The sequence below is a fragment of the Phacochoerus africanus genome, chromosome 8 (assembly GCF_016906955.1).
Source record: "Phacochoerus africanus isolate WHEZ1 chromosome 8, ROS_Pafr_v1, whole genome shotgun sequence".
Lineage (NCBI taxonomy): Eukaryota > Metazoa > Chordata > Mammalia > Artiodactyla > Suidae > Phacochoerus > Phacochoerus africanus.
In genome coordinates this window covers 39,761,675-39,831,883 of record NC_062551.1, presented here as the reverse complement: position 1 = coordinate 39,831,883, position 70,209 = coordinate 39,761,675, and the positions used below count along the sequence as shown (strand labels likewise).

Below are 70,209 nucleotides of genomic sequence, written 5' to 3'. Positions count from 1 at the left end.
CTAAGTCAGGGCCGTGTAGGACCACCTGCAAGGCGGCCCTGGCCCAGTTGCCCGGCCCTGCCCTGGGGACCACAGATGCTGCTGGCCGGGGCCGGACTCACATCTCTTCCAGGTGGCCTGGGACAAGGTTCGGCAGCCTGCTGTGTGTCCCGGGGCCTCTTCCACTTTCCTCACAGCCATCCCTACCTGATGTTCCAGAAGCTTGGGATCCTGGGCTGGTGGCCTCCGACGCTTAGAAACATCTGCTTCCTGAGCAGGTGAGCATGCTGGGAGGGCCCTGAGGGCTTGGTCCAAGCCCTTTCTGCAGCAGGAGTCTGAGGCTTGTATGTGGGCATAACCTTCAGTGTTGAGACAGTGTGAGCAGAGGCCTGGAGGGGGATATCAGTGGCTTGGACAAGGTTCTGTGACCCCAGGCCCTTCCCTGCTTGAGTGCCGAGGTCCCAAAAGTCACCCTCCAGCTGCCTGAACCATCATAATACCTCCTGGGGAGGCCTCTTCATTTTCAGTAGACAGCTTCCAATTCCTCTCTCTCTCTCCATCCCTCCCTCCCTCTGTCATCTACCCAGCCTTTCCCTCTCTCACTCTCACTCTCTCAGGAATCCTGGCTGTGCTGTGCTTTAAAGCTTTCCAGCAGGTGTTGTCCCATACGTGTGCGCATCAAAACACCAGATGGGTTATAATGACCGACCACAAAACGAAGACAAGGTTATGGCCCCACCCCACCCCCGTGTGACTGGGGCCCACTTTCAAGCCTCTTGGGGAATCTGGGGTGGCCAGACTCTCTCCTAAGGTTGGAGAATTGACAAGCCTCCCAGGTCTTGCCTGGGCCTGCTGAGGATTTAAAGAGGACGCCCCGGGTAGCAAATGACAGACGTTGCCCACTGGATAACTGGGCAGTGGTTGAATTGTCCGTTCGCCTTAAGTTCCCAGGCTAGGGGTTGAATCAGAGCTACAGATGCCGGCCTACACCACAGCTCACAGCAATGCCAGATCCCCAACCAACTGTGCAAGGCCAGGGATTGAACCCGCATCCTCATAGATACTAGTGGGATTCATTTCCACAGCGCCACCATGGGAACGCTAAGTGTCTACACTCTTGTTTAAGGAACGATGCTGGAAAAGGTTGTGTGTGTTTGTTCTCAGGAGAGTCTCATGGGAGCCTCTGGTTGCCCATGTGTGTGGGTCTGGGTGGCCTAGTCAGGGGCAGTCAGGGGAGGGCCAGAGAGCCCCTCGAGAGAGACCCAGCAGGGGCCACCCCAGAAGGCCCCACCTTCCAGCCCAGTGCATCTGTCCTCCACTCTGGCTGTTCCCTCTGGCTGTTCCCTCTTCCCAGATCCATGCACTGCTCCTTCTTGTCATTTGTTGCTTAGTAGAGTCACCTCCTCAGAAAGGCCCCCCCCACCCCCGGACCTGCTGCCCCCGAGCGCCCTGCTCTCTCACCTTATCTTCTTTTATCCCTTGCCTGTATCACCATCTAAATCACACTCTCTGCAGTTCCTATCAAGGCTCAATGGAAATGAATCCGACTAAGAACCATGAGGTGGCGGGTTCGATCCCTGGCCTTGCTCAGTGGGTTAAAGATCTGGCTGTGGCGTAGGCTGGCAACTACAGCTCCGATTCAACCCCTAGCCTGGGAACCTCCATATGCCGCAGGTGCAGCCCTAAAAAGACAAAAAGACCAAAAAAAAAAATCGCCTTCTCTATTGCCGTGGTCTCCTCTTTTCAGCCGAACCTGGGTGCCGTGACTGCAGGGGCCTTTCCCTGCAGTTTCTGCTCAGAGCAACATTGTTGCTCAAACAAGAAAGTAGACATTTAAGGTGGATGAGCAGTAAACCACTGCAGGGTTATCAAGTAGGCAAAACTGGTCATTTCTTACCCAACACATCCCCTGGTAAGCACAGGGCCGGTGCCCACAGCAGGAACCTGGCAGCATCTGTGGGATGAGGAGGATGCGCTCCAGCGACCGGCCGTGCTGAGCCTGCGGCTCGGCCGGGCTGGGGGACCGGGGCCGTCACACAGATGACCGCCCTCCCCTGGTCCTCACCCCCGGGGATGTTTTCTTAAATTACTCTGAAAATTCCTCCCTGAAAACACCTAGTTAATGGAAGTCTAAAGGTTGAGTGGATGTTGTTTTCATTATGTTGCCTTATTGCTCTGGTTCTCTAGGCTCTGAGCGCTCAGGCCCCAGGCCGTGTCTCTGTCCAACATGGCTGCCTGTGCTTGTCCTTTGAGGGGTCGGCCAGCCCCTGGTCTTCCGGCCAGCTGGTTGAACTGGCCGAAGCAGCCAGCCTTCTCTTGCTTCTCTTTCACCTCCTCCCCGAGTTGGAGCCCCTTTCCTGCCGGCTCCTCCCTTTCTGGTGAGAGCTCCCCCACTTTCCCTGGGAAGGAAGCCCACTTTCCACTCACAGACCCTGCCCTGTGGGCAGCCAGGGGTCATCTCTCCTCATCCCACCCCCACCCATGGCCACGGTGAAAGTTTAGAGGTGCCACAAACTGGGCCCATTAGAGGGGAGACCCCGGGATCTGAGCTGGAGCCACAGGAAGGGGCTCCAGATTTGGGGATCCTGGGTGTTGGGGTGTGAGCAGGAGCTGTGGTCTCAGGAGGGAGGAGGGTCCAGCTTCGGGCTTCAGCTGTGATGGACACTGAGCTTCCGTCCAGCTCAAGCCAACTTGAGTTGCGTGTTCTGCCATCTGCTACTGAAGGCCCTGGGTGGCTCCATGCCTTCCCTGTCCCTTGTTCTGTGCAGCTGTCCTGTGGACACAGAGCTCCATGGTCCTTTGGCCCCTCCCCTGGTGGCAGAGACCCCTTCTCCACAGACGTGGAGAGACGTTGTGCCCAAGAACTCCAGTGACCCCGGCCGTCCGTGTTAGCCTGTGGCCTTGATCACACAGCCACAGAGCCTTGCCAGCCCCTGGACCTGGCTGTGAAGATGTCCTGAACCCTAGAGGCACCCGAGAGGGAACAGTCCAGGGACCTCGTGACAATGACAAGGGTGTGTGCAAGCTGCTATGAGGCGGGGGTTGAAGGGCTGCAAAACATCCTGCGCCCAGACCTCTGACTGCGAACCTTCCCCTCCCTGCATCCTACTATCTGTCAGCCCGGTCATCAAAGGGGTCCCAGGAGACACAGTGTGACCAAGAGGCCAGCAGTCAGGCCCATGGGCTCACAGGGTCAGGCTTCGCTGCTAGCAGCTAGCACACTTCTGTCCGGGGAGAGTCGTTTTCACATCTGGAGTGTGGATGGGAAGCATTTGAAGCTGCAAATACTGTTTTCACAATAGGTTGGCAAATATTCTCAGATTAAGCTGCGTGCCCATCTCTGGGATGATGTCCGTGACTCCTGCAGCTTTTCCGTGACCATTGTTCCTCCGGGGATGGGCTGACCTGGTGTCCTCCGGGGATGGGCTGCTCACTACCTTCAAAGGCAGAAATTGTGGCACAGCTGGGCTGTTCTGACAGTCAGGGGATGTTTAGGGTGCCCTAACCCAATCTGCCCATCTCCCGTGTGGATGGCATGCGTTCACATAGTCATTCAACAAACTTCCCTCACTTGTCAACTTGGTGCCTGACCCTTTGCTTAGAGGCAAGAGTTCCGAGGAGAGGGCTGCATGACCCCTGTTTGTGAGAAGCTCACCTCCTGGAGATACAGGCAAGTGCACACTCAGCTCTTGCGCCAGACAGAAGAGGGGTCAAGGGGCTGGGGGAGGTCAGAGTAAAGAACCGGGACACTGTGGAAAGCATCAGGGATGAGCACAGCATGAATCTGCAGAGTCAGGCGTGAGGGACCCTCCTCACAGACGTGAACAGCCCCCAGAGCACAGCCCGCTTAAGCAGCAATGCTGGTCTGGGGCATGAGGATGGGTTAAACCCATTGAACAAACAGACTAAGAGGGACTTCCCATCGTGGCTCATGGTTAACGAACCCGACTAGTATCCAGAGGATGCAGGTTCAATCCCTGGCCTCACCCAGTGGGTTAAGGATCCCATGTTGCCCTGAGCTGTGGTGCAGGTCACAGACGTGGCTCAGATCCCGAGCTGCTGTGGCTGTGGCTTAGGCTGGTGGCTACAGCTCTGATTTGACCCCTAGCCTGGGAACCTCCATATACCGCAGGTGCAGACCTTAAAACAAAACAAAACAGAACAAAACAGGCTGAGAGGCAAGGCCTTCTCCTGGAGACCCAAGACTCAGTGACTGTGCCAGCCTCAGTGACACCTCACCCTCCTGCCCGCCTTCCACCTCTTGGGCTCCTCCTTGCTCCAGAGCCAGACCCTGCACAGCAGAACCCAGCCCCCAGCTGCCCTCCCCAGAACAGCATGTGCATCTCTCCTCTGTCTCTGGTCCAGACCTGGGAGGCATTCCTGGTGCCCCTTTCCTCCCCTCCCCATGTCCAAACCATCCCCAGGTGGATCCACCCCACAGCATGTGTCTTGTACCCCATCAGCACTCCTCCCCACCCTGCTGCCACCATGCCCCAAGCCTCCATCACCCCTCAACCCACTGGACCCCTGGCCAGCCTCCTGTCTCAGTTGGCTCCAGCTGCCGTAGCAACAAACCACAGGCTGGGCAGCCTAAGCAATGGAAGTGTATTTCTCACAGCAGGAATCCAGGATCGGGGGGGCTAGCATGGCTGGGTTCTGGTGAGGACTCTTCCTGGCTTGTAGACAGCCACCTTCTCGCTGTGTCTTCACATGGCCAAGAAAGAAAGAGAGAAAGAAAGAAAGAGAGAGAGAAAGAAAGAAAGAAAGAAAGAGAGAGAGAGAGAGAGAGAGAGAGAAAGGAAGGAAGGAAGGAATAAAGAAAGAGAAACAAAGCAAAGAAAGAAAGAAAAAGAGAGAGAGAAAGAAAGAAAAATGGAAGGAAGGAAGAAAGAAAGAGGAGTTCCCATCATGGCTCTGTGGTTAATGAACCCAACTAGCATCCACGCGGATGCGGGTTCGACCCCTGGCCTCAATCAGTGGGTTAAGGATCTGGTGTTGGCGTGAACTCCGGTGTGGGTTGCAGACATGACTCAGATCTGGTGTGGCTGTGGCTGTGGTGTAGGCTGGTAGCTATAGCTCCGATTAGATCCCTAGTCTGGGAACCTCCATTTGCCACAGGTGTGGCCCTAAAAAGCAAAAAAATAAAATTTTTTTAAAAAGGAGGCAGGGAAGGGAGGGAAGGGAAGGAAAGAAACAGAGTCTCTTCCACTCCTTAATCAGAGCACTAAGGCATCGTGATGGCCCCACCCTCATGATGTCACCTAACCCTAATCACCTCCAAAGGCCCCCTGTCCTACTGTCATTACCTTGGGCATTAGGATTCCACGTGTGAATTGGGGGGAACACAAACCTTCCCACAGTCCATAGCATACACCCCACGTCCTTTACTCCCCACAGTCCCTGCTCCTCACACAACTGGGCTATGATTTTTGTTTTGTTTTGTTATTTTGTCTTTTCTAGGGCTGTACCCTCGGCATATGGAGGTTCCCAGGCTAGGGGTCTAATCGGAGCTGTAGCCACCAGCCTACACCACAGCCCCAGCAACACCAGATCCTCAACCCACTGAACAAGGACAGGGATCGAACCCGCAACCTCATGGTTCCTAGTTGGATTCGTTAACCACTGAGCCACAATAGGAACTCCTGAGCTGTGTTTTAAAAGTCAATTTGATCAGTTTTCTTATAGAACCTCCCCAGCCCCAAGCCCAGAAAGCCCCGCAGGCTTGGCCCACCCCTCCTGCCCCAGCCGCCCGGAGTCCCCCTTGACCCCAGGAGACTGAGGCAGTCACACAGCTGATTAGACCCCTAGCCTAGGAACTTCTCAAACCATGATGGCCAATCCCCCACACAGGTTCTGCAGGAGCCCTCTCAGCAGGCTCAGAGGCACTATCCTCCCTGGGCAGCTGCCACTTCTCAGGGACAGTTCCATTTCTTCCCACACCCTCCAAAGAACCTTTCTTGTGTCCAGTTCCTTTAGGGCCACATGGGAAAGGCATCTAGTCAAATAAACATTCTGGGCTCTGTGTACACCAATGTTCATTGTAGCATTATATACAATAGCCAGGACATGGAAGCAACCGAAATGTCCATCGACAGAGCAGTGGATAAAGAGATGTGGTACGTATACACAATGGAATATTACTCAGCCATAAAAAGGAATGAAATTGTGGCATTTACAGCAACATGGATGGACCTAGAAATTATCATGCTAAGTGAAGTTAGTCAGACAGTGAGACACCAACATCACATGCGATCACTTATATGTGGAATCTACAAAAAGGATACAAGGACCTTTGCAGAACAGATACTGACGCACAGACTTTGAAAAACTTAAGTTTTCCCGGGGGGGGGAATAGGCTGGGGGTTTGGGATGGAAATGCTATAAAATTGGGTCGTGATGGAGTTCCCATCAAGGTGAGGTAGTTAACAAATCCGACTAGGAACCATGAGGTTGCAGGTTCGATCCCTGGCCTTGCTCAGTGGGTTGAGGATCCAGCGTTGCCGTGAGCTGTGGTGTAGGTTGCAGACAAGGCTTGGATCCTGCATTTCTATGACTGTGGCATAGGCCAGCAGCTACAGCTTCGATTAGACCCCTAGTCTGGGAACCTCCATATGCCGCGGGAGCAGCCCAAGAAATGGCAAAAAAAGACCAAAAAAAGGGGGGGGGGGTCGTGATGATCGTTGTACAAATACAAATGTAATAAAATTCACTGAGTTATAAAAAACATTCTGGGCTCATAGGCTGTTAGGGGCCCACAGGCGATGGTGCCACCCCCTCCAGGTCACACACTTGTCTCTAACCAGGACTGCAGGGAGATCCCAGGTCTTCACCTGAAAGGCCTTGTTGGCGGGAAGAGGGGACTGACACCTGGTTCCCACTGAGCTGCTCACTGGGCTCAGGACCTGCAGGCCCAGGGGAGGAAGCGCGCTGGAGAGCCCTTTGGAGGGCTTGGCACTTGCACCTGGGAGCCAGGGGCTTCTGCGGATGCAGCGATGGAGCATAACCTATGTCTAAAGGTGGAGGACACTGGAGCATCCTGAGCTGGGAGGCTGGAAGGGACCACTCTGGAGTAAGTCTGCAAAGAGAGAGGGGCCACAGGCCCGCCCAGGTTCCCTGCATCCCTCTGAGAGTGGGGAATTCATCAGATGCCCAGGTACCAGGGAGAGGGACATGGAGGATGGAGAGGGGCAGGGGGCCTGGGACGGATGTGTAGGTAGAAGACAGCCCTTGATGGGGCTAAAGGCATCCTAGCTTGCCTCTCAGAGGGAGCCTTTAAGTATAGAAGGTGCCGGGGCGATACTGACATACTGTCCCCCATAGAGAACCACCCCCCCCCCCCGCCCTGCCACCAAGGGATTGAAAGGAGAAAGTCCACATTGATTGGCTAAAGGCAGCACTTAGTAAAATAATTTTGCTTTTTACATCCATGAGATGAGATGCCATAGAGAAGTGGCCTCACACAAACCTCATGGCCCAAAGCTGGCAAGCTCACAGTAAGGGGTGGCTCTGATGATTGTCTCCAGTTCCAAGTATTGAAATAGCTTTAAAAAAGTCTTCCTTCTTTAATTTATTGTATTTTATTTCATTTCATTTCATTTTACTTTTAGGGCCGCACCCTCGGCATATGGAGGTTCCCAGGCTAGGGGTCGAATCAGAGCTGTAGCCACCGGCCTACACCACAGCCACAGCAATGTCAGATCCTTAACCCACTGAGGAAGGCCAGGGATCGAACCCGCAACCTCATGGTTCCTAGTGAGGTTTGTTAACCACTGAGCCACGATGGGAACTCCAAAAAAAAAAAAAATTCCTTTTTTAAAAGACAATTTTTAAAGAGCAGTTTTAGGTTCATAACAAAATTGAGTGAAGGTACAGGAATATCACATTTACTGCCCACCCCCAAGCATGTGCATAGCCCCCCACCCCATCATCAGCATCACCACCAGCGTGGTCCACTTGCTATAACTGCCAAACCTACATTGACGTCATTATCACCCAAAGTCCATCCTGTCGTTTACATCACGCTTCGACATTCTGAGAGTTTGGACAAATTAATCCATCCTTATAACATCATACAGAGTATTTTCACTGTCGGCAAAATCCTCTGGGCTCTGCCTCTTCGTCCTTCCCCTGCCTCCCTTTTTCAAACCACTTTTTAAAAAGCCCCAACCTTCACGTACCACTCACTTAAAATTGCTTACATTTTATTGAAGTATAGTTGATTCACAAGGTCGTGTTCATTTCCGATGTACAGCAAAATGATTCAGTTATACACACACACATATTTTTTCATATTTCTTCCATCATGGTTTGTCATAGGAGAGTGAATATAGTTCCCTGTGCTAGATAGTAGGACCTCGTTGTTTATCCATCCATGTATACGAGTTTGCCTCTGCTAATCCCAAACCCCCCAACACATCCCTCCCCCACTTCCCCAACCTTGGCAACCACAACTCTGTTCTCTATGTGGGTCTGCTTCTGTTCCATAGATAAGTTCATTTGTGACATATTGTAGATTCCATACATAAATGATACGATATGGTATTTGCCTTTCTCTTTCTGACTGATTTCATTTAGTGTGATACTCTCTAGGTTCATCCATGTTGCTGCAAATGGCATTATTTGGTTATTTTTATGGCTGAATAGTATAATTAACATATATCACATCCTCTTTATCCATTCTTCTCTTAATGGACCTTTAGGTTGATTCCACGGTTTAGCTTTTGTAAATAGCGCTGCTGTGAACATAGAGGTGCATGTATCTTTTCAAAGCATAGTTTTATCTGGATACATGCCCAGGAGAGGGATTGCTCGAGCATATGGTCGTTCTATTTTTCAGCTTTTTGAGGAACCTCCATACTGTTCTCCATAGGGCACCACCAGTCCATTCCCACCAACAGCAACACTCCTTGGTTTGAGTGGTAAGGATTGAGGAATGCGCGGGAACCAAGAAGGAGGATTTTGACCACACACTGAGAATCATTAGATCAGAAAAGCCACTGTCTTTTTACCATAGTTTCCGCCTCTCTCTCCTATCACCCCCAGTAGAAAACAGAGACCATCAGCCCTCAAGGGACCCTGATTCCAAGTAGAATTTTTTTTCTTGATGAATTTTATTACATTTATAGGTGTGCAACAATCATCCCCACCAAATTTTACAGCATTTCCCTCCCAAACCCCCAGCGTATCCCTCCAGCCCCCAACCTGTCTCATTTGGAAACGATATGTTTTTCAAAGGCTGTGAGTCCATAGCTGTTCTGCAAAGAAGTTCACTGTGTCCTTTTTTTAGATTCCACATGTCAGTGATCGTGTATGATGTTGGTGTTTCATTGTCTGACTGACTTCACTTAGCATGATAATTTCTAGGCCCATTCATGTTGCTGCAAATGCCGTTATTTTTTTCCTTTTAATGGCTGAGTAATATTCCATTGTGTATATGTACTACATCATCTTTATCCACTCCTCGGTCGATGGACATTTAGGTTGTTTCCATGTCTTGGCTATTGTATACAGTGCTGGGGTGAACACTGGAGTACATGTGTCTTTTCGAGTCATGGTTTTCTCTGGATAGATGCCCAGGAGTGGGATTGCTGGGTCAAATGGTAGTCCTATTTTTAGTTTCCTGAGGACTCGCCATACTGTTTTCCACAGTGGTTGCACCAATTTACATTCCCACCAACAGTGTAATAGGGTTCCCTTTTCTCCACACCCTCTCCAGCACTTATTATTTGTAAATTTTGATGGCCATTCTGGCCGGTGTATCCAAGAAGAATTACAAGGAAACTGGATGAATGCTAAGGTCCTTCCATCTCCTCAGGAGAGATGTCTCCTCCACTGCTCCACAGCCCAAGGCTTGGTCTGCTTAGAGAGAGCCCTCCTAACACCCTCCTGACCCCAGAGATCACAGTTACACCTTCCAAGGGAACAGGAATCTTCTGCACACATGGGCACACCCCCCCCCCAACAAGCACACACACACATCCCCCACTCAAATTTCTTTTTTTCCTTAACACCCCAGAATCTCTCCCTGCCATGCGTCAGCATCTTTGTCTGACTCTATCTTGTTCTAAACATACACCAATAATCACTTATATCTGGAATCTAATCCATGCCACAAATGAACCTATCTACAGAAAAGAAACAAACTCATGGACATAGAGAACAGACTTGTTGCCGAGGAGGAGGGGGAGGGAGTGGGATGGACGGGGAGTCTGGGGTTAATAGATGCAAACTATTGCCTTTGGAGTGGATAAGCAATGAGATCCTACTGCAGAGCACACGGAACCATGTCTAGTCACTTGTGGTGGAACATGATGGATGATAATGTGAGAAAAAGAATGTGTGTATGTGTGTGTGTGTGTGTGTGTGTTTATACATATATAATATATGTAAGACTAGGTCACTTTGCTGTACAGCAGAAATTGACAGAACATTGTAAATCGACTATAATAGAAAGCATAATAAATATTTTTAAAAATTAATGTACACCAATAAAATGAACATTGGATGCAAACAGCTTATAAAGTGAGGTTGAAAATTCTGACAAAGATGGAGAATTTCATGAAGTTGATGAAAATGGTGGTGGCAGTTGCTGGAATCATTAGAAAAGCCTCTGAGCAGATAGCCTTCAGACCGGCTAAGGATCAAAAGAAGAAAATTGACAAGGATGTTGACATGATAGGAATTCCAAAGAGAATTATTTGAATGTCAAATAGTTAAAGCCACACATATTTCTAGAAAAATGATCTTTTTGTGACTGTTCTGTGGAAATCAGAAATGAAAGGATGCAATAGCACGTCATCATATACTTTTGCAAGAAAAGCATTCTACTCCTAAAAATGAAATAGTTATAAATAAAATATAAAAGCTATAAATAAAATAAATATAATGAGATAAATAAAACAGCAAAGTTATAAATAAAAAATAAAAAATAGTTGGCTCATTCTTTGTCCTAAGATTTAGAGCATAGTGGAGGTGTAAACTAGATTTTCATTTAAGTAAGTAAAATATTGACAATAAACTTATTTGCAATAGTTGATAGGTTCAATTTTGATGATAATAACCAAATCATGCTTTGTACCCATTTTAAGTGGATTCTTTAGGGGGCCTTTCATCCACCTCTAGTACTCAGTGGGCAAAGATATTCCCATACACACCTTCAAGGAGTCAGGTTTGTTGTTTGTTTTATTGCTTTTGAGTTTAATGAAAGTAATTTATGAATGATTACAGTGCTAATTAAAATTAGTAATGCATTTATTTCCAGCTTTTATTTTGGAATTATCTCAAATTGACATAAAGTTTGCAAAAATAAAACAAAGAAATATATCCTTCACTCTGATTCTCCAAATGTTTGCATACTACCACACTCACTTTATCGTCTCTCTTTCTTTCTCTCTTTTTTTTTTCTCTTTTTTAGTTTTTAGGGCCGCCTCTGTGGCACATGGAGGTTCCCAAGCTAGGGGTTGAACTGGAGCTGCAGCTGCCGCCCTACACCACAGTCATAGCAATGCCAGATCCAAGCTGTGTCTGCGACCAACACCACAGCTCCTGGCAATGCCGGATCCTTAACCCACAGAGCAAGGCCAGGGATCGAACCCACAGCATCATGGTTCCTAGTAGGATTCATTTGCACTGAGCCAAAACGGGAACTCCTCTCTATTTTTTGTAAATGGCCGCACCTGTGGCATATGGAAGATGCCAGGCCAGAGGTGGAATCTAAGCCATAGCTGCAACCTATGCTATGGCTGTAGCAATGCTGGATCCTTTAACCCACTGCACCAGGCTGGGAAAGAACTCACACCTCTGAAGCAACCCGAACCATTGCAGTCAGATTCTCTCTCTCCTCTTTTTTTTTTTTTCCCCTTTATTCTAATGTCCACACCTGCAGCCTATGGGAGTTCCCAGGCTAGGGGGTGAATTGGAGCTGCAGCTGCTGACCTAAGCAACACCATATCTGAGAGCCTCATCTGCGACCCATGCTGCAGCTTGCGGCAATCCAGGATCTTTAACCCACTGAGCGAGGCCAGAGATTGCATCCACATCCTCACACATACTAATCAGGTTCTTAACCTGCTGAGCTATAGGGGAACTCCTATCATTCTCTCCTGATAGATAATTTCTTTTCTGAAACACTTGAGAATAAGTTGCAGATGTAATTGCCTTTTTCATTAAATATTTATGTGTATATTTCCTAAAAATGAGGGGATTCTTCTATACAACCACAGTTCAATTATCAAAATCAGGAAATAATCACTGATTTGGTACTATAATCTAATCTATGGATCTTATGCAAATTTCACCATATATTGCTATTTCCACTCCGTGGGTACTTACTTTCTGTGGGTAACTTGAGTGATGTCTTACAAGTTTCCAGGAGATGGAAATCCATTCATGATTCGTCTCTCTTTCCAACTAGTATTTACTGACCCCTTGCCACGTGCCAGAGACTCTGTGCTTGTATGTGTGCGTGGGTGTCTGTGTTTGTGTGTGTGTGTGTGTGTGTGTGTGTGTGTGTGTGTGTATTGGGGGGAGGTGTTGGAAACCAGAAAGGATTCCTACATAGACCCTGTCATCAAAATGCCATGGATAAAAATCACACCTTGGTGCTCTCCATCCCAACATAGTCTGAGCAGCACCGTGGTGCCCCATTGTGACATTGTACCAAGAGGACATGGGGAGCATAGAGGCCAGCACTGGGTATCCTAGTTAGAAGCCACTTACATGCCAAGGGTGGGTGGTAAACCTGGAAATATTCAGGGCACTGTCACATTGGCAAGGATTTTAGAGGTCCCATTGGTCTGGAACATGCCAGCCATCCTCTCCAAGGTAAAACCCACATTGTGGAACTATTGCGTCATCTTCTACCAGGAAAAGCACAGGGCTTGGACACCCACCCCCTGGGACTTTAGGTGCAGTACACTTGGTACTATTTCTCCAGTCCATTCATCAGATGACTGGGAAGCTTGCCAGTTGTGAGAGTGCTCCGGTTTACGACCCAGCGGTACTGATGGAGAGAGACTCAGTACCCACTATAGACAGATAAGGATGTCACGACACATCTCTGATGAGCTCCATAGGAGAGCTCCATAGGATTGCCACACAGAGAGCCTTACTCTCTGGAGTAAGGCTGTTTCTTCTGCTGCAGAGAACTACCCACAGTATGAAAACCAGCTCCTGGCGTGAACTGGACCCTGGTAGAGACTTAGTGCCCACCCCTAGGAGAGCAGTGATGCCACTGGAACCGACCATAGTGAGCTGGGCATTGGCAGAGCCATCGAGTCATAGACTAAGAGGACACTACAGCAATCCATCATGCAAGAGAGTGATGCATCTGGGGTCAGGTCCAAGGAAGTCCAGTGGGCACATACGTGTCTTTTTTTTTTTTTTTTTGCCATTTCTTGGGCCGCTCCTGCGGCATATGGAGGTTCCCAGGCTAGGGGTCTAATCGGAGCCGTAGCCACCGGCCTACGCCAGAGCCACAGCAACGCAGGATCCGAGCCGTGTCTGCGACCTACACCACAGCTCACAGCAATACCAGATCCTTAACCCACTGAGCAAGGCCAGGGATCGAACCTGCAACCTCATGGTTCCTAGTCAGATTCGTTAACCACTGGGCTATGACGGGAACTCCAAGTGGGCACATGCATGTAAGTAACTGGTGGCCTAGGTCCCGATAGTCACTGATATCTGATGGGGATGACACATCTCCCTTAGCTCCCACCTGCGGCCTGCTACGATCTGGATGTTTGTGTTTCCTCCTAATTCATACATCAAAATCCTAACCCTTAAACATGATGGTATTAGTAAGTAGGGCCTTTGGGAGGTGATTAAATCATGAGGATGGGGCCCTCTAGAATGGGATTAGTGCTTTTTTTATTTTATTTTTTAAGATTTTGTTGACATATAGTTGATTTACAATGTTGTGCTAATTTCTGCTATACAACAAAGTGATTCAGTTACACAATACACATATCCATTCTTTTTCAGATTCTTTTCCCATATAGCTTATCACAGAATACTGAGTAGAGTTCCCTGTGTCTTATAGCAGGTCCCTGTTGGCCATCCGTTTCATACACAAGAGTATGCATATACCATTCCAAACTCCCACTCCATGAAAGACCCCTGAGAACTCCCTAGCCCTTTCCACCATGTAAGGACACGGAGAAATGGAAGACTACACCCCAGAAGAGGGCTGTCACCAGTCACCGAATCTACTGGTGTCATGAGCCTGGACTCCGCAGCTTCCAGAAACTGTGAGAAATAAATGTGTGTTGTTTATAAGCCACCCATTTTTAGTAGCCTGAAAGGACTAAGATATGGCCTTATGGGCATATGGCAGGAGAGGGGGAGAAGTGTCCCCATGCCCAACTGAACCAAAAATAACTGCTGCCCTCAGGGATGGAACAAGGGTGGCACACATCTTGGGTGAAAAATTTATCAGTAGTCAAGATAAATCATATGTTAATGCAATATTTAAAAAGTGAAAATTAATGCAAAAAACCCAGGATGAGTATAAGCATCAAAGTTTTAAATAAAGACAGGGTCAGTAGCAGTGCTGTGCTGAGCCACGTTGGAGCCTGTGGCAAAAGGAAAATCAGTGATACTGACCTGTGGAAATGGCCACCTGTGCACCAATCTTTGGATTTATGCCAGTGCCCCCTAGGAAGCATCTTCTGCCGAGGAGGCACGCAGCAACAAGGTAGACCAGATGATTCATCCTATAGATCCAGCATCGCCCACCCCATGCTTGGCAATGAACGGTTCCATGCATGGTGTGGCCATGGTGGCAAAGATCAGGCTATGCGTGGTCCCAACATCATGAGTTCTCTCTTATTCAGATTGATTTGGCTACTGCCACTGCTGAATGCTTTACCTACCATCAACATGGACCAATACTGAGTCCTCAATATGACACCCTTTCTTAAGGAGACCCGGCAGCCACTGGTGAGAACTCAATGACATCATGGAGGAGAGAGTGATTAGTTCCTACCAGAATTGGCACCTACTCTAGAGGCAGATTTCCTTCCCTGCCATGGTCCATTCACCAGCATAACTATCTGGGAATTACAGATGCCGGGTTTGTTGGCATGGGATTCAAACAACATTGCCTCAAGTCAAGGGATCTCTTTTGTTTCACAGCAAAGGAAGTAGACCATGGGTTCGTGACAATGAGACTCATCCAGAAGTAGCTGGCCTAATGGACTATCAGAATGGGCTACTTCAGGGCTGTGTGAAGGTGAAAGATTAGGGAAAATGCTCCGTATAGTGGGTGCTACCCTTTAGATTGGTGTATGTGTGCTCTTCCACACGTGGTCCTAGGTCCCCAGCAGCTGAAGTTGTATGGGTCTGGGAACCAAGGGCTGGGAGCCACCTCTCCCCATCACTCTCAGTGACTCCTTGAGAAACGTATGCTTCGTGTCCCCATCTTGGGTTGGGCTCTGGTAAAGGAGCGGTCTTGGTTCTTGATAGGAGTGGGGGGAGTGGACGGCGGACTCTTCCACCAAAGGACATTGCAAATTCTACTGCTTAGAAACATAACTACTGCATGATCACCTTGAGCTCCTCACGTAAGTGAGAAGAAGAAGAAGAAAAGGAGTGATTAAGACAACTGGATTTCCACATGCAAAAGAATGAAGAGGGATCCCCTGCTTCACAAAGTTTAACTCAAAATGAACCAATGGCCTGAATCTAAGAGCTAAAACCATAAAAACCTTAGAATAAAATATAGTGGTATGTTGGAACTGGGCAGTGAATTCTCAGATATAATGCCACAAGTGTGAGCAACAAAGGAAAAGATAGATAAACTGAACTTCATTAAAATGTAAAACTTTGTGCATTAAAGGGCATTATCAAGAAATTAAAAATATAACCTACCGAATGGATAAAGTATTTGGAAATCACAACTTAGTGAGGGTTTAATATCCAGAATATATAAAAGAACACGTAGCACTCAACAACAAAAAGGCAAAAAAAAATGCCATGGGAAAATGGGCAAAGGACTTGATTGGACATGTTTTCAAATGATATAAACAAATGGCCAGTAAGCACATGAAAGGATGCGCCATCTTACTAATCATGAGGGAACTGCCAATCAAACAGTAATGAGATACCACTTCACTCCTATTAGAAAAGCTACTACAAAAAGAAGAAAAAACAAGTTTGGGGAGGGTGTGGTGATTGGAACTCTTGGGCTCTATTGGTAAGGAGGTAAAATGGTGGAGTTGCTATTGGAAACCAAATATGGAAGTTCCTCAAAAAGTGAAAATTACAATTCATAATCCAGCAAGTCCATTCCCAGGTACATACCCAAAAGAATTAAAGGCAGAGATGCAAATAGATACTTGTATACCAATGTTTTTTGCAGAATTATTCACTGTAGCCCAAAGGTGAGACCAACTCCGTATCCATCAACAGATGAATGGATAAACAAAGCGTACTACAGACACACAAAGGAATATTATTCGGCCACAAAAGGAATCAAGTTCTGGAGTTCCAGCTGTGGCACAGTGGGTGGAGGGTCTGACGTTGCCACAGCTGTGTGTGGAGTAGGTCAGAGCAGCAGCTCAGATTTGATCCTTGGGCTGGGAACTTCCATGTGCCATGGGTGTGGCCAAAAAAAGAAAAAGGAATGACGTTCTAAGCCATGCTATATCATGAACGAACCTGAAAAACAATCATTATGCTGAGTGAAATAAGCCAGTCACAAAAGGACAAATATTGTATGATTCTACTTACATGAAATCTGGAGAAATAGGCAAATTCAGAGAGACAAAGCATAGGTTAGCAGTTACCTGGGATTGTGGGGAAGGGGAATGTGAAATTATTGCTTAGTGAGTAGAGTCTGTTTTGGGGGGGGGAATGAAAGTTTTGGAAACATACTCTGTTGTGATTGGTTGCACAACATTGAAATGTAACTAATGCACTGGAAAATGGTTAAAACAGCACATTTTATGCTGTATGTATTTCGCCACAATAGAAATAAAGGTTGTCACTGCTGTGTCTCCTGGTGAGTCTGCGTCCTGCAACAAAGGTAAGTGGCCAATCACAGCAGCCGTGGGCCCCAAAGACAGATAAGGACTTAGCTCTCTCAGGAGTGCTGGTGTGGTCACTTTTACCAGGCACACAACTTAGACAAGCTGGCCAAGAGTGAGGGAAATCTAGAGTGCTTGGTGTGGGAGGGACAGGATGACTGCTAATCACAGTCCCAGGACCATTTACAGTAGAGAGTGTGGCCAGCCTCTGCCTCGATGACTTGGTGACAGCCTGGATTTCACGCAGGGCATGAATGGATCTGAGTGGTACAGGGGGTGGACTGTATCAGACAATCTTGTGTGCTACCCCTCATCATCTTGGCCTCAACTCTGCTCCAGCTCCGGTGAACAGTTTTGTGCAAGCTTTGGCTTGCCTTGTCCTGAATGCACCTTGCTCCAAATGTGTCGTTTGCTTTTGGCCCCAGAGTTTCCCTAAGGCTCTGGCATGAGATGGCAGAAAGTAGCCTAGAAATGTAGGCAATTAACATTCCCTGGGGATCATCAACCAATGGCGAGGTGGGGGGGGGGGTCAGGCAGAGGGGTTTTTTTTTTAATTTTTAATTGAAGTATAATTGATTTACAATATTGCATGAATGTCTGTGTGCAGAGGCAGGGGTTTCTGAGAAGCATTCTATGTATGCTTCTCAGAAGCCCCCACAGGATGGAGTGCTGATTGCAGACACAGCAGTGATCCACTAGCCATGCTAATGCATCATTCTCCTCCTCCTCTGTGTCATGTTCTCTGGGTCCTCATCCCTGTTCCTGGGCTGACCTCTCAAATAAGTCCTTTTTCCAGGCTCCGCTTAGTGGAAGGACCCAGGTTAAAACAGTGTGTCTCCAAACCCTAACTTCCCCTGGAAAAGAACTGAGGTCGATGAGTGGGATTTCTGTCTGTATCCAGCTGAAAAGGGTAAGAACACAAACTACTTAAAGTACTGCTGCTTCTCATGCCGACCCAGATTCTGTAATCTGCACCCAGTCTTGGAATTCTATGTAATCACAGGGTACACAAATTTAACAAATTGGGCACATATAGAATAAGTTCATCATGGAAGAAAGAGTGACGAGAGAGATCATTTTCAATGTACAGCTCTCACAAAGTGAAATGCTTATTTTGTTAGGTTAAAATCCAGGGCTGCGTTTTGAGGTCTCCCCTGCGGCAATGGTTCCTGGATTTCCTGATCTCTAGCACCCCCTAGTGGTACCTCCGATTCATGTTCTGAGCTCAGCATAGAAGCCTGAAATTCCGCTTTGGCAAAAGCGATGGTTAGTGGAAATTTGTTTCAGGGCCAGGCTACCTTCATTGCTTTTTCTCGAAGGAGAGGTCATCAGGTGTTTGAATCCTTGAGGGATAAATCTGGGCCATCTCTATGTTTAAAATTAAGTGTCACGTTTTATGCTGTTTCCCCAGGCAATGCGTGTTAAGTGGTCTGTAGAAGACACCACGCCAGGTCATGAGGTTTCAACTGAAAAAGTACCACGTCCCCAAGATGAACAGTGAGGGATGGTGTCAGACCAGTGTCCAAACAGGTGTGTGCAGGGAGACAGATGCTGCTGTTGGCTTCCATCCCTCATCAGAATTCAGCCTCCTACCTGGCCCGGGAACAGATACAGGGAGCATATGCTCTCTTTATAGTTTGCCCCACAATCGATTTCAGGGCATCTGTGCAGGGTGATGTGAACTGTCCTAAATGCCTTGTAAAAAGACACTCTGCCTGAATCGGGGCTTCGCAGCTTTAAATGTAGTTGGGTTAAGGCTTTAGCACACTCCAGTGGGTGGATTCTCATATACTTTGGGTAATTCATATGCATGAGAAGACATCATTTTTGGTGCAATTCTGAAAGGAAGTATTAAGGGCGAGAATTTGATTTTAAGTGATGGGAAGAAAAAAAAGGTGTGAATTTCACTCCAGACTCTGCAGAGGATGAAAGAAGATGTTATATTTCTGTTTGAGACGTTGCAAATCACTCCAGAATGCCCTTTGAACTTCTTCCTCGGTCCACCTGTCCACAGAATGGCTGGGATTCACTCAATTGTGCCACCACTCTGATAAATAGTCTTTTGAGAATAGACGATCTTAGAAACACCCTAAAGTCCCTACATGGACAACAAATTGTTCTGCAAAGTGACAGTATATAATACACCAAAAGATCTTGAAAAAAAGATGCCCTTGGAATTCCCGTCGTAGCGCAGTGGTTGACAAATCCGACTAGGAATCATGAGGTTGCGGGTTCGGTCCCTGGCCTTGCTCAGTGGGTTAAGAATCCGGCGTTGCCATGAGCTGTGGTGTAGGTCACAGACACGGCTCGGATCCTGTGTTGCTGTGGCTCTGGTGTAGGCTGTTGGCTCCAGCTCTGATTAGACCCTTAGCCTGGGAACCTCCATATGCTGTGGGTGTGGCCCTCAAAAGACAGAAAGACCAAAAAAAAAAAAAAAGAAAGAAAAAAGAAAAAAGGAAAAGAAAAAAGATGCCCTCAAAATTTATTTGTTTTCTCAAGAGGATACTTCTTTGTCTTAATCAGCAGTTTTGAGGGTATGTATATACATCTCGTACAGTCAGAATGAAAATTTGCTATTAAAAAAAAATCCAGAAATTTTGACTAGGGTGCATGTGCCTTCTAGAGAGAAAGGGGTGTTTGTAATTCATTATGGGAACAGAATAATCTTTCTTACCCATGGCTTCCCTCCATTTAGAAGAAGCCTAAAACTTTTTGTTTAGCATTGTTTTCTTTTTCTTTTTTCTTTTTCTTTTCTTTTTTAATTGTAATCAATTAAATTGTAATCAAAAGTTTGTTTAGTTTTGTTTTCTTTTTCTTTTTTCTTTTTCGTTTCATTTTTAATTGTAATCAATTAAATTGTAATCAAACATTTTTGTTCAGTTTTCTTTTTCTTTTCTTTTTTAATCATAATCAAATTTGTTGTTACAATTGCCATAACAAATTTGTCAATTGTTATTTCCCCAATACATTTAGAAGCCTAAAACTTTGACCACACTAAAGGAAAGGCCTTAGTGCAGAGCTTTGGGCCCCCAACCCCCGAGGTCTGGATGAGCCTGCAGAGCAGACTGACACTGGCTACGGGAAGAGGAGTCAGGAAGACCGTGGGAGTGAGCTGAGGCTGGTGCATTAGGAAGAGAGTCGCAAAAGGCCCGACAAATTGAGGAGAGGCTGGTGGAGCCCCAGTAACCATAAAGAATCCAAGTGACTCATCTCCCACTGGCACATCTCACACTCTCTGGCTGCCGCAAGCCCTTCAAAGTCTGTGGTCCCCAGCACCTCGCCTTAGACATGCTTTGGGGACATGCCTGGGGAAGCTCTGAAGTTGCCCCATTTATTCAGGGCAGAGGGAGGGCTGCTGACACAGGAGCTGGGAAGGGAGGCTAGGAGAGGGACCAGGAAGAGTCAGGCTCCAGGGACCTCAGCTCAGGAGAAACGGAGTTTCATTTCACCGCTCCTTCTCGGCGGTCTTTAGGATTCGGTGCTGATGCTCCACAGTAAGGGAATGGAGTGCTGGAGTCCCTTTTGTTTATTCATGGTCAAGGTGACTTCCACTGAGCCTGAAGGACTTGGGAAACCCACGGGCTGACCACTACTAAATAATTAGTTACTAATGTTACCGAGTAGTGAGTACCAATTATGTACTAGTCATTCTTTAAGCACCGGAAATACAGGGGTACCTAAGACCTACCTCTTCACTGTGGGTCCTACATTCTGGGAGGGAGAGTTTTGTACACACGAGGGGTGTTGCATGAGGGCTGGGATGATATCGGAAATCCCTCTTCCCCAGGCTGTTACTCTTCTGAAAAGTTTGAATTGCAGTCACCTTATTTGCAATGCCTGGGTCAGTGGAGATTTCCAGTTTGGGGAGGACCCAGCTGTGCAGACTGAGAACCACGGCACTGAGGGCTTCACGTCCTTCCTGAATCCCCCAGCTGACAGCACTGCCTATAGCATTAGAGCGCTAATTGCCATGTGTCTGTGTCCTTGTCCCTTCTCTCCCTGGGACCCAGGAGGGGGATCTTGTCTCGCTTGACTACTGCTCTGTTCTCCACTCTGGAAGGGGGGCTGGCATGGAGAGGACCCTGAGTCCATGTTTTTTGCACAGATGACTGGCTTGGCTGACATGGAATAACAGTAAAGGTGATGGACCATTATGTTTGCATTTGACTAGAAAGATAAAGAAGAAATGATGGCTTTAGCCATACAGGGTCTCCTCCAGACCCTCAAAAATCCCTGCTAAACACATCAGTGATAATCATGTACGGTACCCAGTCTCTGAGATGGTCCTTGGTGATCTTTGCCTACTTGTATATTCATCTCTGTGGAGAGATGCTGGACTGCGTAACCAATAGGAGGTTGTGGGAGTGATGGTGCGTAACCTTCAAAGCTAGATCATACAGACATTGTGGCTTCTGCTTTGTTTCTTGGATCCTAGGCTCTGAAAGAATCCCACTGCCTCGTCCCAAGGGCACAAGCAGCCCTGTGGACAGGCCCAGGTGACAAGGAGCTGAGGCCCTGGACATGGATCCTTCAGCTCCAATCAAGCCTTCAAATGACTGCAGTCTTCCAAGAGAACCCAAGCTAGAACTGCCCAGATAAAGCACCCCGAAGTTCTGTGAGAGATCCTACATGTTTATTGTTGTCTTAAGCCACTAAGGTTTTTCATTTTTTGTTTTTTCGTATGTCTTTTGAGGGCCGCACCCACAACATATGGAAGTTTCCAGGGTAGGGATTCAAAGCAGAGCTACAGCTGCCGGCCTGCGTCACAGTCACAGCCACCTGAGATTCAAGCCACGTCTGTGACCTACACCACAGCTCATGGCAATGCTGGATCCTTAAGCCACCGAGCGAGGCCAGGGATCGAACCTCATCGTCATGGATACTAGTCCGGTTCCTTACTGCTGAGCCACTCTGGGAACTCCTTAAGCCACGAAGTTTTGAAGTAAATGGTTACACAGCAATGATAACAAATACAGTGACGTCGATGCTGTTCCTTAATCCAACTATTGGCACTTCCTCAGTCGTATGTAAATCTTAGAAAAGGAATTTCAGAAAAATTCTCTTTTTAAAACATTGCAACATAAAACCCTAGCCGTGTGCTTGGGTTGCAAATATAACTTTCAGAGAAACCCTTTAATCCTCCAACTCCTGAACGCATTGTCGCCCCTGCTCCACGGACCTTCCACGCCAAGAAAGGCAAGCGAAAGAGAGTGAGAGGGCTTATGCCCACTGCATACCCTGCCCGGGCCCAATTATCTCAGTAATAAAGGAAAGTAGATAAAACAAAAGCGCAGCCATAATTCATTTATTTTATTAAAATGGCGTGCAAATTACTTGATGAAACTTAGCAAAAAAGCAACCCGGTGAAAACAACGGGCATTGTTTGAAGCGCTTCGCATTTGTCTCAGAGCCACAGACGATATTGCTTTGGGCTGCACGAGTCCCCACTGCACACCCGCGGGCTGCGCCCCTTGGTGATTCTGCCAGGGGCGCGGGGCAGACGCTGGGAGCTGGGGAGGGGAGGGGGGGGAGGCGGGGCCAGCGCTGGGCGGGAGGGAGGGGAGGGCGCGCCCCGCCCCCCCGCAGCCCCTCTAGAACCAGCCTTCCCCCCCCCCACCGCCCATGATGCAACCCATTCCCCTCCCCGCCCCCGCCCGCCCTCCCACTACCGCCCACCACCCCTCCCCCGCCCCCGGCTCCCGGCTTTGCTAGGGGGGCGGGGAGAGGAGCCCCGCGGTGGGTGAGCCCTCGAACCACCCACGTGGGCCCCAGCGAATTCCAGCGCCAGGCATCCCCATCACTGCCCGAGGCCACTTTCCTCTACTTTATCCGAAGCCGCTTTGCTCGCATTGTGCGGGGCGCTTGTCATCTCTGAGGTTTCGGGAGGTCCTCTGAGGCGCTTCCTTGAATGAAATCTCCTGGCTCCCTCGATCTCCCTGATCCCAGGCGACCTAGCGGTCTCGCCTTGGGCTGCGCCAACAAAGCATAATGGCACCTAGGAAAGGCGGGGATTTCGACCAAGGAGGACGGAGGGCCTGGCACCCGCGGGAGTCTTAGGCAGGGGAGGGAGGGCCTGGTAGAAACCGCTTCCTGGTGGCCACTCTGCACCCCTGCATCGCCAACCTTCAGAAACTGCCAGAGATAATATATGTGTATCTCCCTAAACCCTCTCCCCAAAAGACCGCCTTGTCCAGGCCTGTACTTGAAGTGAATGGAACATCAGTCACCTGAGGTCCACAGGTGGATAAGCACTGATGAGAACACAGGACACGCCTCTGCTTTCCTAACAGAAATGTGGTCCAGCAGAGCGGGGAGGGGCGGGGGGTGGGGGAGAGAAAGGGATGTGTGCAAAGCGAATGCCTTTCCCCTACGGTTTCTATCCTGGAGTCAGGCGTGTGCTCCCCCATGGCAGTTGACATTCATTCGGCAGTGGACAGCCACTCTGTGGGATGCGGCCAGGGAGGGGAGGAGGCAAGACTCTAGACCCACCTCACAGTGCCTGAGCCTCAAAAGAATGCCTTGAATTCCAGAGTCCCTCTCTGCTGAGAGCTCCAAGACACCTGAGTGTTTTCCATGTTGGAAGATTCCCAGAACATTCCCCTCTCTGGTTTTCTCCGTGTGTGTGTGTGTGTGTGTGTGTATGTGTGTGCGCGCGCACGCGCGCCCCCACCCCCCCAACTTCCAAAAGTATTTGAGCACCCAATGCTCAAGCACCCCCACCCCCAGTACCTACCAGGGGCTCCTCCCTTCCTTGCTGTGGGAAGAACAGAGGCTGGGAACATGCAACCATGGGACATCCCTCCCCTCCTGTTTCTTGGGGAGTCTTAAGAAATCATCTGGAAACCCAGGATCCTAGGTGATTTGAGGTCTGTCTAGTTGATACCATGACTGGGGAATCCTCTGTTTTTCCCAGGGCTCAGGAATTGTCTCTCCATCAATAATTCGGGCTTCTGACGAGAGAGTGTGTTTTACCCTGGAGTGGAAATGAGGGCTAAATTTAGAGGTGGGGCCTGATGGTGCTGGACCCGTGGGCGGATATTCCGGGACTATTTCATAGTCCTTAAATCCTTCCGTGTGGACAGGTCCACTGGGCCTAAAGCTAGTCCTGGCATCCGAGATGCTAGAATCACACTTTGCCCAGAGGTGGGATCTTCCTGTGGGCTAAACCCAATGTGTTCAGACCCCAGCTGGGCTGCACCAGCTGAGGTCAGTGAATTAACCAAGAAAAACTCCAGGCCCCCACCACTCTTCTCTCCATGTGGGGCTACCATCAACATAAGATATTACCTAGTCTAACTGTGCTTGAAGTTTCAAACTATTACCATTCTCCCTAAAATTGATTTCCTTCTCAAAATATAGTTTATTAATATCGTTTAATAAAAGGGCTCTGGCAATTTCTTCCGCAGTAATAATAAAAAGTATGCAGTTGCTATGGACTGAATTGTGTGCCCCCCAAATTCATATGTTGAAGCCCTAACCTCCGAGGTGACTATGTTTGAAGAGGGTTCATGAGGAGGGAATCAAGGTAAAACAAGGTCATAAGCGTGGGGCCCTGATCTCATGGGATTCATGTCCTCATAAGAAGAGACACCAGAGGAGTTCCCATCGTGGCGCAGTGGTTAACGAATCCGACTGGGAACCATGGGGTTGGGGGTTCGATCCCTGGCCTTTCTCAGTGGGTTAAGGATCTGGCGTTGCCGTGAACTGTGATGTAGGTTGCAGATGCAGCTCGGATCCCCTGTTGCTGTGGCCCTGGTGTAGGCCGGTGGCTACAGCTCCAATTGGACCCCTAGCCTGGGAACTTCCATATACTTCGGGAGCGGCCCAAGAAATGGCAAAAAGACAAAAAAAAAAAAAAAGAAAAGAAAAAGGGAGAGAGAGAGAGAGAGACAGCAGAGAGCTTGCTCTCTGTCCCTGCGTGTACACACAAGAGATCACAAGAACACACAGCGAGATGGCAGCTGCCTGCCAGCCAAGAACAGTGGCCTCAGAATGAAACTTCTCTTTGCCAGCACCTTGCTCTTGGACTTCCAGCCTCCAGAACTTCCAAGAATAAATTTCTGTTGTTTGAGCCACTCATTCTATGCGGTTTGCTATGGCAGCATGCAAATATATAGAGAACAATCTAGATGACATTAAAACAAAATTCGGTGAACCACATGCTAAAAACAAACAAACAAATAAATAGACACCAGGGGTAACTTCTCAGCCACGGTAGGTATTGGAGCAAAAGAAAATGTTCGGTCATGCAACAAAAATCTCAAACAGAAAAAAGTTAAAAAAAAAAAAAAAACCAAAGCACCATTAAAGTAAAAACTACTTAGGAGAAAGAATTTCCATCCTATGAGCAATCTGAAATAAAAACTTCGGAATCATAATAGTGACTCTACCATAATTTTCTGTAATAAAACATCTATTATAACAGATATGGCAATACAATAAAAGTCCTATTGTTCCAGAAACTGTATTATAACTGAAACAGGATAATTATAGAAATACTTGCGTGAGAATTGCATGTTCAACAGAACCATTGAAAATCATTCTTCTCGGGCTGAAAATAAGTCTTCCGGGTACAGAAAAACTCTTCAGTGAGATCTGAAATGGAAGACAGGGTGGATTTTTTTTTTTCTTCGTCTTTTATAGCAGCATAACCTTCCACAGTCTCCTGAGGGCCATCTGTAACGTGTCTCCATGGGCCCATCCGGCTCTGAGTTCCACACTTGATTTGGAATACTAAAATCTAATAGTCGCTTTTGAGTAGGACAGCTCTATATAGTCTTTCAGCAAACAGATTTTGGGGTGAATCTCAGTTCTATTGAGTTCATTTTGTAAATTCTAACTTAGACTTTCTAGCTTTGGGGAATGGCTGACCCCTGGAACTTTCTGCAGATATCGAATCGTATGTTGAAGGCATCGCTGGGGCTGCCAGCCTCCCTGCGTGGTGGTTTACAAAGCGCCTTCCCGGAGTGCCCGTCGTGGCACAGTGGTTAACGAATCCAACTGGGAACCATGGGGTTGGGGGTTTGATCCCTGGCCTTGCTCAGTGGGTTGAGGATCCGGCGTTGCCATGGGCTGTGGTGTGGGTTGCAGACGCGGCTTGGATCCCACGTTGCTGTGGCTCTGGCGTAGGCCGGCGGCTGCGGCTCCGATTGGACCCCTGGCCTGGAAACCTCCATGTGCCGCGGGTGTAGCCCTGGAAAAGGCAAAAAGACAAAAAAATAAAATAAAAATAAAAAAATACAAAGCGCCTTCCCACTCTCGCCCTCACTGAGACCTCACAGTAATCCCGGGTCATTGAGCCGGGGACTTCTTATCCTCATTGTGTCGTGGAGGAAATTGAGATTATCTGGACGGAAGCAGGGGTAGGGACATTTGTCTGGAAGCTGTATTTGCACTGTAAGGACACTGTTTTTCCTTAGCTTGTCTATTGATCTGATGTGGCTTCGGGGAAACTGACAAAAATGACAGAGGAGCAGGGCGCCAGAGGGGCCTGTAAGCCATCTCTCACCCCCCACTACTGCCTTCGGATGGTCCGTGCTGAGGAACTTGGCGCTTGAAAGGCTGGGACCTGGAGGAAATGCACACAGCGGTGATGGGGGCTGAGGGACGGAGGGAGCACACTGGGAGGAAATAAAAATAATAATCACGACAATGAGGATAACACACACTCAACACCATGGCAAATATGTAGAGTGATGCTAAGTGATGACTAAAGGGACATGATACCCGTCTACAAATATTTGAAGGATGTAAACACCAAGGAAGAAGATGAATTAATTATTTAGAAGAACAATGATGAAGGCTGGGAGGAGCTCATTACCAGTCCCAAAGCCACCTCGTCCCTCAACAGCCCTTTCGATATTCAGCTCTCCCAAGACTAAAGGCACACAACAGCCCCATGCACACAACAGCCTCAACCCAAGGCATGGGATGAAACTGGTGTTTTTATCCTGCTTGCAGGTACCATGCGTATGCTCAGATAAATCCTCACAGCTGGGTTTTGCTGAATACCTGGTGTTATGGACTGAATGGTGTTGCCCCCGAAGAAATGTGAAGTCTGAAACCTACTACTCATGGACTGTGATCTTATGAGGAAATAGGGTCTTTGCAGGTGTAGTCAAGTTCAGATGATGTCATTAAGTGATCTTTATTCCAATAGGATTAGTGTCATATATGAAGGGGGAAATTTGGACACACAGACACACGGGGAGAACATCATGTGATAACAAGGCAGAGATGCAGCTGCAGGCCAAGGATGCTAGAAGCTGGAAGCGTGGAGGAAGGATTCTCCCCTTCAGGCTTCAGAGGGAGCTCTGAGGTCCCAGCTCCTTGGATTTCTAGTCCCTCAACTGTTAGACAACACATTTCCCTTTTAAACCATCCAGTTGGTGGTACTTTGTCATGGGGCCCTAGCAAACTAATACACTCGATGTGTGCAAAAAAGCCTGCTGAATATACCACACTGAATGGAATAGCAGGCATCCTGGGGGAAGGACCAGAGGCCAGGAGGCCTCCTCCGCCTCCAGGGATAAGGACTCAGAGGTCCCTAGGGAGCATGTGGGGTTGAAACCTCTCCAGACCCTAAACCCTGGCTCTGTGAGGGGCATGGGACAAATGAATGTCTTTGAGACTAGATCAAGATCCCCAGGGAACGCTAAGCACCCAATGGACTATGGTGCCTCCTTAGTAGTGGTTAAAATGAAAAGAACACAGGAGTTCCTGTCATGGCGCAGGGGTTAACAAATCCGACTAGGAATCATGAGGTTTCAGGTTCGATCCCTGGCCTTGCTCAGTGGGTTAAGGATCCAGCATTGCCGTGAGCTGTGGTGTAGGTCGCAGATGCGGCTTGGATCCTGCATTGCTGTGGTTGTGGTATAGGCCGGTGGCTACAGCTCTGATTCGACCCCTAGCCTGGGAACCTCCATATGCCATGGGAGCGGTCCAAGAAATGGCAAAAAGACACACACAAAAAAAAACACAGACTATCATATTGCGGTTTTCAAAATGACATCTGGTTTACCTGTACGCTCCTTTTAAGAGGCTGTAGGGGTTGATGTGTGTGTGTGGCCTGTTCATGGGATCATTCAGCCCTGGGCCTGGGTGGGTTCATCCTGAAAGAGCCGTGCAAGTTGGGAGCTGGGTCCTTCAGCTTCTAGAAAAGGGGGGGATGAGAGCGCTGGCCACAGGGGACACCACCCAAGTTCTGGCTCTGGCTGGCTCTTTGAACACAACCTGGGAGTTGGTTGGGCCCATCCAGAAGAGGGTGCCTTAAGACGGCTGGGGTGGCAATGGATTTCCTGCTGCTTTGAGCATACAAGGCTCACATTTGGGACTTTGGAGATGCTGTTTATTGTCATAACCTATGATGTAAAGAATAATCTAGATTCCTACACATTATCTCCTTTAATCTTCAGAACAATCCTATGAGACAGGCGCTATTATTACCGCCATTTCCCAAAAGAGGACACAGGCACAGAGCAGTTGACTTTCCCAAGGTCATCCAGCCAGACCTTGACTGTAAGCATTATGAAAGCTGGATGCTGGGCCAGTGCACAGTCATCACATCAGGATGGAGACCCCGCTGTGCACCTCGTTCACAAGACCCACTTTGCAGGAAGCCCAACTGCCATTATGAGAGGGCAGTAGCGTGTGTTACACATATGGGCTTTAGTGTGTGCCTTTTTTTTTTTTTGGCTTTTTGCCATTTCTTGGGCCACTCCCGTGGCATACGGAGGTTCCCAGGCTAGGGGTCGAATCGGAGCTATAGCCGCTGACCTATGCCACAGCCACAGCAATGCCAGATCCTTAAGCCACTGAGCAAGGCCAGGGATCAAACCTGCAACCTCATGGTTCCTAGTTGGATTCGTTAAGCACTGAGCCATGTCAGGAACTCCTAGTGTGTGCATTTTATGCCTTTATTCACATGAGAATGAAAGTCCCAAGTTGCTTATGAGTTGAACGTTTGCATGACTTCTTACAGCTAACCTTCTCTAGAGGGGCCCAACCTTGAAATGTCTTTCCCTTCCAGCACCTTCTCTTCCTCCTGGTCCCCTCCTCCCCGTCTCTGGGGAAGGAGCCAGCAGGTCTCATTCCTTAATGTGCCACCAGAGGGAGCTGCCTGCAGAGAAACAAGAGACTCTCACCCATGCCTAAAGGCTGGAGACACCCCCAGGGAAGTGAGCTATTCTTAACCTCAGTTAATTTTCACTCTTGAAAATCACCCAGACCAAACAAAAGCTCCTGTTCTGGATCAGACAGGGTTATTTCACTGTGGCAAGGGAAACTCTGGTTAAGGCTTTAGGCCCTTTCTCACAACGTGGCAGAAGGGAAACAGAAGTAACAAAGTCATGATAAAGAGTACACAGTTTCAGCTAAGAAGACGAATTCCAGAGGTCTCCTATACAATATAGTATCTATAGCTAACAATACCCTTCTGTACACTCAAGTTTGCTAAGAGGGTAGGTTTTATGTTAAATATTCTTTCCACCCACCCATCGCCACACACAATTGATAATAATACTAAAGGGGTCAAGAGAATATACATCCAGAGGGAATGTATATTCCTATGGCCTTGATGGTGATGATGGTTTCAAGGGTATAGACTCATCCCTAAACTCATCAAGTTGTATACATTAAATTGGTACAGAATTTTTTCTTTTTTCTTTTTAGAGCAGCACCTAGAGCGTATGGAAGTTCCCAGGCTAGGGGTCGAATTGGAGCTGCAGCTGCCAGCCTACACCACAGCTACAGCCAACACAAGATCCCAGCCCTGTCTGCAGCCTACATACACTGCAGCTTGTGGCAATGCTGGATCCTTAACTCAATGAGCGAAGCCAGGGATTGAACCCACATCCTCATGGATACTAGTCACGTTCTTAACCCCCTGAGCCATAATGGGAACTCCCAAGTACAACCACTTTTTTTTAAATGTCAATCATAAGTAAAGTGAGATATCTATCTATAGATCTGTATTTCAGGCACGAAGATACCCAAAGTACTTTCCCATTAAAAAAAGAAGTAAGAAAATTGTTCTGGTAATATGAAAGAAGCCCACCCTCTGGTGCCCACAGCACCCTGGAAAGCAAGGCACAGTGCTGGTTACAAGCAAGGGCTTTGAGCCAGGTGGAACCAGGCTGGAGTCTGGACCCTGACACTCCCTACCATGGTGGCCTTGGGTAGACCTTCCTTTCTGCACCTGGGTGCCTCTCTGCTCTTGTCAGTATTATTTATGGCAATGGCAACCACCGCTACCTTGCAGGGTGGCTGTCAGAATTACGTGAGATAGTCCATGGAAAGCTGCCCAGAAGTGTTTCAGATTTGAGATGGTTTGAGGCCAGCACTTGTTGGGGGGCAGGGGAGATGGAGGCAAGGCTTCTCCTTAGCCCCTCTAAGTGTCCCCTGGCCCTTTTGTTACTCCGCCTTCTTGCCCTTTGCACCCTCCCAAGAGGCGGGGTCCTCAGCTGCAGCTTTGCCCCAAGCAGGACCTCCTCTTCCCTTGGAATCTTAGAAGCCGAGGCGGCGCTTGGCTCTTTCAAACCCCAAGACCCAGAGGCCGGCACTCGGGCCGCCGATGTTTGACTCTGTCCCACACATTCGCCGAATATTAATTCAGCAAATTTCCTTGCCAAGGTCTCCGTGCTCTCTCCCGCGCCGCGACTTGCGGGGAGAGAGAGGGTCGCCGGGTCCGAGAGAGGCTCTCCCGGGAGGACCCCGTGCTTGAGCAAGGTCCAGGGGACCCCCCCTGCACCCCCGCCACCTAAACCGGGTGTCGGCCGGGTGAAGGGCAAGGTGCGCGGAAGGCGAGCGGCCTCGGGGCCCCAGGGACCTGGCTCCAGATGCCCCAGCCGGGCGGGGCCGGGAGCGAGGCGATGGTGACGGCGGGGCGGGTGGGTGGCGCCCGGAAGGCCCGCCGCGGCCGAGCCGGAAGGCGGGAGGGCGGGGCCTGCGCGCCGGGCGGGGCGGCTGGTGTCCCTGCGCCCGTCGCCCTGTGACCTCGCAGCGCCGCCTCCGCAGGTAAAGGGCCTTGAGGCGCCGCCGGAGCCAGGGGGTACCCGGCGCGGCTGGGGCGCCGGCTAGACCCGGGCCTGGCTCTTCCGCGCCGGGACGGACGCTGTTAGTGCTTTCATTTTCCATGTGAAGACACGGAGGCAGGGAAGGGTGTGTGTCACCTGCCGCACGAACGCGTGTGTGCCTGTCACCTGCTGCAGGAATGCGCGCGTGCGTGTGCGTGTGTGTGTGTGTGTGTGTGTGTGTGTGTGTGTGTGTGAGAGAGAGAGAGAGAGAGAGAGATCTCCCTGCGGGAACCCGGTGCGCGTATGGTGGGTGTGATACATGTCAGGCCGAACCACCATGGCCTTCCCCGCTGGTTTAGAGAGGATCTGAAAGGGAAGTAACAGACTGGGGGACCAGGGGGCGGCGCAGGGTTGGGGGGTGTTAGTTTTGTGGGGACTGATAGCTTATTTCACCTTTAAAAAAGGAAGTAGGAGGCGTTCCCATCATGGCTCAGCGGAAACGAATCTGACTAGGATCCATGAGGACTCAGGTTCGATTCCTGGCCTCGCTCAGTGGGTTAAGGATCTGGCATTGCTGTGAGTTGTGGTGTAGGCTGCAGACACCGCTCAGATCCTGTGTTGCTGTGGCTGTGGTGCAGGCCTGTAGCTACAGCCACGATTGGATCCCTAGCCTGGGAACCTCCCTTTACCCTGCTTGTGGGCCTAAAAAGAGCCCCCGCCCCCCCCCCCCAAAAAAAAGGAAAAGAAATAGGAATCTTTTGAAAGTTTTGAAGCCACCTGTTCATGGGTCATGTAGGAAGATGAGTGTGCACTGCTAGCACCCTGCTCAGCTCTGGCCTGGGTTGCTGCAGGAGGCGGGCCCAATGTGGCTGGCTCTTTTGACTTTTCAGCAGAAATTGGAAATCAGAGGTGTATGTGAAATGTCTTGATTTTAAAATTCTGGCAACTAATTCATTTTTTAAAGTCTGTGGGCTAATCTGACAATGCTTACTGATGGGATCCGCCTGTGACCTTTGCACTGGGCATAGAGAGGTGGGAAGGTCCAGCTGGTAGGAGCCAGTGAGTGGGCATGGTGGGCTTAGTAAATTTCACCAGCGAAGTAGAAAGTAGTGGGGATTCCAGGTGAGTCGAATCATTCTGATTCTTAAGAGGCTCTGCTCTTCTTTTCTTTTTGTCTTTTTAGGGCCACACCTGTGGCATATGGCAGTTCCCAGGTGAGGGGTCGACTTGGAGCTGTAGCAGCTGGGCTGCGCCACATCCACAGCAACACAGCCACAGCTATGTGGGACATGAGCCACGTCTGCGACCTACACCATGGCACACGGCAACGCTGGATCCTTGACCACTGAGCAAGGCCAGGGATCGAACCTCATGGATGCTAGTCAGATTCGTTTCCCCTGAGCCGAGATGGGAACTCCCTCTGCTTGTCTCATTTTTGAAAGGCACTGTGTGTGTGGAGGTCTCTGTTAGCCCTGCAGCTTTCCTCTCTCTCGTCTCTCACAATCTGGTCCATCTCAGCAAGCCAGGCTGTAGTCCCAGGGACGGGCTCGGCTCCCTCTCCCCCAGATCCCTGCTGTAATCAGCAGACCAGCCTGGGTGCTTGCAAGAAACCAAGGCTTCACATTGGCATTTGCCTTCCCTGTGGCTGGCAGATGGGCTTCCTGTGACCAGAGCCTGTTTCGTGAACAAATCTGATTCTGAAATAGGTGTGATGGGGGGGAGGGGAACCCTCCCATCCTGTTAAGGTCTGTCCCCATCAGAGTGCTCCTCCTGTCTCCTCCCTCCCCATCCACTTCACTGCCGCTTACAGACAAAGGCAGCTGCAGTGGGAGAAGGAGAAGCAGGGCTAGCTTCCCTTCCCAACCTGGCGGGCCTGGAGAAGTCAGGAGGCTAAGCTTTTTAGCAGGGGCTCAGGAGATGGGACTGCAAAGCGTTCTTCCACAACAAGAGTCTCTGATGCTCTAATTCCTAAATGATTCTTGCAAGGAAATTAAACCACCATTCCCTTGGATGGATGCAGCCACAATGCCACCCACCTCTCTACCCATGGCGTGGCACCACCGAACCCAGCTGGAGATGGGCCACTGCCTCTCCTGCCCTGTCACACAGCATGACACCTGCTGGCCCTCCCATCCTGCCGAGCTTGTACCTTGTGCTGGCCCAGCTGGGCTCAGTGGAGGTTGCAGGTAGCATTTGCACAATGATGCCTCATCAGCCCCTGTGGGTTTCGACTTAAAGGCATTCCGAGCAGGTTGGAAGCTGTTTTTTGTTTTTGTTTGCTTTTCTTTTTTTTTTTTTTAATAAACAGTGAGGGTGAAGTGGGTATATTATCTATTCCCTGCCTCTTTTACATGACTTTTCTTGCTGTGTAGAAACTGGTTTGTAAGTGCAGGTCCATAATTCTGCAGAAAACCTGTTTTAGGAGTGGCGTCTGGGCAGAGTGCGCTGGCCTGGAAGCCAGCCTTGTGGGTCTTCGCACCCCTGGGAATGGAAGGCTCACTGCAGCCTCCAGAGGGGCCTTCCCAGTACCTGAGCTTCATCTCCCCCCTTTTCAGCATAATTGACAAATTAAAAAGCTGGATATAGGAGTTCCCGTCATGGCTCAGCAGAAATGAATCTGAGTAGTATCCATGAGGATGCAGTTTCAATCCCTGGTCTCACTCAGTGGGTTAAGGATCCGGTGTGGCCATGAGTTGTGGTGTAGGTCAAAGAGGCAGTTCAGATCTGGCATTGCTGTGGCTGTGGTGTAGGCTGGCACTTGTAGCTCTGATTTGACCCCTAGCCTGGGAACCTCCATATGCCATGGGTGCAGCCCTAGAAAGACCAAAAAAAACCTAATCCGGATATAAACCAGAGTTAAGCTAAAAGGTGATCAGCATTTTACAGGAAGATTTTTAGCTTTTATTTTTAGATTTTTTTGGAAAGGTTTTACCACGAAATTAATTCCTTTGGTTATCTTAATATGTATTTGCAATTGAACACTTTGCTTACTAGCTTTGCAGAACCATGGCTATTGGGTAAATTGGGTTACCTCCCCCCACACACCCCCATTTCTGTGTGGTCTCTGCCACGTGCAGTTCTTTCATTGCCATAATGTGATCTCAACATTTGTGCCTGGAAGATTCTTGCCCTCTGGAAGAGTGGAAGGGAGTGCTCTTGAAGGGAGAGGGAGGGGGCATGTGCTCTGTCTATACATAGTCACTCCTAGTGAGCAGCGGGGCCTGGAAGCCAAGAGGCATTTTGGCAGATCAGGACACCTGGGAGCCAGAGCAAGGATAAGCCCACCTGCGTTCTCCTGAGCCCCTTGGGCAACCCTGCAGCGGTGCCCCTCCACTGCTTCTCACACCCCACTTGGTGAACAGACATTTGGAGGGTGTGTCTTTGCATTTCTGAACTTGAGGACTGAGGGACAGGTGTCAGATGCCATGGGTCAGGCTCTCTTAGAGTCTTGTTGACCACCTGGGGGCTTGTTGCAAATACAGAATCGCCCCCTGCCCATAACAGCTGTATCTAACAAGATCTGCAATGACTCTTAATGCAGCAGTAGAGAATCACGGATGTCAAGAATATGAAAAGGAAAAGGGAGTTCCCATCATGGCTCAGTGGAAATGAATCTGACTAGCATCCATGAGGATGCAGGTTCAATCCCTGGCCTTGCTCAGTGGGTTAAGGATCTGGCATTGCCAGATCAGTGGGTTAAGGATCCAGCTGTGGTGTAGGTTGCAGATGTGGCTTGGTTACTGTGGCTGTGGGGTAGGCTGGCAGCTACAGCTCCGATTCGACCCTTGGACTGGGAATCTCCATAAGCCACGGGTGTAGCCCTAAAAATTTAAAATAGAAAGAGAGAGAGAGAGAGAGGGAGGAAGGAAGGAAGGAAGGAAGGAAGAAAGAAAAAGAAAAAGAAAGAAAGAAGAAAGAAAGAAAGAAAGAAGAAAGAAAGAAAGAAAGAAAGAAAGAAAGAAAGAAAGAAAGAAAGAAAGGAAAGAAAGAAAGAAAGAAAGAAAGAAAGAAAGAAAGAAAGAAAGAAAGAAAGAAAGAAAGAAAGAAAGAAAGAAAGAAAGAAAGAAAAAATCAAAAAGAAAAGAGGGGAAATTTACAGGGGCTGGAGCACAGGCCCCTGGGATTACAAAGACATCCTGGCTTTGGGAATAGCAGAGATCCACAGATTTGCTCTAAGGGCTCAGACCTCTCAGGATTGGGAGGATCATTTTACATTAGAGGTGGGAGTTCCCGTCGTGGCGCAGTGGCTAACGAATCCGACTGGGAACCACGAGGTTGCGGGTTCAATCCCTGGCCTTGCTCAGTGGATGAAGGATCTAGCTTTGCCGTGAGCTGTGGTGTAGGTCGCAGACGTGGCTCGGATCTGATGTTGCTGTGGCTGTGTCCTAGGCTGGCGGCTACAGCTCCAGTTAGACCCCTAGCCTGTGAACCTCCATATGCCGAGGGAGCGGCCCTAGAAATAGGCAAAAAGACCAAAAAAAAAAAAAAAAAAAAAGCAGAGAGAGAGACTAATTCTTGGATTATCTTTGGGTTAAAAAAAAAAAAAAAAGTTTGTATATCCAAAAGGTATTGAGCAATAGAGTCTGCTCCCAGCATCCATGGTCAAGTTCCTTTAGTGAATGTCTGTGTCTCAGCCTTGAGTGAAAAGGGGCTCGGTGGTGAGAGAGGAAAGTACCTATTGGAGCCTTGGGTCCCGCTGCCGCTGGAAGAAGTACCTGCTCCTCGCCTCTGCTTTTCCTTCCTATCTTGCCAGGCGGCCCGTCAGTGCTGAGTTCTCCATTCCCACCAACCCTGACCCGGAACGCACCCTGCCTTCATCCTCGCCCCTGTCTGCCCTTTTCCTGCCACCGTGGCAAAGAGTTCCCTGACTCCAGAGAAAAGGTCATTGTTCCAAAGTCCATCTACTCATCCGTCATCTATCCTTCCATATATAACCCCCTGGAATTCTTTGATTTCTTTTAGTCTCTGCTTGTATTATCTTACCACATCATCCTGTCCCTGCCTTTGATGCCCCCTGAGTAGACTTGGATTGACCCCAGGGGGCGTTGTTTTTAGAAGCCAGTAGCGTGTATTAGGCACAGAAAGGTTTTTTGGTTTTTATTTTTATTTTTTGTTTTTGGCTGTGCCTGCAGCATGTGAATGTTCCTATGCCAGGGATCGAACCCACGCCACAGCAGGGATCCAAACTGCCACGATGACAACACTGGATCCTTAACCCACTGTGCCACCAGGGAACTCCTGGAACAGAAGTTTCTTTTAGAGCCCTCGTGTCTGAGTCTACAGTGTTCCAGACTCCCACCAAGCACTTTGTATCCATTCTCCTTGCACCTTACAAGAATCCAGCCTGTAGATGGTTTATCTCCATCTTACAAGTGAGGAGTCTGACCCTCCGCTCAGGGTCATCCAGTGGATACAAGGTCCTGTGTGTGCAGGGCCCCGAGCTTCCCCCTCCTCTGGCTTGGCTTGGCGTGAGCGGAGATGCCCTGTCACCCAGGAGGTGGGGACTTGTGCAGGAGGCCAGGGTTCGTGCTGGGGGATGGCCTGAGCCAGTGGACAGGCCCTGTTGCAAGAGCTCGCAGACTTGCCTCACTCGTGCTGAACTGGTAGTGCACGTGGCCAGGGTGGCTCCTTAATCGGCATAAATCAGAAGTGAATCAGAGAGCCGAGAAGCCCTTTCATCCACTCTGCTGCTTCTGTCTGCTTATTAACTGAATGCTGCCCTGCTTGCTGTGGGACAGAGAACTTGTCACATGACCAGGGGTGCGGTCCATCAGGCAAACGTCAGAGGTACTCTTCTCCGCTAAAACTGGGGGCCCGTCCTTAAAACGTTAGGAAGAGTCGCATTTGGGTGGGATTACCCATCCCTCCTTAACTCTCCTTTGGAACGCTTTTCAAGGCTGGCCACAATGCCTGTCGCCGTGGAGGACATCATGAAGCTGCTGTGCTCCATCTCCGAGCAGAGGAAAATGCAGGCGGCCATCAAGCACTCCGGGAGGGGTGCCCTGGTCACCGGGGCCGTGGCCTTCGTTGGTGGTTTGATGGGCGGTCCCCCAGGACTAGCTGTTGGTAAGTACAGGTGCCTGGCAGGGTTAGTGAGTTGTTGAAAAAAGGCCTCTGGACCCCCAGAGAGCTCATAACAGCCTCTGTCACCTCTGCGAGAAATTTGTGGAGTCGAGGTTGCTTAGGCAAAATGATCTCTGGGTTTTAATCCTATTAAAAACACGAGTGAATGTCTCAGAAGTGCAGGGCTCTCTCAAAAATGGCATCAGTGTCACACAGACCTGGAGGGCACTTCTTTTTTTTTTTTTTTTGTCTTTTTGCCTTTTTCTAGGGCCGCTCCCGCGGCATATAGAGATTCCCAGGCTAGGGGTCGAATGGGAGCCGTAGCCACTGGCCTAGGCCAGAGCCACAGCAACGTAGGATCCGAGCCGCGTCTGCAACCTACACCACAGGTCACGGCAACGCGGGATCCTTAACCCACTGACCAAGGCCAGGGACCGAACCTGCAACCTCATGGTTCCTAGTCGGATTCGTTAACCACTGCGCCACGACGGGAACTCCATCTGGAGGACACTTCTGAGGACACCTTTTCCCCCTGGCGGTATGTGCTAGAGTCTGAAGGTTTCTGGGCATCCTGGGTCCCTGGGACAGTCGCCCTTCTTCCATCACTGTTAGTCATGACCGTGACCACAGAGAGAAGCAGAGGGGAAGCTGGAGCTTGTCGGATGATACAGTCAAGTTGTTTCACATCGGCTCATGCACAGCGTGCTTCCGCAATCCTGACAGCAAAGAGTCCAGTGCAGGAAAAGCAACAACCCCTTGCATGGTTGTCCCTGCCCCCTTCTTTCACCACCTGCTTCTGTTGGGGAACCAGTTTCTGGCGACACGTGCAAGTTTGGCTGATCTTCCTACTGTTCCCTGGAGTGAGACTAAAGCTGCTTCCTTTGGTTTAGGAGCAGGAAGAATTCCCGTGTGGCCGGAACTGGGGGCTAGGCGTGGCATCAGAGAGCTGGCCTGACGTGGGGAGGGGCTGGATAAGGCTCCCCTCGAGGTGCCTCCGAGGGACCCTGTACCACAGGGGCATCAGCTCAAGGCCTCATCTGCCACGTTGGGCTCAGCACATCGTCCCGAAAGGCCTCCTCTCTGCCGGGCAGCCTGTGCTGGGGATGCAGGGCCTGGGAAAGCTTACAGGCTGGTGGAAATCCTTTCTACACAGCATGCGGTCTTCACATGAACGCAGGCCGGAGAGAGGATTGCTTTTCTGCTGAGACTGGCTGCCGTGTCCCAGCTCACGGGCCAGGCTTCCTGCCCTGTTCTTCCTTGGTCAGCAGGGTTGACCTTCAAGGACATTTTAATAAACTGAGGCCACCCTGGGGAGAAAAATCAGCATGAGGCTGGCCCCAGACCTTCCCTCTCTACATTTCCATTTCCAAACCCTGTGAATGAGTGAGTCCTCCTTGCCTTCTAGGAAGCAGCCCGTGAGGGCAGAGCCAAGGCCATGGCCTTCTTCCTCAGTGACATCCTGTATCTCGGTCCCACCCCATCTAACGTGCTCAGGAAGGGCTTGCTAGGATCGTTTATCCTAGAGCTGTGCCCAGATGCCGTTTTGGGAGCACATATCTCATTTGGATTGAGTGAAAGCCGGTCGAGACCAGGATGTCTGCAAAGAGAGCCTGGGGGATTCGCTCCTCGCAGTCCCTGGTCACAGGCAGGAGCATCATTTTACCCAGAAAACAAAGGAATTTTTCTCTCCTCCAAAGAGTTAGTAATTTGCTGGTCGATATTTCCTGGCAACTTTTTGCATTAAGTGCTGCACTAAATCAAATATTGATGTTCTCATAAAGGTTTCGTGCAGATGAGTGCAACTCTTGTCAGCTCTAAGCATTTCACTGGTGTCATGGGGAAAAGTTCAGTAAAACTTGTAAATGACTGGCCCTCCCTCCCTGGAATGCCCCGTTCTTTCAGAGCAGAGAAGTCTGTCCAGGGACAGCGTTCAGCCTCCAGGAGGAGGTGAGGCTGGCTGGTCTCCACGTCAGAGGTGGTGCCGCGACACTTGGCCTCCTGAGATGGTCCAAGATTTACTTCCTGTTGGCTGAGGCTAGTCTGCTAATGGGTTCTCTCTGGCCCAGGCTGCATTCTTTGAGATTAACTTTTGTTTTTTCCTTTTTGGGGCGATGCCCGCAGCCTGTGGAGGTTCCCAGGCTTAGGGTCGAATCGGAGCTGTAGCTGCTGTCCTACACCTCAGCCACAGCAATGCCAGATCTGAGCAGCGTCTGTAACCTACACCACAGCCACAGCAACGCTGGGTCCTTAACCCCCTAAGTGAGGCCAGGGATCGAACCTGCATCTTCATTAATGCTAGTCAGGTTTGTTGCTGCTGAGCCACAGGGGGAACTTCAGAACTTAACTTTTTATTTTGGAATAATATTATTTTTTATTTTATTTTTTGTCTTTTTTGCCTTTTCTAGGGCTGCTCCCATGGCTTATGGAGGTTCCCAGGCTAGGGGTCCAATCAGAGCTGTAGCCGCTGGCCTACGCCAGAGCCACAGCCATGTGGGATCCGAGCTGTGTCTGCAACCTACACCACAGCTCACGGCAACGCCAGATCCTTCACCCACTGAGCAAGGCCAGGGTTCGAACCCGCAACCTCACGGTTCCTTGTCGGATTCATTAACCACTGTGCCACGACAAGAGCTCCTATTTTGGAATAATATTAGATTTCCAGAGAGGTTGCAAAGATAGTGCTGAGAATTCCTATATATATCCCTCTCCTCGAGTTCCCCTAATGTTAACATCTTATATTAATGATCACAGTCCGCAGAACTACGAAACCGACACTGATGTTACTGCTGACTGCTCTGCAGACTCTGTTTGGATTACCCGTTTCCACATCCACCATCTTTTTCTGTCCCAGATCCAGTCCAGACACCACCTTGCAGTTCAGCCTCGTGTTTTCTTAGTCTCCTCGGGCTGGTTCTTTCCAGCTTTGATTGTTTTGCGGAGGACCGACTGGTCCGGTATTTTGAGGAATGCCGTTCAGTTTGGGTTTGCCTGATGTCCTCATGATTAGACTGAGGTTATGCATCTCTGGAAAGAACACGGCAGAGGTCACGTGCCCTTCAGGGACACCTGACATCCACAGGACCGCCCCTGAGCTGCTCACCTTGATCACCTGGCTAAAGTTATGTCCGCCAGGTGTCCCCCACTGCAAAGTGGCCCTTTCTCCTTTCCATGCTCTGTTCTTTTTAAAAGAGTCACAAAGTCCAGCCAGGTTGCATCTTTTAAATGGCCGATCACTGAAACTTTAAAATCCTGAACTCCACGTGGCTGGCCTGGGACACCACTTCTCCTTTAGACAGAGACCCAGCTCTCCAGGTCACCACTGTCCCACTTCACTCCTCTCCATTACCTGCCTGGCCCCTGTAGACACTTGCATTTGAGGGCCCTGCTCCTTAGCAGATTTGCACATGACCTGGTTAGATGGAACTTTCCATGGATACAAGGTCCTCAACTTGCAAGAGCCTGAACTCCGATAATAATAAACTTACAGGAGTTCCTGTCCTGGCTCAGCAGACACGAATCTGACTAATATCCATGAGGATGCGGGTTCAATCCCTGGCCTCTCTTGGTGGGTTAAGGAACCGGCCTTGCCGTGAGCTGTGGTGTAGGTCACAGAGGCGGCTCGGATCTGCCGTTGCTGTGACTGTGGTGTAGGCCAGCAGCAACAGCTCCGATTCAACCCCTAGCCTGGGAATCTCTATATGCCATAGGTGTGGCCCTAAAAAGATAAATACATACATAAATATAAAAATACATGGATTCACTTACATTTAAAAATGTGCCCTTTGGGATAGCAGAGAGAGAAATAGTTGAATACACTCAATTTGTTATTTGTCCTCAAACAACTTTGGGGGGGGTGTATGAAAAACGTGGCTTCAAGAGGGGGGAAAAACCCTCATCTGTCCCCAGGGTCCTTTCAGCACGTGGTTGCCCTGGACATTTCAAAGTTCAGGGCAAATGGCCCATCCTATCTGCCGTTCTGTGGAGGACTGTCAGCCTCACCCCTGAGATGGTTCTTCTTGAACATGGATTTGCTTCTCAGCCCTCTCCTTGGAGAGGAGAGGGTTTTTCTGGGAAGCATGGAAACCTGCAGCCCAGGAAGCGCATTCCAGGCAGCCCAGCCCTGAGGTGGTGTTGCACTGAGTGCAGAGATTGCCAGGGGGGGCGGGGGAGGGGGGTGGCATGTTTGGGTGTCAATTATCCGAGGCAGATGGACCACAGACCCCGTCAACCTTCACTCTCGGGCCTCCTGGCAGAGCAGGCATGAAGCTAAGCCCCTCTGACCCGCTCCTGAATGCACGCACTCGTCATGACGGCGGACGTGTGCCCAGTGAGACCCTGTGGCCATCATTCATGAATGAGGCCGACTAATTGGGTCCTTCCTGTTTTCTAGGGGGGGCCGTCGGGGGTCTGTTAGGTGCGTGGATGACGAGTGGACAGTTTAAGCCCGTTCCTCAGATCATTATGGAGCTGCCCCCCGCCGAGCAGCAGAAGCTCTTTAATGAAGCCACTGCTATCGTCAGGCACCTGGAGTGGATGGACGCCGTGCAGCTGACCATGCTGGTCATGGGCAGCGAGGCCCTGCAGCAGCAGCTCCTGGGAATGCTGGCCAACTACATCACCAAGGAGCTCCGGGCAGAAGTGCAGTACAACGACTAGGTCTCCGCTCTGGGCAGCGGGGGGTCCATTTCGGTGACTCCTCCACCTTGTGGAAGGTGACCCGGGACCTGGGGGGCAGCCCACCCTCTCCGTATATCGCCCTAAACTGGATCGAAATCTCTCGCTGGAGAGGCGGCTGCTATGCTGTGTCATGTTCTGGAAATTATTTAAGGGGACGCTGTGTTTGTGGCGGCGTGCACCTTCCACCGAGAAGCAGGTGCACCGCAAAGCTGTGCCTGCTGCCACGTGGAGGCCGTTTTCTGAATCCCCCCACCTTGCCCACACGGAAGCTGGGGGAACAGCCTCACGTTCGGCCTTCTCATCTTGTGAAAATGACGCCTCTCCACGCTCCCGTTGCAGGACCAGCACCTTCTTGGGGTCCAGGGTCTCAGGACCTCAGAGCTGGCCCATGCTGGAATCATGTTTACCTCTGAATGCCCCTTCTGGGTGGCCAGTGACTTCTGAGTGGCCTCAGGAGGGGGCAGTCGGCCTGCTGAGTGAAGCCACAAATGTTGGTGGCACCAGCCCCTTCCCCACTAGCTCTAGGCTGAGGCTCTTACCCTCTCAGGACTTGGCTCTCCTTTCTGAAAAGTCACAGTCCTTCTTGAGTTCTGCTTTGTAAATTGAATATTTTCAGTAAAAAGGATTGCTCTTTCTGAAGTGGTAGGCTCCTAAACTATCTCTAGGAAATGTGTCCACCCTGAATTTCCTTAATGACGTTTTTGCTTTGTTTTCAGAACCACAACTTGAGTGAGTGTCATCAGCCTGCAATAAATGTTTTCTGAACAATCCTTTCCCACCTATTTTGTGTAAAGTGTCTTTAATATTTGGAATCATACATGTGGAACACACGGGAACGTTTGTGGCTTTGAGGAATGAAAGAAAGCTCCAGATTCCAGGATTTGAGACTGGACTTTCCAGGCAGCTCTGGCTCCCTGTGCTGCTGGTGCCTCTCCTGGCAGCTGCAGAATGTCCCCCGGGTTGCCAGGGGCCTGGGAGGGGGCAGCACCAACCTTCCTGGGGTGCAGAGGGAGGCCCTCATGCTGAGCAGGGTCAGTATCCTGCACCTCCATGTGTGGACAGAAAATTTCACCCATGGTGATGAAGGAAGGGTCAAGTTTTTTTTTCTCTGTCTTTATTAGGGCCACACCTGCAGCATATGGAAGTTCCCAGGCTAGGGGTTGACTCGAAGCTGCAGCTGGAGGCCTACACCATAGTCACGCAACATTAGATGTGAACCATATCTGTGAACTATGCTGCAGCTTGCAGCCACACCAGATCCTTAAGCCACTGAGCGAGGCCAGGGATTGAACCTGCATCCTCAGGGATCCTGGTTGGGTTCTTAACCTGCTGAGCCACCACAGGAACTCCCAGGACCAAGCTTTAATCTTAGAAAAGTTGCTCTTTATCTGGCCTCTGTCTAGCACACATCAGGTGCCCTGGCCCAGGCCACCTTCCTCGGGTTGATGAAGCCACTTTGGTCACTTGCACTGCTTGGGTTGATGGGGGTAGGGGAGGGGGGGCTATTTAGACGATTCTCCTCATTCATAGAAGGTGCCTGGGGAGTTGGGGGAAGCCCCACTCACTTATTACTCATGTGTTGGGTTCTGCTCTGCCAGGCTCGGGGGGGTACAGGTGGTCCCAGGTCAGAGTCCTGTACAAGGGTCCCCTGGAGTCCCTAAGCCTACCTGCCTTTACCTGTGGGAAAGCCGCTCTAGGGAGGAAATGGCCTGACTTCTGGCCAATTTGGGGTCGGGAGGAGCAGAGGCTGCTGAATGATGTCAGCTGGGACCTGGGCGATGAAGGGCTTGGGGCCCCAGAGGGCATCCCCCAGGAGCTGAAAACACTTTCCTCACTTTCCCCTCAGGCTCCCCTCCCAGCAACTATGGCTTTAGTATTTCTATTTCTGCATCTTCTTTGAACATTTTTTCATTGATTTACTTTTGAATAGGTAATACCAGGCTGATACAAATCTTAGAAAACACCAGAAGATACAAATGGAAAAGGAAGCCACCTTCCAGGGCTCTAGCCCTGCTTGAGCTCGTGCCCAGACACAGCCACTGGACCATTTCTTTAACTCTTTTTTAGGTAGTCTATGAAAACTATGCCTTTCCTTTTACTTGTCAGGGCTTATGGCTGAACACATAGAAAAATCCAGAAAAGGAGAATAAAATTAAAACAGCTAAAAATACCACCACCCAGTAAACCACTGTCAACGCATTTGGCATATTTTGTGCAAACCTTTTAGTGCTGTGATGTGTATTTCAAACATCTTTGTATCCTAACTATTTAGACCTTTTTGAATACTTTTACCAGTTAACATTAAAGAACACCTGCAATATGAAATTCCTTGTAAACCCGTGTAATGACTTTATGATACACCATTGCCCTAAACCACATTCCTGTTGTAGTTTCCCTTCTAGGTTTACTATTCTAAGGCTGCAGTGAACATTTTTGTGTCAATATGCTGCTTTTACTTTGGATTCTGATAGAGAGTCCTTGGAATAGATTCCTCAAAGTAAAACTGCTGGATTCAAAAGTATGTCATATACAGGAGTTCCTGTGGTGGCTCAGTGGTTAACGAATCTGACTAGGAACCATGAGGTTGTGAGTTCGATCCCTGCCCTTGCTCAGTGGGTTAACGATCCGGCGTTGCTGTGAGCTGTGTGTAGGTCACAGACACGGCTCGGATCCTGCGCTGCTGTGGCTCTGGAGTAGGCCAGCGGCTATAGCTGTGATTTGACTCTTAGCCTGGGAACCTCCATATGCCGCAGGAGCGGCCCAAGAAATGGCAAAAAGACCAAAAAAAAAAAAGTATGTCATATACATGTATAATGTCATATACGTATATTACATTACATTAATATATATATATTTTTTCTTTTTAGGGCCACACCCATGGCATATGGAGGTTCCCAGGCCAGGGGGTCTAATCAAAGCTGTAGCCACTGGCCTACACCACAGCCACAGCCATGCCAGATCCGAGCCGCCTCTGCAACCTACACCACAGCTCACTGCAGTGCCGAATCCTTAACCCACTGAACGAGGTCAGGGATCAAACCTGCATCTTCATGGATCCTAGTCAGATTCATTTTCTGCTGAGCCAGGACAGGAACTCCAAAAGTATGTACTATTTTTTAAGGCTTTTGTTATACTTGGTCAAAATTCTTTCCAGAGAGGCAGCATCAATAATTTGCTCTCCCAATAACAGGTTTCGGGGGTATACATTTCATCACATCCTCCCCCAAAAGTAGAATGGTAGTGTCTTAAAGCTTTCTTAATTTGATGGGTAATTGGTTTGATTTGATTTTCTTTGGATTACAAGTGGGGTTGACAAGGCTGGTGTGACCTCCTGGTGGCTGCCTGCCCCAGAGGGGGTTGGGGGGGAGGTTAAAAGTCCCAGACCCCATGATCCAGGCCTAGCGGAAGGTGAGGGGGCCCTGGCCTGAGCAGAGGGCTGGATGGGTCAGTGGCTGGCCGGGCGGTGGCAGCCGGTGGCCAGGCAACAGAAAGGGAGTGCCAGCGGAGTAAGGAGGCAGCTGAAGAAGAAGCCTTGGTGGGGGGACCCAGGAATTATAAAAAGAAACCATCTGCTCTGGGCCGGTTACTAACCTGCTGCGGGTGTTGACGTGACAGTGCCGAGCAAGACTGTTCACAGGCAGATGGTGTATTTTTAGCTAGAATGAACTTTTTTATTTTTTTGTTTTATGAGATGTCTGGCTTGGAAGTAAACAGGACCAGGGTGTGTTGCCATGCAGGAGGCTGGCAGGACTGGTGCTCTGGGTGTGGAGGAAGGGTCCTCTCCCATTAGTTATTGAGAGGTGCCATCTAGTGGGCAAGCAGGTGCATCCTTTCTCCTCTTCTCTCTGCGCTGGGCCCACCTGCCTTCTCTGGGTCTCCAGCCAGGCCAGGATGTGGCTCCACAAGGATGCTGTTTTATGAGTTCCCCTTGGGAGGAGGTTGGGGACTTTCTGAGGTTTTAATAAGCCCTGAACAGAACAGCAGCCGTGTCTCCTGCAACCTTTTCGCATATAAGCCAGAATGCCTCTCATTCCTGAACAATCAACATATGGCAATTAAGAAATGCCAGGATTCATCTAAACCACACAGGGGGAGGGGACTGTCTGATGTGTTTTCAGTTTGTTGGGAGGAGATAAATGGCTTTATTAGCTGGAGGTGGCTTCACGGACCATTATGTTAACCGCAGGTTAGGAGGCAAAGCTTGGGCCTGGCCAGCTGCACTGCAGCCTTGAGGCAGCTACAGGTACCCCCAAAATGCTGGCATGAGGAGGGTGTTGAAATGTGTTTTTCTCGAGCTGGTGGTTATTTAATTTTTGTGGACTTTAAGGGGAGGACATTACGCTTTCTTATTTTCAGTTAAGCAAATGTGAAGATAATATCTAGGGGCTATCTGTTACACACTAATTCATTAATATAAATAAATACAAATGATCAAACTCAGAGCTGGCAGGGCTGTGGGAAAACAATGCATACATGTGCACACATGCGAATTCCCCAGTGGAGATGATACACAGTGATACAGTCTTTGGGGGGAATGATTTGAAGAAAAAGAGCCAAAGAAACCATAACATTGTATATACTTTCCAGGCAACAAATTTCACTTCAGGGAAAATATTACAATAAAATAATTCAAATGGAAAAACAATAAAAATATTCAGAGCACGGCTGTTTGCGATAACAGGAAAAAAGGGAAACAATTCCAAATTGAAAAAGTAGCAAATAGTTAAACTGGATATGGACAATATAATGGAATACCAATAGCCAATCTTAATCAGTAGCAAATGGAGATGGATGTATGAAAGCCGGTGACAGAGTTCCCGTCGTGGAGCAGTGGTTAACGAATCTGACTAGGAACCATGAGGTTGTGGGTCCGATCCCCAGCCTTGCTCAGTGGGTTAAGGATCCGGCATTGCCGTGAGCTGTGGTGTAGGTTGCAGACTCGGCTCGGATCCCGCGTGGCTGTGGCTGTGGAGTAGGCTGGCGGCTACAGCTCCGATTGGACCCCTAGCCTGGGAACCTCCATATGCCACGGGAGCAGCCCTAGAAATGGCAAAAACAACCCCCCCCCCCCAAAAAAAAGAAAAGAAAAAGATAGACTGTAACCAGTGCTGACCACCCCATGGGCTTTTGATGCCCCCAAGGGTATGGCTCAGGGGAAGTGGCATCTTGTGCCCAAGGAGATTCTAGTGTTGTTGGTTTCTTAAAATTTTATTATAGTATCGTTGACTTACAATGTTATGTTAGTTTCAGGCATACAGTAAAGTGAATCGATCATATATAGATAAATATATCTATTCTTTTTTTTCCCATATGGGATGCTAGCATTTAAAAATGTGAATTACTGGAGTTCCTGTGATGGCTCAGCAGGTTAAGAATCTAACTAATGTCCTTGAGGATGCAGGTTCGATCCCTGGCCTTGCTCAGTGGGTTAAGGATCCAGCATTGCTGAGAGCTGGACAGAGCTGTGTGGAAAAGACACTAGAGATAGAGCATAAGATACTTTGAAAAATTGTATTTGTCTGTCTATCTTCACTACAGTGCGAGCTCCAGGATGTGAGGGATTTTTATCAGATTTGCTTATAGCTGTGTTCCCAGTGCTTGTAGGTACTCAATCAATACTTGTTGAATGAATAAATAAAAATGTAAAAAAGACACGCAGATGGCCAAAAAACTCATGAATAGATGCTGGACATCACTAATAATCAGAGAAATGCAAATCAAAACTATAAGGAGGTACCATCTTATACCAGCCAGAATGGCTATCATCAAAAAGTCTACAAATAATCCATGCTGGAAAAAGTGTAGAGAAAAGGGAACCTTCTTACACTGTTGATGGGAATGTAAATTTGCACAACCACTATGGAAAACAGTATGGAGGTTCCTAAAAAATTAAAATAGAACTACTGTGAGATCCAGCAATCCCACTCTCAATCCAGAGAAAACCATAATTTGAAAAGATACATGCACCCCAATATTCATTACAGCCCTATTTATAATAGCCAAGACATGGAAGCACCCTAAGTGTCCATCAACAAGTTAATGGATAAAGAAGATGTGGTACATATATACAATGGAATATTACTCAGCCATAAAAAGGATGAAGTAATGTCATTGGCAGGAATATGGATGGACCTAGAACATGTCATTATAAGTAAAGTTAGACAGTGAAAGACAAACATCATGTGACAACACTGGTATGTGGAATCTTAAAAAAAAAAAAAAAGGATGTAAATGAACTTGTTTGCAGACTTACAGACTTTGAAAAACTTGTGATTACCAAAGGGGGCAGGTAGGAGTGTGGAAGGGATGGACTAGGGTTTGGGACTGGCATATGCACACTGAGGTATATGGGACCTGCTGTATAGCACAGAGACCTCAACCCCGTCAGTATTCTGTGATAATATATGCGGGAAAATAGTCAGGGAGAATGGATATGTGGATATGTACCACTGGGTCACTTGGTTGTACAGCAGACATTATCACAGCCTTGTAAATTAACTGCACTCTGGGCGTTCCCATCATGGCGCAGTGGTTAACGAATCCGACTAGGAACCATGAGATTGCAGGTTTGATCTCCGGCCTTGCTCAGTGGGTTAAGGATCCAGTGTTGCCATGAGCTGTGGTGTAGGTTGCAGACTCGGCTTGGATCCCGCGTTGCTGTGGCTCTGACGTAGGCCAGCGGCTATAGCTCCAATTAGACCCCTAGCCTGGGAACCTCCATATGCCATGGGAGCGGCTCAAGAAAACACAAAAAGCCAAAAAAAAAAAAAAATTAACTACACTCCAATAAAACTTTTTTAAAAAGGTAAAAGCTAGCAGGCAGGTCTTCTTCCATATGCATGCCGATTGCTTCTTGCAGTCCAGGCCTAGCGACCATACAATCTCCATCTCACACACCCACTCCACCCAAGTGTGAAGGAAAAGGCTGCCCCCTGTGAGCCTGGTGAGGCCAGCTCCAATCTCTGAGGCCCATGTGCCAAGTAACCCTGCAGAATGACCGCGGTGAGAAAGATAGACCCCACCAAGTACTGGTGAGAACATGGAGCCATGGAAGGAACCCGCATCTTCTGTTGCTGGGGTGCAAATTGGTTTGACTCCTGCCCAGAATGCCTAGGCACCTTCTGCTAAAGCCAAGTACACATATGCTCCATGGCCCAGCAATTCCACTCCTAATTATGTGCCTACGGACATTGGTCATAGGATTGATGGGTCCTGAGTCTTTCTCATGACAACTCCAATTGGAATAATTCCAGGCAAAGGAATGGATAAACAATGGTAAAGGGTTCCCAGAATAGAACACTCTGCCACCATGAAAAACAGCCCCAAACCCTCACAATGACACAGAGGAATCTCACAGTCTCAATGCTGAGCAAAGGAATCTGAATGAAAAGACACATACAGTGTCATTCTACTTATATCGTCGACAAAAATGAATCAGTCGTTCTAAGAAAGAAATAGAAAAATTTGCTCCAACCAAAAGGAGGATGATAACCCAGGACCATTCACTCAGAAAGCTCTGAGAACCTTCCACTCATTACAGACCAAAGCATGGTTATACAAGTTTTTGAGATAGATGGTTGCACATTAAATGACGTATTGTTGACAGTTTATACAATCCAGATCTATGAGTACAAAGCCAGTTGTGGGTCCTGGTGGCCCCTTGCAAGATTAAGAAGGAATCTTAAATCTCCTAAAGAGTTGTGACTCTTGATGAGATTAAGAAGGAATGTTGTCTCCTAAGGAGGGCTGGTGAATGCAGCTTCACAATACACACGAAAGGGAGGGGGCCCCAAAGGGCAAAGAAAAATTTTATGTTTAAATTTTTCTTGTCTTACTGTAAAATATATCTAGCTTCTTGTGGTGGAACATGATGGAGGATCATGTGAGGAAAAAAATGTGCATATATATATAAAACTGGGCCACTTTGCCATACAGCAGAGATTGACAGAACATTGTAAATCAACTATAATAAAAAATGTTTACATATGAATTTTATTTCATCCATAGAAAGTTAAAAAAAAAATAGGACAGAGAGTTCCCTGGTGGCCGAGCAGTTCATGATCTGACGGTTACTGCTGTGGCATGAATTCGATCCCTGGCCTGGGAACTTCCTCATGCCATGGACATGGCAGAAAAAAAAAAAGGACAAAATTTATGGTGACGGAAAGCAGAACATAAGAGACCCTTGGAGGGAATGAGGATGTCTTCTGGGTGCTGGAGATGCTCTGTATCTTGATCTGGGTGGTGATTATACGTGTGCTTGAGAGAGTGTGCAAAGTGTCACTGAGCTGCATACTTGAGATCTGTGCTGGTTTCTGGGTGTCGGTTAGACCTTGATTTAAAAAAAAAGAAGAAAAGAAAACAAAAGTCCGAGGGGAGTAACCCAGGCAACCAACTGCTCCATCTCTGGATCTGACTTCGTGCTAATTTCCTCCTTGAAACGCCTGGAAGACTTGTTGATTTTCCTACCCACTGACTCCTCGACCTTTGGAGAGGAGGTCAGTGTCCAGAAATACCTTGAACCTAACCCTGGAGGACACGGGTGCTTTCATAAAGTAGTCCATCCTCGAAGAGCTTGGTCTCTGCATCAGTGTTCTCCTAACTCGAAGAGGGCTGGGCACGCTTTATTTCCCCAAATCAGATTGTCGTCTGAATTATGTTTCTTCCTCCACTCCCGTGATAATCAGCTTGCGAAACAGCAAGACTGCCTGAGTGAGATGCCGCGTGGTTTTTGACTCGAATAAAGGAAACCGTCACTGCGAATGGTCTGTTTTTACATCTCGGAGCGCTTCCTCGCTGGGCGGATCGCTCCCTCATTGAATTGAAATCTGCACAATGTCTTTGCAACAGCCTCATTCTGTGTGCCAGTCTGAGCCCCAAGACCCTCATCTGGTCCCTCTCCCTCGACTCCCTGGTCCTTTGCCCCGAGTGCTGGGCTGAGACCTCCTGTCACGTGACTCAGGAGCACTCCTCTCTCTGCACAGGTGGGGAAGTGGCTGTGGAGCCTCAGAGGCCTCAGGAGCTCCCCTTACTTAGTCGCGTGGCTGTGTCTGTGCCCGTTTCTAGAGCCAGGATGTGGGGGAGTCAGCTGTACCAGAATATGTGGCTGAAGGTGAGGAAGTGGGCTTCCCCAGGGGTGTGAGAAACACACCCCATGGTTCCATTTACTGTTATACCGGTAACATACAGCAATCCTGACACCAGATGTGCAGGGTTCCCCGCCCACCATCACCACTCCCGCCGCCACCAACACACACACCAAGCAATTCTCCCCAACATCAACGGCTAGATGTCCTGCCATTCAGTTCCCTTCTGGCACTGACCGGTGTTAGTGCAGACCCCACATGTCAACAGCTCAGTCCCACAAGACTGCCACCAGTCCAGTCGCCAATTCCAAGCCTGAAGGAACGGCTCTAAATCAGGACTCCCGTGACCCCCTCCTTGGGTTTGACAGTTTGCTCGAAGGGCTCATAGAATTCAGGGTCATAAAGGTTATAATAAGGGACACAGATGAACAGCCAGTTGAAGAGATGCTCAGGGCAAGGGGTGCTGGAAGGAGGTGCAGAACCTGGGTGCCCTCTACAGGTGCAATACCCTCCCAGCACCTCCACGTGTTTGCCAGCCTGGAAGCCCTCCCAACCCTGTGCTTGTGGAATGTTCATCATGAGTGATCATTAACTCAATCTCTCGTCTTTCTGGGTGACAGCTTCTAATCATGGCTGAGTCTTTCTACTGCCCACTAAGCATTGCCTCATTAGAAAAAAAAAAAAAAAAAAACCACTGCTGCCACCCAGGAAATTCCAAAGGGTTTAGGAGTTCTGCATAAGAAATATTCCTAGTGCCCATATCACTTAGGAAATTGCAAAGGTTCTAGGAGCTCTGTGCCAGGGACTGGGAGCAGGGACAAATATATATTTCTGGGGTTATTTCACAGTGGGGAAAGCAGCGTGTGGGAGGAATACGTGCTCAGATGAGCCACAGGCCCACCACCAGCTCCAGCAGCAGGGGTAGGAAGCTGGGAGCAAAGCGGTGTTTCCAGCGGAGGACCCAGCATGAGTGCAGAATTGAAGGAGTGAGAGGGGCTGAGGCCTGTCCTGGAGGTGAAGCTCTGCACCCCTTCCCACCCCGCGCTGGCCCCTCTGCGAGCCCTGCCTCCTGGGTCGTGCCCTAGGTCCCCCTCCCTCTCCCTGAGCTTCTGAGTGCCCTGACTCCTGCTCCAGCTCAGATCTCGGGAAAAGAAATTGTCAGCAAGTGGCTGGCTTGGCCCGAGGCTGACAAGGTTCCTCTACTTCCTGGGTGGGGGTCAGGGTGGGGCACCCCTAGGAGGCTTGGTTGAGATGCAAAGGAAGGCATTTTAGAATGTTGAAAATTTGCAAACTGCATAGTGTGTGTGTGTTTCCAGATCCTGGAACCCCATGTCCACAGCCTGGGACATTGCTGTGAGCAGCCAGGGGACCCTCTGACTGAGAAAGAATGGGCAGAGTGGATGGCTGGCCCCAGACCCCGATCCCCGACCCCCATCCCTTCCTGCTTGGGAGTCACCATGGGGGCAGGAACTGGTCTCTGGAAAGCCCGTGCTTTGGGGTTAGAACGTCTGGCAGGAGCCCCAAACCAAAGCTCCAAGGATTGAAATTTCCCCTTGTTTTTGCCCAGAAACATCTGGCTCGGGCTGCACCCCGCCCCCCCCCGTCCCCCCCCCCCCACCCGCCGCTCTCCCCTCCCTGCCTGCCCGCCTGTCTTTCTAAGCTTCAGCACTGGAACATTCTGATCAGAGCTGGGCTCTGTGGTGGGGAGGGCAGCCAGCAGGAGACAGGATCTGGAGGGGCTCAGGACAGTGCCCTGGCCACAGTTCTCGTGTGGCAGTGACCCTGACTCGTGGGTTCAAGGACTGGCATCCCCCCTGGGACCTATGACAAGAGCGGGAAGAGCCCTGAGGGCCTCCATGGGCCTCACTCTCCTTCCGGGTCTGACCTCCGTGTCCTCACCCCTGGTTCCTCCCTTCTAGAATCATCTAAAGCCAGGCTGAGCCTTTGAGATGGGGAGTGCCCGGGGGGTGGGGGGGGGCGGTAGGAGGCTGACCAAGCGGGGCTGGAATGGTGTGTGTGTGCACACGTGTGTGAGTGTGTGTGTGTGTGTGTGTGTGTGTGTGTGTGTGTGTACAGGGCTCACCTCCACTGGGAGAAGGACTCCACCTTTCAAAGCCTGGCCCACACCCACCTTGGAAGCCTTGTTTGAGCTCCTCCATCCTTGGCCCTAAGGAAGCTCCCTCAGTGCCCCAGTGCACCACAGACTCTCTCAGTTCGGATTTGGGTGGCCTGAAGGGCATAGAGAGTGAGGGGCAGGCAGGAGAAGGGCCAGGAGACACCCCAGTATCTGGTCTGAAGGCCTTGGGTGCAGGTGTCAGATAAGCAGTTTAGGCAAAGCTGATGGGATCCATCCCTGTGAACCCAGCATCTGGCCAATGGCCCCTGGAAGAGTCACACGGCCCCCTAGAAGAGAAGCACATGTGGCATGGCCAGCGACACAGGGCCTGGGCTGGGAGCTGTGGGGGCTGCAGATAAATGATGGCTGAGCTGCCCCAGGCCCTTGAGCATCTCAGACTTGAGGACCCATTGGGCACTTCCTGGAGGACAGAGGTTGGGAACTGGAGCAGGGGCTTCAGGGAATTTGGGAGCACCGAGGGGACAATCACGCTGACCTTGGGCATCCTGGGAAGGCAGCAGAGTGAAGGTGGCAGCTGCACTGGGTTCTTCAGGAGGGCCAAGTTCACGGCCAGAGGTGGAACAGGTGGGCAGAGTCAGCAAGTAGCCCGGAGAAACCCAGAGCCCGGCTCTGTTGGGCTTAGTGAGGCTTCCCAGCCTCCAGCCTCCAGCCCCCTGCCCCATGTTCTGCCCTCTGGGCACAGATCCCAAGGAGTCTGCTCAGGGCTGAGGCCAAGCACCCAAAGATGGGGGCCTGGGCACAGAGAGAGGCGGGGGACAGCTGGCAAGTCCTGAGGAAGGAGGCTTCATGCAGCCTAGAGCCTGCTGGCCAGGTGTGAAAAGCCCCAGACGGGGAGGCAGCCCCTTCCCTGCCCACAGCCCTCAGGAGGGCCACTTCCTGCACGCCAGGGGAAGAGGTGGGCCAGCGGAAGTGGCTGCCGTGCTCTGTGAGTGTAGCCTGAGAGACCCTGGGTCCTGCTGAGAACTGGGTCAGCCTCTCAGTCACTCCCACCTGCCCAGTGGCTGAGCCCAAGGGCTGCCCTGACCTCCTCTGTGGCCTCTTTCTGGCTGAGTCCCTGAGAACAAGCTGGGGCTGGAGAAAAGTCAGGCTGGCAGAAATCCTCTGGTGCCAACTGGGATGCCATCCGTAAGGGAGCCACTGGACCCTTGCAAACAGGTCTGATGCCACCTGGAAAGCTCTGTCTGGGTGGGGGGGGGCACTTCCTGCCCTGCATGAGAGAGCAACAATCAGTGTCTTGGGGTGGGGGAAGGGCTGGTCCCCAACCTTCTAGAAAGAGGCAAAATTCTCATCCAGCACCTTGCCTGGAGGCTCCAGGAGTAAGAGCCATTTCCTTGTGATGCCCTATGCCCCAGTGCCCCTGATTCCTATTTTTTTAGGGCTGCACCCACAGCATATGGAGGTTCCCAGGCTAGGGGTCTAATCAGAGCTACAGCTGCTGGCTTACACCACAGCCACAGCAATGAGGGATCCAAGCCACATCTGTGACCTACACCACGGCTCACAGCAACGCCGGGTCCTTAACCCACTGAGCCAGGCCAGGGATCGAACCTGCATCCTTGTGGATGCCATTTCTTACTTGCTTCATTTATTCAGTCAACAAATGTTTAATGCCAGGGACAGGAGGGGATGGTTAACAAAAAGACCCAGATTCTCAGGCCTCATGGAGACAACTGCCCTTTCTGATTAAGTCCAGCCCTTCTCTGAGGCTCAACCAAACACCATCTCCTCCAGGAAGCCCTCGCTGATCACAGCACTGTCCTGGGAGCTCTGTCTGCTGTGGCTTTGCCTATCCCCTTCAGCCTTAGGATGGCCTTGTGTGACGTGGCTCTGCCTCCCTGGGACCAGGGTATAGATGGGTCTCAGTCAGTGGCAGCCACAGGGCCCATGGGCACTAGTACCCCCACAGTCACGCTGACCTGGTCATCAAGGAGGGATAAGATTCTGGGAGTTCCCGTTGTGGTGCAGTGGTTAACAAATCCAACTAGGAACCATGAGGTTGTGGGTTTGGTCCCTGGCCTTGCTCAGTGGGTTAAGGATCCGGCATTGCCATGAGCTATGGTGTAGGTTGCAGACTCGGCTTGGATCCCGCATTGCTGTGGCTCTGGTGTAGGCTGGTGCCTACAGCTCCAATTAGACTCCTAGCCTGGGAACCTCCATATGGCGTGGGAGCAGCCCTAGAAAAGGCAAAAAGACACACACACACACACACACACACACACACGCGCGCACACACACACACAAAGAAAAGAAAAAGAAAGAAAAGAAAACTCAGCATCTAAAAACCCCAACAGGTAGGGGCCACTGGCTGACCCCCTGAGGAGGGCGCCCCTAATATCCCAGTCCTGCAGGATCCCTGCATCCCTGCCCAGGGGTGGACCCAGCTCTAAAGGGAGGCCCGCCTGTAAAATAGTCCACAGATGCCTTGAGGTCACTGTTGGAGGGACTTTCTCCTGGGCTGATTCCAGCAAGAGTGCTTCAGGCCACCTAAGGGAGTGGTGGGCTCCAGGGCCCCTCCAGGGCCCAGGCCTGGTCCTCAGACCCTCCGCCACTCGAATCTCTAAGGAGGAGGGGCAGGGCAGGCCCCTCCCAGGGCCCAAAGCCTGTTAGCAGGCTCAGCCTCTGGCAGGGACACGCAGTCCAGGCCCGGCTGAGGGGAAAGACTCCTGGGTGATAAACAGGAGCACCTGGCTGGCAGGAACAGCTGGTTCCTGTGCCCTTGCCAGGCCTCGCAAGTGAAGTCCCAGGAGGGAGGGTGAGGGCCTGGGCACCGGCCCAGGAGGCCCAGCCCGGCTGTCAGACCTTGAGCACCATTCTGGGGAAGGGGAGCACCCCCCAAGAGCAAAGCATTCATGCAGTCTGAGAACTCCTGACCTCCCAGGTCTGGGAGCAGCGTGGTGGCCATGGGCCAGGGTCAGTTGTGTGGCCCGAACTGAGAGCAACCCCGGAGTCTTGGAAGACAGCACCTGCTATGGGTGGGTGAGGCTGGGCAGCAGAGCCCTTCTGAGAACAGCCCAGAGGCGTGGGGGGTGTGAGGCGGGACCTTGCCTGACCTTGATCCCAGCCAGGCCGATGACATTGCCTCCGAAGAGAAATAAACCCATAAGGAGTGAGACGGGGTCTTCCAAGCAAGCAGCACCTTCTCTTCCTGGGCCCACATCCTCCCTTTAGGGAGGCCCTGACTTGTGCCCCTCTGTGCTTCAGTGGCCAAGGGGGGCCTCATCACCCCTCTGCCTCAGGAGCTGGCCCCAGGCAAACATTTACTTCCCTTCCCAGGGCACCATCTGCTGTCAATAGGGCGTCTCACAACACAGGGTTGGGGCCAGCCTCCTGGAGAAGTTAAGGGCAGCCAAGGCTTGGAGCTCCCGTCGTGGCTCAGTGGTTAACAAATCCGACTAGGAACCATGGGGTTGCGGGTTCGATCCCTGGCCTCGCTCAGTGGGTTAAGGATCTGGCGTTGCCGTGAGCTATGGTGTAGGTCGCAGACGCGGCTGGGATCCCGCATTGCTGTGCCTCTGGCGTAGGCCGGTGGCTGCACCTCTGATTAGACCCCTAGCCTGGGAACTTCCATATGCCACGGGTGTGGCCCTAAAAAGATAAAAAAAAAAAAAAAAAAAGGGGCAGCCAAGGCTTGCCTTCTGCCACCCGCTTCGGTAGGTAGATGTGGCCTTAGTCGAGGCAACAACCCCCCTTTGGGACCCCAGGGGAAGCGGGAGGCTGCACAGCCACTCTCCCCGCCTCAGCCACCTGCACACAGCTGCCAGGGCCAGCTCTTAAAAGGAAACAGGAGACCTGCCACCCTGCTGAAGGCTCCAGTGGCTCTAGGTGCAGCCAGGCTGGCCCTGCCACCTCTCTGGCCAAGATCCAGCCAAGCTGCTCCAGAACACATGGGCTCCTCCCCAGCTCGGGGCCTTTGCCCTTGCTGTCCCCCATCTGAAAGGTCACCTCCCCAGCTGGACTCACTCATTCTCACCATTTGGGGTGAGCTGACCTCTATAGAGAGCTGCCCTTCACCTGTGCCCCGATCCACGCTCTGGTCATGGCCCACGCCAGGACCATGCCATCCACTCCTGTGCCTCTCGGTCTCCCCTGCTGGGCTGTATGGTCCTGGAGAACTGAGGCCCTGTGCTTGTCACTAGGTGGGTCCCCAGCCTGGGATGGCAGAGGGCGATGAGTGCGTCTGCAGGAATGAGAGCCTCCAAAGCTGCTGGCCACTCAAGCCCTGGGGGCCTTACGGGCCCTAATACCTCAGGGCTCAGGGAAGCCATGGCCCAGCCCTAAAGGGGCGGTGAGGGAAGCAGATCAGAGGGTGGAAGGCTGAGGGCCGAGCCAGCACCTCCCCGGCCCTGGCGAAGAGGGCACAGCCTTCGTCAGCCTTTCTCACCCACTGGGGGTTCTGCACTCTGGGCCCCTATGGCAGCAGCTGTGGAGAAGGCTGGCAGTGCCTGGAATCAGCTGCGGGAAATCTCTCCTGTCCAAAGGAATGCTGCCCTGGGTCTTGAAGCTCCTGTTTACCAGGCAAGAGAGGTTCTAGAAAAGTGGGGCTGTCACCAAGGGGCCAATGACTAGAGCTGGGCACTCCCTGCCTGGGTGATGGGACAGGGCTGCCTGGCCTGGGCTTGCCAGGGTGCCTGATCTGGCTCCAGTAAGTTGCCCTGCACCCTGTAACCTGTAACCTGAGCTGCCCTGAGCCCTCTGCCCAGGCAGAACTGCATGAACCAGTTTGTATGGCTCAGAGAGGCCAAGGGCTCATAAATTCTTGGAAGCACCTCTGACCCGCCCCATCCAGTTCCGCCGCCCTGCGGGTTAGGTCACAGGCAGGCCCTGGGCACCTCCCACCCTCCCTCACAGGGAGCAGGCTGCAGCCTTGCCACCCCCAGGGGAGCTGGGCCCTGCCTGTTGAATCAGTTAGCACCAAGGAGAGCCTCAGGGCTCTGTCTCTAAGTGAACATTTGAATGGAATGGGGCAGAGGATACCTGTTCACCTGGAGACGGGCGCGGACAGTGGGTTGTGGGGCAGTGCTGTGTGGGCTGGGAGTGGGGAGTTTTCCAGGCCCCAACATTACTCCTTGAAGTTGACAGTGACCTCCGTCTAGGCTACAGTGGGCTCTGGCCAAGGCCAGTCGAGCAAGGGCTGCACAGGCTGGTGCAGGAGACTGTCTTGAAGGACCTGCAACTCACTGACCAGGTGTGGGCCAGGCCTCAGGAGGCTCCAGCCCCAACACACACTTGCTCTGAGCAAGGTGGGCTGCTGCACTGGGGACCTCCCCACTCGATGGCACCATCCCCAGGGGGCAGGCCAGGGCAGGAGGCCACGTGAAGGCCCAGGCAGAGCTGGATGGGTGGCTCCCTGTTTCCTTTACTTGCTGTCCATCCATTTAGAAAATTCACACCAAGTGAACAGGGCTGCAGGTGTCAGGCCATGGTCACAGTGCCCGGACAGACGGGGGCCCTGTCCTCTGGAACCAGCCATGATGTGGTGTGAACCCCTGACCCCACCGGAACTGCCAGCATTCCCAAGAATGCCTCGCATGATGGACAGTTGTTGACATCTGCCACCTAGCATGGTTTGAGTCCCCAGTCACAGAGCTGTGTCTGAAGCAAGAACACTCCTGGGTGTTTCAACCACATCCGTCAATAAACTTTCTTTTTATTATTAAGTCAGTCTGGATAGGGTTTCTGTCACTTGCAATTAAGAGCCCTAATGGAAAACACTGCTTTCCTCAGCCCAGGGAGAGATAAGGGCAGGACTGAAAGGCATCAGACACCTGGAGAGAGGTGACACGGGGCCAGAGGCCTCGGTAGGCCACCCTGGACCCTGGGGAGCTCAACTGCAGTGCCTGGGCCTGGCAGGCAACCACTGCATGAGGGTCTCGTGCCTCGCTCTGGGTGAGCCCACATGCCTGGCCTGACAAGGCCCAGCCAGCCCAGCAGGTGTGCATTGGCAAGGTAGGTGGGCAGGCGCTGGTTTCCTCAAGGCCTCTCAGGACCCCGTCTTCCCCGCAGGGTCCCGGGGCCAGGGGCTGTGGTTCCAGGCCTTAGAGAAGAGGGGACCTCACTCCAGTCCTTCCTTCTCTGTCCTTAAAGGTAGGGGGGCCGGGGGGGGGGGTTAGGGGTCATCAGATTCAAGGGGTCATTTGGAGCTGAAGCTCATAGGGCTGAAAATGGCATCTGTTCAGAGAAAATGGTGGGGGGTGTTCAGAGAAAAGGAGCCACTTCCACTGTGCCCACCACCTGTAGGGTAAGGTCCTGCAAGGCGATGGGCAGCTTGGGGAACTCTGCCCTCTTAGGGACCTGGGCAGTGGCAACTTCTTGCATGCTGGGGGCGGGGGGTAAGCCTCGCTCGGGTCTGCAGACCTGGGGTCAGCTGTGGAAGGATGACCAGGAGACACCCCCGGCGTAGAACTCCACGCGGCTGGGCCAGTCGCCATCCCCGCCCTCCCTGTCCTCATCTGAGTCATCGTCGTCTCCACTGGATGCTCCACAGACGGCCCCGGCCAGGTAGGCCGGCTGCCCGGGGACCCGGGGGCCCTGCTCCTCCTCCTCCTCTTCCTCCTCCTCCTCTTTCTGCTTCTGGGCGGCCAGCTCCCGGAAGCAGAGGCTGCAGACGCGCAGGGGCTTGGGCGAGAGGCGCGGCAGGAGGAAGCGCTCGCGGGAGCACTCGGCGCAGACCACGAAGCCGCACTTGCGGCAGTGGTGGCGCCGCGTGAGCGCCGAGAAGCGCGTCTGCGTGCAGCGCATGCAGATGTCTGTGGCCTTGTCCGGGATCCAGGGTGCCGCGTGCTCCGTGCTGGGCTGGAGCCCGGTGGCCAGCAGCTGCCGCCGCACGCACTCCTCGATGTGGCTGATCCACTCCTGGCGCTCCGTGGCCGAGGCGGCCGATACCACGAAGGACTTCTTGGCCGTCTTGATCATCCAGCGGTTCTTGGCCTGCAAGGTCTCGGGCAGCGGCTCCAGCGTCACCTCCTCCAGCGGAATGATGTGCTGGCTGCGGTACTTGCGCTTGTTGAGCACGATGCTGCCGTACACCAGGATGTCGTTGAAGAGGAAGAAGATGCGCGGTTTGGCCTTCTTTCGGCACTCCTTGGTCAGCACGCCCTCGCCCAGCAGCACCCGGCCCGGCAGGGCCAGCGGCTGCCCTGATGCCCCGAAGCAGCTCTCAACGGCTGCGATGCGCTGGCTGTTGATCTCGGTGTTCGCCAGGTAGTCAACCATCTTCCGGCACTCGGCTGTGGGAGGAGCAGCAGAGCAGGCGTCAGCTTGCCCAGGCATAGCCAGAGGTCAAGGCCACCTGCCACCCCCCAGCTCATAACCCATCCACCAAACAGCCCACTTATTACCCCACTGTGACCCAGCAGGCCCAGGCGGCGGCGCAACCAAGGAAACTCGCTGCCCAGAAGCTGATCCTTAGACAAGGGAGTTACTAGGAGGTAAAAAGGGATGTCCCCGTCCTGTTAAGAGCAGGTGGTGAAAGCCAGCCAGGGATGGGAAGGCAGGTGTAGATGTGTCACTGAGCTGGGGAGCCTTGGAAGACAGAGTAGAACACGCCTCAACAGCATCCACCCAAGGGGCAAGGATACTGAGCCTGGACTCTCATCAGGGGCTCCCAGGAGCACTAACTACCAGCACTTTGGGCCTGCCCCAGGGGGATGGCGAGCGCCGGGTGGCAGGGTGTCTGCCACCCCAACCTGTCATTGAGTCCCCTGTTAACCAAGACAAAGCGTTAGAGACCCTGCAACCACTCACTCAGCCCGTGGGCCCAGGGGTCACCACCACCATCACAGGTACCATTGCTGAGGGCTTCCTCCAAGCCCTCAACTCCTCCTCTGAGGCCGCTCTCCTCCTCTGCCAAGTGCTCAGGGTGGCAGCCCCAGTTCTCACCTGGGCCTGCTGTGCCCTGTGACCCACCCGACTCATAGTTTTGAAGATCACCCAAACACTGCCAGTTCCCCAGGTCATGCCTTCAGTCCCAGCTTCTCCACTGAGCTGCCCCTGTGATCGCTCGCCTGTTGATCCAGGAGGGTCCTCAAACTCCACATGCCCCACACAAACGTGGCTTTTCCCTCCAGTGCCTCTTCTTTTCCAGAAAGGAAGCCCCATGCACCTAGTTGTTGAAGTCCCAAATCTAGGACTCTTGAACCTCTTCCCTGTACCCCCGACATTCAACCCTGGAGCAGGCGCCATCATTTGCACCGCTCACACGTAGCCCCAGTCTTCCCACTTCTCATCACACCGCTCCACCCATGAACTGACAGCAAGGCGCCACCACATTTTGCCTGTAACAGCATCTCCCATTCAGAATGGGTCTCTCTGGATCAACAAGGACCTGCTGTATATCACAGGGAACTCTACTCAATATTCTGTAATAACCTATATGAGAAAAGAACCTGAGAAGGAATGGTTATATATGTATAACCGAATCACTTTGCTGTACACCTGAAATTAACACAACACTGCCAATCAACTTAGTTCAATATAAAATAAAATTTAAAAACAAAAAAAAAAAAAGAAAGAGGCTGTCTGCCAACACCAGCTCAGGCAGCTTTCCCCCTACCCAGGACAGGGCTGCTGGCAAATCACGGCCTGAGGGTCAAATCTGGCTCACAGCCTGGTTTTATGAACAAAGTTTTATTGGAACGTGGCCACAGCATTTAACAATGGTCTGTGCTGCTTTTCTGTTGCAGTGACAGAGCTGAGACTGTGATAGAGACCACATGGCCGTGGAGCCTAAAATACTCACTGTCTTTACCTAAGAAATTTTCTGACCTCATCTCCGAGATGTTACCTTTTTTTTTTGCTTTTCTTCATGGCACTTATCAAGCACCTGATATTTCTTGTCTAGCCATCATTTGCTGGCATGTTTTCTATTTCCCTTGCTCAGGTCTAAGCTCCATTAGAGCAGGAGCCTTTTCTTGTTCACTTGCTGTGTCCCCCCCAGTGCCTAGAACCGAGCACATAGTAGGTGCTGAGCACACAGGAGGGGCTTTAGGAGTGGCTAGTGAATGAATGAACCAGAGCTCTGGCCGGCCCACCGTGGGAGGAAGGGGCCACCCCCTCCTGTCTCTGAAGAGGAAGCAGATGAGCCAACACCAACTGCCACCGCCACCACGTGCACACAAGTGTACAGGCGCGCACAGCACACCTCCGGCCCGACTGATCACACATGTGGTGTTTCTGGGTCACCACACGGCAGTTCTGTAAGTCAGGCCACCTGTGGGAAGCCAAGGCGGGGCCGGCGTGGGGGCCGGATGCCTCACACAACAGGGGTGCTCGGCCCCAGGTCACGTACCAGTTGGCTCCTTTCAGACCACAAGGCCTCCAGAGAAGTGCTGTCCACATCATCTTATGTAAGAACTGCTATTTTTAGGCTGCTGATCTTGGCAGCATGTTGCAAACCTGGCTGATTATCAGTGACAGCCCCGGGCTATAGGTTACTCGGTCCCTGCCGGGGACAGTCTGGCAACATTCCAGAGGCCACCCCAGGACCCCTGGGCTGAGTGCTGGGCCCTGGGATGGGCTGGATGAGGGCTCTGTTGGAGGAGCTCCGAGTGCAGCAGGGGAGGGAGAGGCACCAAGGGAGGGGACCTCAGGACCTGTGGCAGTGACAACAGAGGTGCCTGGCAGAGGGGAAAGGGCAGAACCACCAGGTGCACTCACACAACAGGCTACTGTCGGCGGTTCCAACCACTGCGCCCAGTCCACATGGGTCAACAGGGAGCCACAAGAGACACCAATGGCCGAGCAGAAAAGGCAGCCTGCCGAGCAGTCTGTGTGACACCACACATGCGGAAAAGACACAGCATTTTAAAAGTGTTCAAGAACCAGTGTTCCTATCGTGGCTCAGTGGTTAACGAATCCAACTAGGAACCATGAGGTTGCGGGTTCAATCCCTGGCCTCGCTCAGTGGGTTGGGGATCCAGTGTTGCTGTGAGCTGTGGTGTAGGTTGCAGACGCAGCTGGGATCTGGCATTGCTGTGGCTGTGGGGTAGGCTGGCGGCTACAGCTCCGATTTGACCCCTAGCCTGGGAACCTCCATATGCTGCAGGTGCAGCCCTAGAAAAAGACAAAAAAGGCAAAACAAACAAACAAACAAACAAAAGTGTTCAAGAACCATATCCATGAATAAAAATGTATAGGATGGAATCTTGTGCCCATGAGGATGGCTGCTATCACAAAAACCAAGAAATAAGTTTTTGCAGGGATGTGGTGAGGCTAGAACCCTCATGCACTGTTTTGTTTTGTTGTCTTTTTAGGGCCACAGCATATGGAGGTTCGCAGCATATAGGGGTGGAATCGGAGCTGCAGCCACTGGCTGGGATCCGAGCTGCGTCTGTGACCTACACCACAGCTCACGGAAACCAGCTGAGCAAGTCCAAGGATTAAACCCACGTCCTCATGGATGCTAGTTGGGTTCATTAACCACTGAGCCATGACGGGAACTCCAAATGTGAACTTATGTGTACTTTTTTTCTTCCTTTTTAGGGCTGCACCTGAGACATATAGAGGTTCCCAAGCTAGGGGTCCAGTTGGAGCTCTAGCCACTGGCCTACTCCACAACCACAGCAACATGGGATCTGAGCCCCATCTATGAACTACACTACAGCTCATGGCAATGCCAGATCCTTAAGCCACTGAGCAAGGCCAGGGATCAAACCTTCGTCCTCATGGATGCTGGTCAGATTCATTTCTGCTGAGTCACAACAGGAACTGCCCTCATGCACTGTTAGTAGGAATGTACATTGGTGCAGCCACCATGGAAAACAGTATGGCAGTCCCTCTGAAAATTAAAAATAGAAGCACCATATGATCCAGCAAATCCACTTCTGGGTATCTATCCAAAGGAATTGAAAGCAGGATCTCCAAGTGGTAGTTGAACACCCATGTTCACAGCAGCGTTATTCACAACTGCCCAGAGGTGGAAGTAACCCCAGTGTCCATTTCGGGATGAGTGGATAAACAAAATGTGGTACCAAATTATGATGGAATATTATGCAGCCTTAAAAAAGGAACAAAAGCCTGTCACATGCTGCAACACGGATGGACCCTGGAGACATTAGGCCAACTGAAATAAGCCAGTTACAAAACGCCAAATACTGCCTGAGTCTGTATCTGTGGTAGTCAAATTCACAGAAACAGAAAGTAGCGAGGTGGTTACCAGGGCGGGGTGGGGGTGGGGGAGGGGAAGGGTGGAGAAGGAGTTGTTATTTAATGGGTACAGTGTTTCAGGTTTTCTTTGTGTTTGCGTTTGTTTCTGTTTGTTTTTTGTCTGTTTGCCTTTTCTAGGGCCGCTTTCCGCTCGGCATATGGAGATTCCCAGGCTAGGGGTGGAATCGGAACTGTAGCCGCCGGCCTACGCCAGAGCCACAGCAACGCCAGATCTGAGCCGTGTCTGCGACCTACCACACAGCTCATGGCAATGCCAGATCCTTAACCCACTGAGCGAGGCCAGGGATTGAACCTGCAACCTCATGGCTCCTAGTTAGGTTTGTTAACTGCTGAGCTGCAAAGGCAACTCCAAAGGCTTTACTTTTATCTACAATATTTTATTTCTTTCATTTAAAAAAAAAAAAGCAGCAAATGTGATCAAAATCCCAATACCAGTCAATTCTGGCAAGTGGGAATATGAGGTGTGGTGGGTCACCTGGCTGGGCACAGCACAGCAGCAGATGCCAGGATGAATGCCTGAGGTGTGAATGCCACTTGTTCCCTCCAGCACACGTGTGGGTCGGCCACCCGACAGAACCAGATGAGAACCCAATCTTGCAGCCACAGACTGAGGCCGAACATTCGGTGCTGAGACAGATGGACTTTGTGTGGAGAGAAGAGCAGGTGTCCCCCACCCCCACCCCCACCCTGTGGTACTGGGTGAGCTCTGGAGGTGGGCTTGCCCAGGTCCACCTCTGACTAGATGCTACTCAGGTGGGTGGCATGAGGGAAGGGAAGGGGAGAGCCCAGGTGAGCAGGGAGCTTTGGGCAGGGAAGGGCCTACAACCTGCCTCCCTTTCCCTTGTAGGGGGTCCCCCGATGCCCTGCAGGGCTCTGTCCCTAGTCAGTGTGGTTTATAGGGCCCCCACCAGGCTCTTATAGATCCTGCTCAGCCGCTCATGGCAAAACAGGGCCCGGGAAGGGTGCGGGATACCTGGTGACAATGAAAGCGGTCTAGGCTCTGAGCTGACCCCATCTGCTGACCAGGGCAAGTTCTCATGCCCCCTCCTCTGTAGGCCTACAGCGGGTACCAGGTTGGGTGAGCAGCCCGGCAGACAGCATCCTCCTGGGGGCTCCCCCACATCTGCCACAACCAGAACTTCACACCTGGTTTAACATGGCTGGAGATTTTCTTGGCAAACAGGGCAGCAGCCCCCGGCTCCCCATCTCCCACCCCTTGCAGCAGATGGGGGATCCTCTTTATTGTTCTCAGCAGATGACAGTAGCATTGCTCTCCTCCCCTTAGGACAGGGGAGAAGGCTGAGCCCATGCCCACTCCTCTCGGGGCCACCTGCCTCAGGACGGCCTGTGCCCCGCCCCCAGGTGATACCCCGGTGCTAACAGAAAGTGGACACTTCCGAAGGGCCAGCATCTAGGAGCAGGGAAGCAAACAGACCTGCTCTTTCTTGCAGGGCTCTGATGGGGGGCAGGCTCCTGGGCTGACCTTCCTGAACACGAGTGACCCCACCCCCTGAGCTGGGTCGAAGGTGCTCTGGGCAAGTGAGCTGTGCCCTGAGTGCCACTGGGTGGCCAGGGTTTTGTGCCTGACAGTCGAGGTGTCACACGTGATCTACACCAGGGCTGGCCAATCTATACCAAGTCTGAACCACTGCCAGCTTTTCTAACTATAATTTATTGGAACACAGCCACCCATGACAGAGACTGGCTTGCAAAACCTAAAATATTTACTTACTATTTGGATCTTTACAGAAAAAGTCTGTAGGCCCCTGATCTATACCACCACATGCTGTCAAATGCATAAGGTACCTACTCTAGGTATGCTCCTGGCACGGAGCTGTGTTCCGAAGGAACTCATCTCCTCCACTTGGACACAGCCTTTGGGATTTATTCTTTTTTTTCTTTTCTTTTTTTTTTTTTTTTTGGTCTTTTTGTCATTTCTTGGGCCGCTCCCGCAGCATATGGAGGTTCCCAGGCTAGGGGTCCAATCGCAGCTGTAGCCACTGGCCTACGCCACAGCCACAGCAACGCGGGGATCCGAGCCGCATCTGCAACCTACACCACAGCTCATGGCAACGCCGGATCCCTAACCCACTGAGCAAGGCCAGGGATCAAACTCGCAACCTCATGGTTCCTAGTCAGAGCCACGACGGGAACTCCGCCTTTGGGATTTAAGGGGGATGTCTGGGGCCCAACCTGGGAACCCCGTATAGCAGAAGCTGGGAGGGGCACCCAGGTCCATCTTTCATTAGAGTCATGGCTGGGGACACTGCTTATCAGAGAGGGAGGTACCAGGCCAAGGTCACAGAGAGAGTCGAAGAGATGGTCCTTTGGACTCTCTTTGGCTTCTCCTGTAGGGGGCAGGGCTGGTTTATCATCGGCCCTTCCTTCCCTCCAGCCCCACCCAGGCCCACCCTGCTTCCACACCTGCCTGATTTCACCTTCCAAATAGTCACGAAAGTCCTACCACGTGCCAGGCGCAGTCCTACTATGCTAGGCACTGGGTTACAGCAGGGAGCTAGGGACCAGACCCTGCAGGTGCAAGAGCCAGACTAGAAAGTAAACCAACGAGGTGGTTTCCGATCACAAGCATCTTGAAGAAAAGGGCTGCTGCGCTGGGCAGGGCTGGGGTGAGGGGGGTGCTCAGGAAAGGCCTGGCGAGGAAGGGACCCTGGACCACAGCCTGAATGTGAAGGTGCCAGCCATGCAAAGGCTTGAGGGAAGCGTGTCCTGAGCCAAGGAAACAGCTCAAGGACCTGACTGTGAAAGGGTGAGCAGTGAGAGGTTATGATCAGAGATGCCGCAGGAACCCGTCTGACAGGCCCACAGGCCAAGATCAGGATCTGGGTTTTCCCCCAGGTGCACTGAGGGAAGGGCCACAGTCCAAGTGTCCCTCCTTCCAAAGGGGCCATTGAGCAGCCTTGTCCAGCCTTGTGCTTCGTGGAAGCCCCTCCTCCACACAAGGAAAAGTAATAAGGCAAATAAGCTGAGAGCTTACAGCGCACCAAGCACATCAGCATGACAAGTATTAGCTCACCGATTCTTCATAAAAGCCCCATTGGGGAAGGTGCCACCTCCATCATCAAAGTCCCTGCCCAAGGTCCCAGCTCCAAGATAACCATGAGCTGCTGAAGGTTGCTCTTACCCAAAGACAGAATAAGAAATCCTCAATTCAGAGGGCAGGGCCCCCTCTTCAAAAGCCTGATCTCCAACCACACCCCACCCCCAGACCTCCCAACCCAGGTCAAGGGCCCCTTGGGGTGGCCTGGACAGGTCATTAGCCTGGCTGGGCTGCCCAGCCCCCTTCCTACCTTGGGGTGGGCTGGGTTGGGCAGGTCCCTTAGCTCAGTTGGGCTGCCTCAACTCCCCCTCTGGGCAGCCCTGAGGGCTGTTGTCTGTGGAGACATGGGCTGAAGTCAGAGTTAACCCTCGCCTTGCACAGACCCCAGTGGAAATTTCAAGCCCAGGAACATGACAGCACTTAGTGGAAATTATGTGCCAAGAATGACCCCAGCAATCATCCTTGTCTCCTCCCTGGCTTCTGACCCTCTCTGATGTTGAGATACAGGGCTGTTCAAATTCCAAAGGAATATATCCCTGATCAAGTTTCAGAGTGACTAAGAATGGCCATTTTTCCACCTGCAAAAGGGGCTGATGACCACTTGTCCCTGCACAGCTCTTCAGGAGTTCAGGGAGAAAGGGAAGGAGATTCCAGGTGATTCCAGGCTGGGAAGGAACTGCCACCTCTCTCTGGGCCTGCCTCAGTCACAGCCTCTGCGAAATGTGAGATTATGCCCTGCCTCGTTTCCTTTGACAATTCCCACCCAAAGTCACAAAGTCAAAGGCTTCAGGGGACAGGCAGCTCCTAAGTGCGAAAGGCCAGGGAGGACCTGGGCCACCAGGAAGGCGCTGCCGCTCTTCCTCTCCTCCCTGCTCCTCTGGGGCAGTTGTCCCAGCCCACTTCTCACTCCGCAGACTGGGACCAAGGGGTGAGGCCCCGACGACGGCGTGAGTCAGGAATCCTCGAACTGTCTCCGGACCGTGAGAGCGGAGATCCCTGCAGCCCCAGGGCTCAAGGCCCACGGGCCCCTCTAGACGTTTTCCGCACTGATGTTGCGCATCCTGAGATGACCCTGCCTCGACTCCCGAGACCCGTTACCCGTATTCACCCCGCTCTCCCTGGAGCCCCAGCAGTCCCCACCCCGTCTCCAGCCCCACCAGCTAGGCGCCTCTACTTCAGGGCGAGAGTCTGACCGAGATGGCCCTGACTGCGCGTCCGCCCCGCCCGGGCCCAGGGGCCGCCCCGACGAGGCGGCCGGGGGAGCTTGAAATCCGCCGGAGGGCAGCCCTCCAGCTCCGCGCGACACAGCGCAGCCGGAGACCCTTACCTCCTCGGCCGGGGCCCCGTGCGCCCCGCGCCCCGCCTGCAGCCAGCCGACCAGACCACACTCAGCCACCGCGTTCCGCTGGTCGGCGGGGGCCAAACTCCGCCGCCCAAGCCACTGCGTTCCAACTCTCCCCGACACGCCCCTCGATACGGCTCCGCCAATCCGAGCCCTGGCTCGCAGCGGGGGCGGGGCCTGGGCGCCCACTCTTGGAACTCAAGTTCCCGAGAAATGTACGCGGGCGGAACGGCAGGAGTTTGAGTGGGTTTGCGGTGCGCGCTTGCCCCGGGCCTGCGCTGGGAGTTCTCCTCGTTCGCTCCGGGAGCTGAGTCCCTACTTTCAGGCCCCCGCCCCCCCAGTTTCCCTTTCCGCCGCCACACTCCGCTGGCTGGCTGTTCTCGCCCCGAGGGAGACTGCGTCCTCGCCCGACCGGGGCCTGCCTGCGGGCCAGGAGAATGGGGCGGGAGGCGGTGTGTTATTATTGTGCCTTCTGCTGCCCCTGGCGAACCTCCCTGCTGCTAGCTGACACAGTCCTCTCTCGGCACCCGAGAGACTGATAATCATAATATTAAAAATGAGCAGCCTTCTCTGTTCTATAGCTTAAAAAATTGTATAGTGGATACTTTCAAACATCCTGAAGAGGCGAATTCAATGGACTCACCTACCCATTCCCGAACGGCAATATCCCGGTCACCAGCGGGTAATATCCCCCCCCATCCCCCTCAACACTTCATTTCACACTAGCTTCTTCCTGTTCTTCAAACCCCCAAGGTTGTTCTCACCTTTGTGCCTTTGCACTTCCTTTTCGTCTCCAGATCTTCCCCAGGCTGCATTGTTGGCATTTAAGGTCAACTCAAACTGTCACCTCCTCTGAGGCTTCCCTGACCCACCCCGTCACCCTCTCCTACCTCACCCCGTTTTATTATTTTGGAAAGCTCTTCTCTCAACCTTAGGTCATCTGATGAAGTCACTTGTTTACATGATAGCTCCCGGTGACTATCTCCCCCACCTCGGCTGTGAGCCCGCACGGGCTGGACTGCTTCTCTCGTTCGTTCCTTTCTCTCCAGTGCCGAGAACTGAGTTCTGCATTTAGTCAATGGTCTGTCACCCAGATGGGTTTGTCTTACCAAATAGGGCAGACCTGGGCATTGTCTGCCCAGAGGGGCTGGCTCAGGGGACCAAAGTGAGAGACAGCAGCTGGAGGAAGAGCTGACCCGGTTCCACGTGCCTGGCTCACTGGACCTCCTGCTCTGCCCAGGGCCGGGGGGCGGTGCTGGGGGTCTGAGCTGAGCAGTGGGGGCTGGCTCTCCTGGGTGGTGTGGACAGAGACTGTGAGGTGGGGTCCTGCGCTGGGATCTGCCTTTCCCAGCCCAGTGGAATGGGCACGTTCCCACAAGGGAAAGGGATGAGGCAAGAGAGGAAAGAACCAGGAGATTCCGAGAGGAGGAGGAGGGGTGGAGGCGATAGGCAGCCAGCTGTGGCCTCGGAGAGTCCACCCCCACCCCCACCCCGCATCCCCACCTCCACTGCCTTCCCAGCCGTGGTTACCCTCACCCAGCAGAAGCCACGGCCCCACAAAAGTATTTAAACATTTATACCGTGCATTGCCAACACTTCGTCTTTGGGATTATACACAAATATCAGGGTTTTCAGCTTCTCTTAAACCAGAGGATTTGAAGGTTC

At 51.3% G+C, this 70,209-nt stretch overlaps 2 protein-coding genes across 7 annotated transcripts; one reads left to right on the top strand and one right to left on the bottom strand.

The window, feature by feature from the left end:
* Positions 1-30,927: 30,927 nt before the first annotated feature.
* C8H19orf12 (chromosome 8 C19orf12 homolog) lies at positions 30,928-42,540 on the top strand. 3 transcript variants are annotated; one of them, XM_047791795.1, is made up of 4 exons: positions 30,943-31,019; positions 35,772-35,899; positions 36,915-37,084; positions 41,472-42,540. In XM_047791795.1, exons 3-4 carry the CDS (start codon positions 36,925-36,927, stop codon positions 41,735-41,737), a joined length of 426 nt encoding a protein of 141 aa, XP_047647751.1. In that variant the 5' UTR covers positions 30,943-31,019; positions 35,772-35,899; positions 36,915-36,924; the 3' UTR covers positions 41,738-42,540. The 3 variants fall into 3 exon arrangements, with proteins under 3 accessions (XP_047647752.1, XP_047647751.1, XP_047647753.1); XM_047791796.1 differs by lacking the exon at positions 35,772-35,899 and having other exon boundaries at positions 30,928-31,019; XM_047791797.1 differs by lacking the exons at positions 30,943-31,019; positions 35,772-35,899 and adding an exon at positions 31,053-31,163.
* A 16,053-nt stretch (positions 42,541-58,593) lies between these two features.
* On the bottom strand, positions 58,594-69,436 carry PLEKHF1 (pleckstrin homology and FYVE domain containing 1). 4 transcript variants are annotated; one of them, XM_047792154.1, is made up of 2 exons: positions 69,309-69,436; positions 58,594-60,207 (listed from the first exon to the last, which is right to left on the bottom strand). In XM_047792154.1, the coding sequence occupies exon 2, from the start codon at positions 60,191-60,193 to the stop codon at positions 59,342-59,344; it is 852 nt and encodes a 283-aa protein (XP_047648110.1). In that variant the 5' UTR covers positions 60,194-60,207; positions 69,309-69,436; the 3' UTR covers positions 58,594-59,341. The 4 variants fall into 4 exon arrangements, with proteins under 4 accessions (XP_047648110.1, XP_047648109.1, XP_047648111.1 ...); XM_047792153.1 differs by lacking the exon at positions 69,309-69,436 and adding an exon at positions 68,530-68,807; XM_047792155.1 differs by lacking the exon at positions 69,309-69,436 and adding an exon at positions 68,360-68,482.
* Between the last annotated feature and the right edge of the window lie 773 nt (positions 69,437-70,209).

Bases quoted from the DNA above. Each gene is read 5' to 3' on its own strand.
- C8H19orf12 (XM_047791796.1), top strand. From the start codon at position 36,925: ATGCCTGTCGCCGTGGAGGACATCATGAAGCTGCTGTGCTCCATCTCC. The intron at 37,085-41,471 runs GTAAGTACAGGT...CCTGTTTTCTAG, and splicing joins TCCCCCAGGACTAGCTGTTG to GGGGGGCCGTCGGGGGTCTG.
- PLEKHF1 (XM_047792154.1), bottom strand. From the start codon at position 60,193: ATGGTTGACTACCTGGCGAACACCGAGATCAACAGCCAGCGCATCGCA.